Here is a 72,089-nt window from a genome sequence, read left to right on the forward strand (position 1 = left end):
TGTGGGAGTGTGTTTCTTTCAAACTGAGTATCTTTACATAGTTTGCGTATCTTTACTATTCCAATTGTGTATCTTTACATCGTTTGCGTATCTTTACTATTCCAATTGTGTATCTTTACATCGTTTGCGTATCTTTACTATTCCAATTGTGTATCTTTTCTTTTGTCGTTTGAGTATCTTTCTGTAAGGCTTTCTGATGCGAGTTTCTATTGAATTTGAGAGTTTTGCAAGTGTGGGAGTGTGTTTCTTTCAAACTGAGTATCTTTACATCGTTTGCGTATCTTTACTATTCCAATTGTGTATCTTTTCTTTTCTCGTTTGATTATCTTTCTGTAAGACTTCTGATGCGAGTTTCTATTGTATTTGAGAGTTTTGCAAGTGTGGGAGTGTGTTTCTTTCAAACTGAGTATCTTTACATCGTTTGCGTATGTTTACTATTCCAATTGTGTATCTTTACATCGTCTGCGTATCTTTACTATTCCAATTGTGTATCTTTTCTTTTCTCCTTTGAGTATCTTTCTGTAAGGCTTCTGATGCGAGTTTCTATTGTATTTGAGAGTTTTGCAAGTGTGGGAGTGTGTTTCTTTCAAACTGAGTATCTTTACATCGTTTGCGTATTATGTATCTTTACATCGTTTGCGTATCTTTACTATTCCAATTGTGTATCTTTTCTTTTCTCGTTTGAGTATCTTTCTGTAAGGCTTCTGATGCGAGTTTCTATTGAATTTGAGAGTTTTGCAAGTGTGGGAGTGTGTTTCTTTCAAACTGAGTATCTTTACATCGTTTGCGTATCTTTACTATTCCAATTGTGTATCTTTACATCGTTTGCGTATCTTTACTATTCCAATTGTGCATCTTTTCATTTCTCGTTTGAGTATCTTTCTGTAAGGCTTTTGATGCGAGTTTCTATTGTATTTGAGAGTTTTGCAAGTGTGGGAGTGTGTTTCTTTCAAACTGAGTATCTTTACATCGTTTGTGTATCTTTACTATTCCAATTGTGTATCTTTACATCGTTTGCGTATCTTTACTATTCCAATTGTGCATCTTTTCATTTCTCGTTTGAGTATCTTTCTGTAAGGCTTCTGATGCAAGTTTCTGTTGTATTTGAGAGTTTTGCAAGTGTGGGAGTGTGTTTCTTTCAAACTGAGTATCTTTACATCGTTTGTGTATCTTTACTATTCCAATTGTGTATCTTTTCATTTCTCGTTTGAGTATCTTTCTGTAAGGCTTTCTGATGCGAGTTTCTATTGAATTTGAGAGTTTTGCAAGTGTGGGAGTGTGTTTCTTTCAAACTGAGTATCTTTACATCGTTTGCGTATCTTTACTATTCCAATTGTGTATCTTTACATCGTTTGCGTATCTTTACTATTCCAATTGTCTATCTTTTCTTTTCTCGTTTGAGTATCTTTCTGTAAGGCTTCTGATGCGAGTTTCTATTGTATTTGAGAGTTTTGCAAGTGTGGGAGTGTGTTTCTTTCAAACTGAGTATCTTTACATCGTTTGCGTATGTTTACTATTCCAATTGTGTATCTTTACATCGTTTGCGTATCTTTACTATTCCAATTGTGTATCTTTTCTTTTCTCGTTTGAGTATCTTTCTGTAAGGCTTCTGATGTGAGTTTCTATTGTATTTGAGAGTTTTGCAAGTGTGGGAGTGTGTTTCTTTCAAACTGAGTATCTTTACATCGTTTGCGTATGTTTACTATTCCAATTGTGTATCTTTACATCGTTTGCGTATCTTTACTATTCCAATTGTGTATCTTTTCTTTTCTCGTTTGAGTATCTTTCTGTAAGGCTTCTGATGCGAGTTTCTATTGTATTTGAGAGTTTTGCAAGTGTGGGAGTGTGTTTCTTTCAAACTGAGTAACTTTACATCGTTTGCGTATCTTTACTATTCCAATTGTGTATCTTTACATCGTTTGCGTATCTTTACTATTCCAATTGTGCATCTTTTCATTTCTCGTTTGAGTATCTTTCTATAAGGCTTCTGATGCGAGTTTCTATTGTATTGGAGAGTTTTGCAAGTGTGGGAGTGTGTTTCTTTCAAACTGAGTATCTTTACATCGTTTGTGTATCTTTACTATTCCAATTGTGTATCTTTTCATTTCTCGTTTGAGTATCTTTCTGTAAGGCTTTCTGATGCGAGTTTCTATTGAATTTGAGAGTTTTGCAAGTATGGGAGTGTGTTTCTTTCAAACTGAGTATCTTTACATAGTTTGCGTATCTTTACTATTCCAATTGTGTATCTTTACATCGTTTGCGTATCTTTACTATTCCAATTGGGTATCTTTTCATTTCTCGTTTGAGTATCTTTCTGTAAGGCTTTATGATGCGAGTTTCTATTGAATTTGAGAGTTTTGCAAGTGTGGGAGTGTGTTTCTTTCAAACTGAGTATCTTTACATCGTTTGCGTATCTTTACTATTCCAATTGTGTATCTTTTATTTCTCGTTTGAGTATCTTTCTGTAAGGCTTCTGATGCGAGTTTCTATTGTATTTGAGAGTTTTGCAAGTGTGGGAGTGTGTTTCTTTCAAACTGAGTATCTTTACATAGTTTGCGTATCTTTACTATTCCAATTGGGTATCTTTACATCGTTTGCGTATCTTTACTATTCCAATTGTGTATCTTTTCATTTCTCGTTTGAGTATCATTCTATAAGGCTTCTGATGCGAGTTTCTATTGCATTTGAGAGTTTTGCAAGTGTGGGAGTGTGTTTCTTTCAAACTGAGTATCTTTGCATAGTTTGCGTATCTTTACTATTCAAATTGTGTATCTTTACATCGTTTGCGTATCTTTACTATTCCAATTGTGTATCTTTTCTTTTCTCCTTTGAGTATCTTTCTGTAAGGCTTTCTGATGCGAGTTTCTATTGAATTTGAGAGTTTTGCAAGTGTGGGAGTGTGTTTCTTTCAAACTGAGTATCTTTACATAGTTTGCGTATCTTTACTATTCAAATTGTGTATCTTTACATCGTTTGCGTATCTTTACTATTCCAATTGTGTATCTTTTCTTTTCTCGTTTGAGTATCATTCTGTAAGGCTTCTGATGCGAGTTTCTATTGCATTTGAGAGTTTTGCAAGTGTGGGAGTGTGTTTCTTTCAAACTGAGTATCTTTACATAGTTTGCGTATCTTTACTATTCCAATTGTGTATCTTTACATCGTTTGCGTATCTTTACTATTCCAATTGTGTATCTTTACATCGTTTGCGTATCTTTACTATTCCAATTGTGTATCTTTTCTTTTGTCGTTTGAGTATCTTTCTGTAAGGCTTTCTGATGCGAGTTTCTATTGAATTTGAGAGTTTTGCAAGTGTGGGAGTGTGTTTCTTTCAAACTGAGTATCTTTACATCGTTTGCGTATCTTTACTATTCCAATTGTGTATCTTTTCTTTTCTCGTTTGATTATCTTTCTGTAAGACTTCTGATGCGAGTTTCTATTGTATTTGGGAGTTTTGCAAGTGTGGGAGTGTGTTTCTTTCAAACTGAGTATCTTTACATCGTTTGCGTATGTTTACTATTCCAATTGTGTATCTTTACATCGTCTGCGTATCTTTACTATTCCAATTGTGTATCTTTTCTTTTCTCCTTTGAGTATCTTTCTGTAAGGCTTTCTGATGCGAGTTTCTATTGAATTTGAGAGTTTTGCAAGTGTGGGAGTGTGTTTCTTTCAAACTGAGTATCTTTACATCGTTTGCGTATCTTTACTATTCCAATTCTGTATCTTTACATCGTTTGCGTATCTTTACTATTCCAATTGTGTATCTTTTATTTCTCGTTTGAGTATCTTTCTGTAAGGCTTCTGATGCGAGTTTCTATTGTATTTGAGAGTTTTGCAAGTGTGGGAGTGTGTTTCTTTCAAAGTGAGTATCTTTACATCGTTTGCGTATCTTTACTATTCCAATTGTGTATCTTTTCTTTTCTCGTTTGAGTATCTTTCTGTAAGGCTTCTGATGCGAGTTTCTATTGAATTTCAGAGTTTTGCAAGTGTGGGAGTGTGTTTCTTTCAAACTGAGTATCTTTACATCGTTTGCGTATCTTTACTATTCCAATTGTGTATCTTTACATCGTTTGCGTATCTTTACTATTCCAATTGTGCATCTTTTCATTTCTCGTTTGAGTATCTTTCTGTAAGGCTTTTGATGCGAGTTTCTATTGTATTTTAGAGTTTTGCAAGTGTGGGAGTGTGTTTCTTTCAAACTGAGTATCTTTACATCGTTTGTGTATCTTTACTATTCCAATTGTGTATCTTTACATCGTTTGCGTATCTTTACTATTCCAATTGTGCATCTTTTCATTTCTCGTTTGAGTATCTTTCTGTAAGGCTTCTGATGCAAGTTTCTATTGTATTTGAGAGTTTTGCAAGTGTGGGAGTGTGTTTCTTTCAAACTGAGTATCTTTACATCGTTTGTGTATCTTTACTATTCCAATTGTGTATCTTTTCATTTCTCGTTTGAGTATCTTTCTGTAAGGCTTTCTGATGCGAGTTTCTATTGAATTTGAGAGTTTTGCAAGTGTGGGAGTGTGTTTCTTTCAAACTGAGTATCTTTACATCGTTTGCGTATCTTTACTATTCCAATTGTGTATCTTTACATCGTTTGCGTATCTTTACTATTCCAATTGTCTATCTTTTCTTTTCTCGTTTGAGTATCTTTCTGTAAGGCTTCTGATGCGAGTTTCTATTGTATTTGAGAGTTTTGCAAGTGTGGGAGTGTGTTTCTTTCAAACTGAGTATCTTTACATCGTTTGCGTATGTTTACTATTCCAATTGTGTATCTTTACATCGTTTGCGTATCTTTACTATTCCAATTGTGTATCTTTTCTTTTCTCGTTTGAGTATCTTTCTGTAAGGCTTCTGATGCGAGTTTCTATTGTATTTGAGAGTTTTGCAAGTGTGGGAGTGTGTTTCTTTCAAACTGAGTAACTTTACATCGTTTGCGTATCTTTACTATTCCAATTGTGTATCTTTACATCGTTTGCGTATCTTTACTATTCCAATTGTGTATCTTTTCATTTCTCGTTTGAGTATCTTTCTATAAGGCTTCTGATGCGAGTTTCTATTGTATTGGAGAGTTTTGCAAGTGTGGGAGTGTGTTTCTTTCAAACTGAGTATCTTTACATCGTTTGTGTATCTTTACTATTCCAATTGTGTATCTTTTCATTTCTCGTTTGAGTATCTTTCTGTAAGGCTTTCTGATGCGAGTTTCTATTGAATTTGAGAGTTTTGCAAGTATGGGAGTGTGTTTCTTTCAAACTGAGTATCTTTACATAGTTTGCGTATCTTTACTATTCCAATTGTGTATCTTTACATCGTTTGCGTATCTTTACTTTTCCAATTGGGTATCTTTTCATTTCTCGTTTGAGTATCTTTCTGTAAGGCTTTCTGATGCGAGTTTCTATTGAATTTGAGAGTTTTGCAAGTGTGGGAGTGTGTTTCTTTCAAACTGAGTATCTTTACATCGTTTGCGTATCTTTACTATTCCAATTCTGTATCTTTACATCGTTTGCGTATCTTTACTATTCCAATTGTGTATCTTTTATTTCTCGTTTGAGTATCTTTCTGTAAGGCTTCTGATGCGAGTTTCTATTGTATTTGAGAGTTTTGCAAGTGTGGGAGTGTGTTTCTTTCAAACTGAGTATCTTTACATAGTTTGCGTATCTTTACTATTCCAATTGGGTATCTTTACATCGTTTGCGTATCTTTACTATTCCAATTGTGTATCTTTTCATTTCTCGTTTGAGTATCATTCTATAAGGCTTCTGATGCGAGTTTCTATTGCATTTGAGAGTTTTGCAAGTGTGGGAGTGTGTTTCTTTCAAACTGAGTATCTTTGCATAGTTTGCGTATCTTTACTATTCAAATTGTGTATCTTTACATCGTTTGCGTATCTTTACTATTCCAATTGTGTATCTTTACATCGTTTGCGTATCTTTACTATTCCAATTGTGTATCTTTACATCGTTTGCGTATCTTTACTATTCCAATTGTGTATCTTTTCTTTTCTCGTTTGAGTATCATTCTGTAAGGCTTCTGATGCGAGTTTCTATTGCATTTGAGAGTTTTGCAAGTGTGGGAGTGTGTTTCTTTCAAACTGAGTATCTTTACATAGTTTGCGTATCTTTACTATTCCAATTGTGTATCTTTACATCGTTTGCGTATCTTTACTATTCCAATTGTGTATCTTTACATCGTTTGCGTATCTTTACTATTCCAATTGTGTATCTTTTCTTTTGTCGTTTGAGTATCTTTCTGTAAGGCTTTCTGATGCGAGTTTCTATTGAATTTGAGAGTTTTGCAAGTGTGGGAGTGTGTTTCTTTCAAACTGAGTATCTTTACATCGTTTGCGTATCTTTACTATTCCAATTGTGTATCTTTTCTTTTCTCGTTTGATTATCTTTCTGTAAGACTTCTGATGCGAGTTTCTATTGTATTTGAGAGTTTTGCAAGTGTGGGAGTGTGTTTCTTTCAAACTGAGTATCTTTACATCGTTTGCGTATGTTTACTATTCCAATTGTGTATCTTTACATCGTCTGCGTATCTTTACTATTCCAATTGTGTATCTTTTCTTTTCTCCTTTGAGTATCTTTCTGTAAGGCTTTCTGATGCGAGTTTCTATTGAATTTGAGAGTTTTGCAAGTGTGGGAGTGTGTTTCTTTCAAACTGAGTATCTTTACATCGTTTGCGTATCTTTACTATTCCAATTCTGTATCTTTACATCGTTTGCGTATCTTTACTATTCCAATTGTGTATCTTTTATTTCTCGTTTGAGTATCTTTCTGTAAGGCTTCTGATGCGAGTTTCTATTGTATTTGAGAGTTTTGCAAGTGTGGGAGTGTGTTTCTTTCAAACTGAGTATCTTTACATCGTTTGCGTATCTTTACTATTCCAATTGTGTATCTTTTCTTTTCTCGTTTGAGTATCTTTCTGTAAGGCTTCTGATGCGAGTTTCTATTGAATTTGAGAGTTTTGCAAGTGTGGGAGTGTGTTTCTTTCAAACTGAGTATCTTTACATCGTTTGCGTATCTTTACTATTCCAATTGTGTATCTTTACATCGTTTGCGTATCTTTACTATTCCAATTGTGCATCTTTTCATTTCTCGTTTGAGTATCTTTCTGTAAGGCTTCTGATGCGAGTTTCTATTGTATTTGAGAGTTTTGCAAGTGTGGGAGTGTGTTTCTTTCAAACTGAGTATCTTTACATCGTTTGCGTATTATGTATCTTTACATCGTTTGCGTATCTTTACTATTCCAATTGTGTATCTTTTCTTTTCTCGTTTGAGTATCTTTCTGTAAGGCTTCTGATGCGAGTTTCTATTGAATTTGAGAGTTTTGCAAGTGTGGGACTGTGTTTCTTTCAAACTGAGTATCTTTACATCGTTTGCGTATCTTTACTATTCCAATTGTGTATCTTTACATCTCTCGTTTGAGTATCTTTCTGTAAGGCTTTCTGATGCGAGTTTCTATTGAATTTGAGAGTTTTGCAAGTGTGGGAGTGTGTTTCTTTCAAACTGAGTATCTTTACATAGTTTGCGTATCTTTACTATTCCAATTGTGTATCTTTACATCGTTTGCGTATCTTTACTATTCCAATTGTGTATCTTTTCATTTCTCGTTTGAGTATCTTTCTGTAAGGCTTTCTGATGCGGGTTTCTATTGAATTTGAGAGTTTTGCAAGTGTGGGAGTGTGTTTCTTTCAAACTGAGTATCTTTACATCGTTTGCGTATCTTTACTATTCCAATTCTGTATCTTTACATCGTTTGCGTATCTTTACTATTCCAATTGTGTATCTTTTATTTCTCGTTTGAGTATCTTTCTGTAAGGCTTCTGATGCGAGTTTCTATTGTATTTGAGAGTTTTGCAAGTGTGGGAGTGTGTTTCTTTCAAACTGAGTATCTTTACATCGTTTGCGTATTATGTATCTTTACATCGTTTGCGTATCTTTACTATTCCAATTGTGTATCTTTTCTTTTCTCGTTTGAGTATCTTTCTGTAAGGCTTCTGATGCGAGTTTCTATTGAATTTGAGAGTTTTGCAAGTGTGGGAGTGTGTTTCTTTCAAACTGAGTATCTTTACATCGTTTGCGTATCTTTACTATTCCAATTGTGTATCTTTTCATTTCTCGTTTGAGTATCATTCTCTAAGGCTTTCTGATGCGAGTTTCTATCGTATTTGAGAGTTTTGCAAGTGTGGGAGTGTGTTTCTTTCAAACTGAGTATCTTTACATCGTTTGCGTATGTTTACTATTCCAATTGCGTATCTTTACATCGTTTGCGTATCTTTACTATTCCAATTCTGTATCTTTACATCGTTTGCGTATCTTTACTATTCCAATTGTGTATCTTTTATTTCTCGTTTGAGTATCTTTCTGTAAGGCTTCTGATGCGAGTTTCTATTGTATTTGAGAGTTTTGCAAGTGTGGGAGTGTGTTTCTTTCAAACTGAGTATCTTTACATCGTTTGCGTATGTTTACTATTCCAATTGCGTATCTTTACATCGTTTGCGTATCTTTACTATTCCAATTCTGTATCTTTACATCGTTTGCGTATCTTTACTATTCCAATTGTGTATCTTTTCATTTCTCGTTTGAGTATCTTTCTGTAAGGCTTTCTGATGCGGGTTTCTATTGAATTTGAGAGTTTTGCAAGTGTGGGAGTGTGTTTCTTTCAAACTGAGTATCTTTACATCGTTTGCGTATCTTTACTATTCCAATTGTGTATCTTTTCATTTCTCGTTTGAGTATCATTCTCTAAGGCTTTCTGATGCGAGTTTCTATCGTATTTGAGAGTTTTGCAAGTGTGGGAGTGTGTTTCTTTCAAACTGAGTATCTTTACATCGTTTGCGTATGTTTACTATTCCAATTGTGTATCTTTACATCGTTTGCGTATCTTTACTATTCCAATTCTGTATCTTTACATCGTTTGCGTATCTTTACTATTCCAATTGTGTATCTTTTATTTCTCGTTTGAGTATCTTTCTGTAAGGCTTCTGATGCGAGTTTATATTGTATTTGAGAGTTTTGCAAGTGTGGGAGTGTGTTTCTTTCAAACTGAGTATCTTTACATCGTTTGCGTATCTTTACTATTCCAATTCTGTATCTTTACATCGTTTGCGTATCTTTACTATTCCAATTGTGTATCTTTTATTTCTCGTTTGAGTATCTTTCTGTAAGGCTTCTGATGCGAGTTTCTATTGTATTTGAGAGTTTTGCAAGTGTGGGAGTGTGTTTCTTTCAAACTGAGTATCTTTACATCGTTTGCGTATTATGTATCTTTACATCGTTTGCGTATCTTTACTATTCCAATTGTGTATCTTTTCTTTTCTCGTTTGAGTATCTTTCTGTAAGGCTTCTGATGCGAGTTTCTATTGAATTTGAGAGTTTTGCAAGTGTGGGAGTGTGTTTCTTTCAAACTGAGTATCTTTACATCGTTTGCGTATCTTTACTATTCCAATTGTGTATCTTTACATCTCTCGTTTGAGTATCTTTCTGTAAGGCTTTCTGATGCGAGTTTCTATTGAATTTGAGAGTTTTGCAAGTGTGGGAGTGTGTTTCTTTCAAACTGAGTATCTTTACATAGTTTGCGTATCTTTACTATTCCAATTGTGTATCTTTACATCGTTTGCGTATCTTTACTATTCCAATTGTGTATCTTTTCATTTCTCGTTTGAGTATCTTTCTGTAAGGCTTTCTGATGCGGGTTTCTATTGAATTTGAGAGTTTTGCAAGTGTGGGAGTGTGTTTCTTTCAAACTGAGTATCTTTACATCGTTTGCGTATCTTTACTATTCCAATTGTGTATCTTTTCATTTCTCGTTTGAGTATCATTCTCTAAGGCTTTCTGATGCGAGTTTCTATCGTATTTGAGAGTTTTGCAAGTGTGGGAGTGTGTTTCTTTCAAACTGAGTATCTTTACATCGTTTGCGTATGTTTACTATTCCAATTGTGTATCTTTACATCGTTTGCGTATCTTTACTATTCCAATTCTGTATCTTTACATCGTTTGCGTATCTTTACTATTCCAATTGTGTATCTTTTATTTCTCGTTTGAGTATCTTTCTGTAAGGCTTCTGATGCGAGTTTATATTGTATTTGAGAGTTTTGCAAGTGTGGGAGTGTGTTTCTTTCAAACTGAGTATCTTTACATCGTTTGCGTATCTTTACTATTCCAATTCTGTATCTTTACATCGTTTGCGTATCTTTACTATTCCAATTGTGTATCTTTTATTTCTCGTTTGAGTATCTTTCTGTAAGGCTTCTGATGCGAGTTTCTATTGTATTTGAGAGTTTTGCAAGTGTGGGAGTGTGTTTCTTTCAAACTGAGTATCTTTACATCGTTTGCGTATTATGTATCTTTACATCGTTTGCGTATCTTTACTATTCCAATTGTGTATCTTTTCTTTTCTCGTTTGAGTATCTTTCTGTAAGGCTTCTGATGCGAGTTTCTATTGAATTTGAGAGTTTTGCAAGTGTGGGAGTGTGTTTCTTTCAAACTGAGTATCTTTACATCGTTTGCGTATCTTTACTATTCCAATTGTGTATCTTTACATCTCTAGTTTGAGTATCTTTCTGTAAGGCTTTCTGATGCGAGTTTCTATTGAATTTGAGAGTTTTGCAAGTGTGGGAGTGTGTTTCTTTCAAACTGAGTATCTTTACATAGTTTGCGTATCTTTACTATTCCAATTGTGTATCTTTACATCGTTTGCGTATCTTTACTATTCCAATTGTGTATCTTTTCATTTCTCGTTTGAGTATCTTTCTGTAAGGCTTTCTGATGCGGGTTTCTATTGAATTTGAGAGTTTTGCAAGTGTGGGAGTGTGTTTCTTTCAAACTGAGTATCTTTACATCGTTTGCGTATCTTTACTATTCCAATTCTGTATCTTTACATCGTTTGCGTATCTTTACTATTCCAATTGTGTATCTTTTATTTCTCGTTTGAGTATCTTTCTGTAAGGCTTCTGATGCGAGTTTCTATTGTATTTGAGAGTTTTGCAAGTGTGGGAGTGTGTTTCTTTCAAACTGAGTATCTTTACATCGTTTGCGTATTATGTATCTTTACATCGTTTGCGTATCTTTACTATTCCAATTGTGTATCTTTTCTTTTCTCGTTTGAGTATCTTTCTGTAAGGCTTCTGATGCGAGTTTCTATTGAATTTGAGAGTTTTGCAAGTGTGGGAGTGTGTTTCTTTCAAACTGAGTATCTTTACATCGTTTGCGTATCTTTACTATTCCAATTGTGTATCTTTTCATTTCTCGTTTGAGTATCATTCTCTAAGGCTTTCTGATGCGAGTTTCTATCGTATTTGAGAGTTTTGCAAGTGTGGGAGTGTGTTTCTTTCAAACTGAGTATCTTTACATCGTTTGCGTATGTTTACTATTCCAATTGTGTATCTTTACATCGTTTGCGTATCTTTACTATTCCAATTCTGTATCTTTACATCGTTTGCGTATCTTTACTATTCCAATTGTGTATCTTTTATTTCTCGTTTGAGTATCTTTCTGTAAGGCTTCTGATGCGAGTTTATATTGTATTTGAGAGTTTTGCAAGTGTGGGAGTGTGTTTCTTTCAAACTGAGTATCTTTACATCGTTTGTGTATTATGTATCTTTACATCGTTTGCGTATCTTTACTATTCCAATTGTGTATCTTTTCTTTTCTCGTTTGAGTATCTTTCTGTAAGGCTTCTGATGCGAGTTTCTATTGAATTTGAGAGTTTTGCAAGTGTGGGAGTGTGTTTCTTTCAAACTGAGTATCTTTACATCGTTTGCGTATCTTTACTATTCCAATTGTGTATCTTTACATCTCTCGTTTGAGTATCTTTCTGTAAGGCTTTCTGATGCGAGTTTCTATTGAATTTGAGAGTTTTGCAAGTGTGGGAGTGTGTTTCTTTCAAACTGAGTATCTTTACATAGTTTGCGTATCTTTACTATTCCAATTGTGTATCTTTACATCGTTTGCGTATCTTTACTATTCCAATTGTGTATCTTTACATCGTTTGCGTATCTTTACTATTCCAATTGTGTATCTTTTCTTTTGTCGTTTGAGTATCTTTCTGTAAGGCTTTCTGATGCGAGTTTCTATTGAATTTGAGAGTTTTGCAAGTGTGGGAGTGTGTTTCTTTCAAACTGAGTATCTTTACATCGTTTGCGTATCTTTACTATTCCAATTGTGTATCTTTTCTTTTCTCGTTTGATTATCTTTCTGTAAGACTTCTGATGCGAGTTTCTATTGTATTTGAGAGTTTTGCAAGTGTGGGAGTGTGTTTCTTTCAAACTGAGTATCTTTACATCGTTTGCGTATGTTTACTATTCCAATTGTGTATCTTTACATCGTCTGCGTATCTTTACTATTCCAATTGTGTATCTTTTCTTTTCTCCTTTGAGTATCTTTCTGTAAGGCTTTCTGATGCGAGTTTCTATTGAATTTGAGAGTTTTGCAAGTGTGGGAGTGTGTTTCTTTCAAACTGAGTATCTTTACATCGTTTGCGTATCTTTACTATTCCAATTCTGTATCTTTACATCGTTTGCGTATCTTTACTATTCCAATTGTGTATCTTTTATTTCTCGTTTGAGTATCTTTCTGTAAGGCTTCTGATGCGAGTTTCTATTGTATTTGAGAGTTTTGCAAGTGTGGGAGTGTGTTTCTTTCAAACTGAGTATCTTTACATCGTTTGCGTATCTTTACTATTCCAATTGTGTATCTTTTCTTTTCTCGTTTGATTATCTTTCTGTAAGACTTCTGATGCGAGTTTCTATTGTATTTGAGAGTTTTGCAAGTGTGGGAGTGTGTTTCTTTCAAACTGAGTATCTTTACATCGTTTGCGTATCTTTACTATTCCAATTGTGTATCTTTACATCGTTTGCGTATCTTTACTATTCCAATTGTGCATCTTTTCATTTCTCGTTTGAGTATCTTTCTGTAAGGCTTTTGATGCGAGTTTCTATTGTATTTGAGAGTTTTGCAAGTGTGGGAGTGTGTTTCTTTCAAACTGAGTATCTTTACATCGTTTGTGTATCTTTACTATTCCAATTGTGTATCTTTACATCGTTTGCGTATCTTTACTATTCCAATTGTGCATCTTTTCATTTCTCGTTTAAGTATCTTTCTGTAAGGCTTCTGATGCAAGTTTCTATTGTATTTGAGAGTTTTGCAAGTGTGGGAGTGTGTTTCTTTCAAACTGAGTATCTTTACATCGTTTGTGTATCTTTACTATTCCAATTGTGTATCTTTTCATTTCTCGTTTGAGTATCTTTCTGTAAGGCTTTCTGATGCGAGTTTCTATTGAATTTGAGAGTTTTGCAAGTGTGGGAGTGTGTTTCTTTCAAACTGAGTATCTTTACATCGTTTGCGTATCTTTACTATTCCAATTGTGTATCTTTACATCGTTTGCGTATCTTTACTATTCCAATTGTCTATCTTTTCTTTTCTCGTTTGAGTATCTTTCTGTAAGGCTTCTGATGCGAGTTTCTATTGTATTTGAGAGTTTTGCAAGTGTGGGAGTGTGTTTCTTTCAAACTGAGTATCTTTACATCGTTTGCGTATGTTTACTATTCCAATTGTGTATCTTTACATCGTTTGCGTATCTTTACTATTCCAATTGTGTATCTTTTCTTTTCTCGTTTGAGTATCTTTCTGTAAGGCTTCTGATGTGAGTTTCTATTGTATTTGAGAGTTTTGCAAGTGTGGGAGTGTGTTTCTTTCAAACTGAGTATCTTTACATCGTTTGCGTATGTTTACTATTCCAATTGTGTATCTTTACATCGTTTGCGTATCTTTACTATTCCAATTGTGTATCTTTTCTTTTCTCGTTTGAGTATCTTTCTGTAAGGCTTCTGATGCGAGTTTCTATTGTATTTGAGAGTTTTGCAAGTGTGGGAGTGTGTTTCTTTCAAACTGAGTAACTTTACATCGTTTGCGTATCTTTACTATTCCAATTGTGTATCTTTACATCGTTTGCGTATCTTTACTATTCCAATTGTGCATCTTTTCATTTCTCGTTTGAGTATCTTTCTATAAGGCTTCTGATGCGAGTTTCTATTGTATTGGAGAGTTTTGCAAGTGTGGGAGTGTGTTTCTTTCAAACTGAGTATCTTTACATCGTTTGTGTATCTTTACTATTCCAATTGTGTATCTTTTCATTTCTCGTTTGAGTATCTTTCTGTAAGGCTTTCTGATGCGAGTTTCTATTGAATTTGAGAGTTTTGCAAGTATGGGAGTGTGTTTCTTTCAAACTGAGTATCTTTACATAGTTTGCGTATCTTTACTATTCCAATTGTGTATCTTTACATCGTTTGCGTATCTTTACTATTCCAATTGGGTATCTTTTCATTTCTCGTTTGAGTATCTTTCTGTAAGGCTTTCTGATGCGAGTTTCTATTGAATTTGAGAGTTTTGCAAGTGTGGGAGTGTGTTTCTTTCAAACTGAGTATCTTTACATCGTTTGCGTATCTTTACTATTCCAATTCTGTATCTTTACATCGTTTGCGTATCTTTACTATTCCAATTGTGTATCTTTTATTTCTCGTTTGAGTATCTTTCTGTAAGGCTTCTGATGCGAGTTTCTATTGTATTTGAGAGTTTTGCAAGTGTGGGAGTGTGTTTCTTTCAAACTGAGTATCTTTACATCGTTTGCGTATTATGTATCTTTACATCGTTTGCGTATCTTTACTATTCCAATTGTGTATCTTTTCTTTTCTCGTTTGAGTATCTTTCTGTAAGGCTTCTGATGCGAGTTTCTATTGAATTTGAGAGTTTTGCAAGTGTGGGACTGTGTTTCTTTCAAACTGAGTATCTTTACATCGTTTGCGTATCTTTACTATTCCAATTGTGTATCTTTACATCTCTCGTTTGAGTATCTTTCTGTAAGGCTTTCTGATGCGAGTTTCTATTGAATTTGAGAGTTTTGCAAGTGTGGGAGTGTGTTTCTTTCAAACTGAGTATCTTTACATAGTTTGCGTATCTTTACTATTCCAATTGTGTATCTTTACATCGTTTGCGTATCTTTACTATTCCAATTGTGTATCTTTTCATTTCTCGTTTGAGTATCTTTCTGTAAGGCTTTCTGATGCGGGTTTCTATTGAATTTGAGAGTTTTGCAAGTGTGGGAGTGTGTTTCTTTCAAACTGAGTATCTTTACATCGTTTGCGTATCTTTACTATTCCAATTCTGTATCTTTACATCGTTTGCGTATCTTTACTATTCCAATTGTGTATCTTTTATTTCTCGTTTGAGTATCTTTCTGTAAGGCTTCTGATGCGAGTTTCTATTGTATTTGAGAGTTTTGCAAGTGTGGGAGTGTGTTTCTTTCAAACTGAGTATCTTTACATCGTTTGCGTATTATGTATCTTTACATCGTTTGCGTATCTTTACTATTCCAATTGTGTATCTTTTCTTTTCTCGTTTGAGTATCTTTCTGTAAGGCTTCTGATGCGAGTTTCTATTGAATTTGAGAGTTTTGCAAGTGTGGGAGTGTGTTTCTTTCAAACTGAGTATCTTTACATCGTTTGCGTATCTTTACTATTCCAATTGTGTATCTTTTCATTTCTCGTTTGAGTATCATTCTCTAAGGCTTTCTGATGCGAGTTTCTATCGTATTTGAGAGTTTTGCAAGTGTGGGAGTGTGTTTCTTTCAAACTGAGTATCTTTACATCGTTTGCGTATGTTTACTATTCCAATTGTGTATCTTTACATCGTTTGCGTATCTTTACTATTCCAATTCTGTATCTTTACATCGTTTGCGTATCTTTACTATTCCAATTGTGTATCTTTTATTTCTCGTTTGAGTATCTTTCTGTAAGGCTTCTGATGCGAGTTTCTATTGAATTTGAGAGTTTTGCAAGTGTGGGAGTGTGTTTCTTTCAAACTGAGTATCTTTACATCGTTTGCGTATCTTTACTATTCCAATTGTGTATCTTTTCATTTCTCGTTTGAGTATCATTCTCTAAGGCTTTCTGATGCGAGTTTCTATCGTATTTGAGAGTTTTGCAAGTGTGGGAGTGTGTTTCTTTCAAACTGAGTATCTTTACATCGTTTGCGTATGTTTACTATTCCAATTGTGTATCTTTACATCGTTTGCGTATCTTTACTATTCCAATTGTCTATCTTTTCATTTCTCGTTTGAGTATCTTTCTGTAAGGCTTCTGATGCGAGTTTCTATTGTATTTGAATTCAAGATGGAAGCAAGTGACCCATTTAGTTTGGTTGTGTTTAGTTTTGATTTGCTTGAGGACAAACAAAGTCTAAGTGTGAGGTAGTTTGTTAGGTTAATATTAACCTAGTAATGTTGGCCTTATTCTTATTCTTTTACTTTATATTTTTGTATATTTATTTATTTCTTTTTACGTTTCCTACTCATGCTAGGAAAATGTGCAAATGATCGGAAACACGTCAAGAAGAGTGGATTTAGCGCACATTATGGATTCGGGTGAAAGTTTCAAGCTAAAAAGAGCAAATGTGGAGATTTCATAAGAAAAGAAAAGTCAACGCCGGAAAATGCCGGTTAAACTCCGGCGATGAGAAGGTGGTTGCCGGAAATGGTGGTGGTTAAAGTCAATAAGTCAATGAAGCATATTGGTGAATTATGAATTGTAAATTTTAATTTACAATTTAAATTCAAAATAGAAGAAGACAAATGAAGGAGACAATTTCAAGAACAAGATCCTCAATTTGTGCTCCATGAATTGGGGATTTAAATTTAAAATAGAAGAAGACAAATGAAGGGGACCATTTCAAGAACAAGATCCACAATTTGTGCTTCTACATTTGTCCACCATATCTAACCATTCATCCCCTTACATCTCCACCATTCATTTGTGACCTTAAGGCCTTTAAATACCCTCATTCTTCACAAATTCGTGCATTCTCCTTCACCACACTAAAACTCCATCAAAACTTCATATTTTCCATAGTTTTAACATAGTTTTCTTAGGCCTAAGTCATAGATATCAAGTTGTGCAAAGAAAAGTGTAAAGTGTCTTGAGTTTTCACCAAAAACTAAAGATCCTTTACACCCTTGATCAATCACAAACTTGTTTCATAGATTTGGGTCACTTCACTCTCTTTATCCTCTACTCATACTCTTTCTCAACCCTTGTTCTTTGTTCCTAGATTGTGTGGATAAAGTATGGTGTTCATGGAGTTCTTCTTTTGTTAGAACCCATTAATACCATATTTAGAAGCATTTTCTTTCTTATTACATCTTTGTGGGTAGTAAGCCTTTAGAGGTACGGTTTGGTATCATTTGTACCAAACCCTTGGTAATCTCTTCTCTCTTTACTCTACTTCTCTTTTGATGTATTTCATTTTCAAGGGTGTTGTATTTAATGGGTTGTGAGTAGTTGGATTTGAGGCTAGGCTAGCTTTAGCCAAACTCATGTGCTAATGAATTCATTTTACTTTTAATTGATGTTGATGCATGTTGAATCTATGGGCTTCTACACTTAAAATGCTTACTAAATGTGTTACTAGTTTTGTCACCTAGAAACATGTTTAGGTAATTAATGAATCGGAATTTGAACTTGACAACTTCTTGAATCCGTGAGCATGAGTAGCCTTTAGGTGGTGGCTTAGTGTTTCTTACGGGAAATACTAAGTTGCTTGAATTTCTTACCATGAACTTAATGCTTGTTCCATGAGTGTAATTACTCTAAGGGGGTGTTATGCTTGTGGTACATAGCCCACTTGTATTATAAGGTAATATAATTGGGACTAAGGTTTTGTGATTTAATTTGGCTCCAAAAGACTTTGTTAAATTACATGATTAGTTGGTTTCTTGGTAGCTTCACCAAAGCACTAGGGGGAAGTTTGTCAAACATGTTATGCATTAATCTTGAGTTACATTTGTGCATGAGTAAGGCTAGGTGCAATGCCTAAGTCTCTACTCCTCTTTTGATTCTATCTCTACATTTACCTTTCTTTGTTGTTTTAGTGCAAGAATTAGTTTACTTAGCTTAATTCTAAAATCAACCAAGTCGATTCACTACCACTTGTTAATACCATCTCCATGATTCTTAGCTTCCAAAGGGCTAAGGTTGTGAACTTGTAAAAAGTTAGAATGCATGTTTTTCTAGTTTTTCTTGCGAAAATCTAGTTAGAGTTGAGTTTCCCCCAATCCCTTGGGTACGATACTCTACACTTTCCCTTACTAAAACTTGACCTCCTATACTTGGGAGTAGGTAGTTTCACCCATAAATACACATAATCATACTTAAGTGATTCAACCAACAAGTTTTTGGCGCCGTTGCCGGGGATTGAGGTAAAACTTAACTCCTATTAGGTTTCTAAGGGACTAGAGAACCCATTTTTTTTCTAGTTTACTTTTTTTTTATGTTTAATTTTTGTAAATATCTACCTTACTTTTGAAGTTGACACAAGTACTTTTGATAAGTGGAATGGTAGTTGTGGTAAGAAGAAAATAAATTGCATGCATGTTTAAAATGGAAAAGTAATCTTGCCTAATTATTATTTACTTATTACTTGTGCAAGCTCACATTCTAGTTGGTTAAAATTTGTAAATTTAAATATAAGGTACTCACTTTCTTTAGAATTAGAGGTTGATTGGAACTTGTAAATTTCAAAGTAAATTGGATTAGGGGCTTTATCCTTGTACCGTCGAGTTTAATCACTCTTCATCGAAAAGTTGAGTGGTAAACAACACCCAAGGATGGAATTCCTCTTCTATTTTACTAAGTGAATCGGATTTGGATTTTTTTTTTGTAACGTATTTGTTTATCGCTCTTCCAAATAGGCGCACCTTAGTAGGATTATGATGTCTAGGTAAGTGGATAGGGATTTTATCCCGGGCGTTGTGCCGTGTACTAAGTGGTCTCACCTACCAAAGCCGCGCCTACGCTTACCTGGTCATAATTCGAAAAGAGTTACCGAAAAGAAGAATGTTAAGCTAATTAGTGCATTGTTTGGAACTACGCCAAACTATTTTGGAACTACGCCAAAACGCACTTTGTTTGGAACTACGCCAAACTTGGATTGGAATTACGCCAATTTCGTTACACTTGAGTTGGAATTACGCCAACTTGGAAAATCCTTATCCTTTTTGTTTTTCTCACTACAAGTTTTGATTGGTTTCTAATTTTCTAGAAATTGTTTGCAAGTACCTTGGTAAATTCTTTAAAAAAAAAAACTAAAAAAAAATCTAAATAATTATTGTTGCAATTTTAATTTCTTATATATATTTTGCATGTTGTTTTATTGCTATTTACTTACTTGATCTTTAATTTGTTCCTTAGGTGTTCATGTCCTTATCTCCTAAGAGTGAAAAAGGTTTACAAACGATTCTAGAGCCCACCGATCAAGAGACTCCCATTGGGATTGGACAAAAGTTCAAGGCTTCTGCATCTACTAGTTTGTTTGGGGAAGATTCAAGTGATTCAAGTGAGAATGTGGAAAGTCCGGAACTAGTGGTTAATGACCTAGCCACCTTTGAGAGGTTGTTCAATCTTGACAAAGAGGCACGGAAATTGAATCCTAATCTTGGTCCAAGAATATACAAGATAGTCATGGCGGATGGTGAACCAAGGGATGAGTTGAGAGAGCAAAGACCTATCCGAGATTGTGCCTTGCCTACAATTTCTACACACTCAAGATGCATAGTGCTTCCTCCATGTGCATCATCTTTTGAGATCAAGCCTAGTTTTCTTCAAACCTTGCCAACATTCTATGGGTTACCGAACAATGATCCTTATCACCACTTAAGTGAGTTTGAGGATGCATGCGCAAATATCAAACTCAATGGCATGACGGAAGAAGCGCTCAAGCTCCGGTTGTTTCCTTGCTCCTTGAAGGAAAAGGCGAAGATGTGGTTGAACAAGCTCCCATCCAATAGTATTGGTTCATGGGAAGATATGCAAAAGAAGTTTATTATGAAGTACTTCCCTCCTCAAAAGGCTAATGCAAGAAGAACCGAGTTGATGACCTTTAAGGAGGAGCAAGATGAGCTCTTTCATGAGACGTGGGAGAGATTCAAAGATCTTGAGCTTGGTTGCCCTAATCATGGCCAATCTCAAGATATGCTTATGAGCCTATTTTATCAAGGCTTGACATCGGAGACTCGAAGGAAGGTTGATAATGCAAGCAATGGTGATTTCATGGACTTAGTGGCGGATGAAGCCCATCGAGTATTAGAGAAGCTTGCGGAGCGGTCTCAATTGTGGGATAATAACCCGCAAGTTCGCAAGCCTTCTTCTTCACATTTATCTCTAAGGGAAGCAACTCAACCGAAAACCGGTGGCATATATGAAGTCAAGGCATCAAGCTTGGATGTGCATCAAGAGTTTAAGAGGTTAGAAGAAAGTCTTAATAAGAAGTTTGATATGCTTTTGAAGCAAGGAAAGCAAGGAGGCCGTGAGAAGGTTAATGAGGTTCAAGGGCCACAAGTGTGTTTAATTTGTGAAGGAGTGAATCATGACACTCTATCTTGCCCTCATGGAGATTGTTTTCCCGAGATCATTGAAGAATGTAAGCAAATGGCATATTCAAGACCGAAGAATGACCCTTATTCCAACACTTACAATCCCGGATGGAGAAACCACCCTAATTTCTCATGGGGTGGGAACCAAGGTATGAATTGCAACAATCAAGGGAGTGTCAACTATGGAGGTGCTAGTGGGAGCCAAAGCTTTCAAGGAAACAAAGGTGCGACTAATGGAGGTTATGGTGGCAATACTTATCCTAAGCCACCTTATCAAGCAAGACCTCCTTTTCAAGCTCCTAATACTCAAGTGCCACATCCTCCTCAAGTGGATGCTCCTAAATCAAGCCTTGAAGAGATGCTTGCCAAGGTTTTGGCAAATCAAAATGAGCTTATTCAAAGTGTTCGAAATGATGTGGCCTCCACTACTCAAGGATTGCATAAGCTTGAAGCGCAAATGGGGCAATTGGCTAATGAGATGAGAGAAAGGAAGCAAGGAGAATTGCCTTCCATGACCGAGAAGAATCCACGAATCAACCAAGCCAAGGCCATAAGAACTTTGAGAAGGGGGAAGGTATATGACAATAAGGTTGCTCCTAATGATGACGATAAGGAGGTGGATGCACCAACAGAACCTTTGTTGAATCCTAAAGTGTCAAGAGTGCCTCCCGGATTTCAAAAGAAGAACAAAGGCATGGAGGATACTTTGGGACATGATGGAGTGATCTTGGGGTATAGTGAGGAGTATTTGAAGAGCCAAGGCAAGCCCAACACCAAGAATGACAATATGGGAGCAAGTGGATCTAAGTCTAGTGTGGAAGAAATGCAAGAAGAAGCGCCACTTCCCTTTCCACAAGCGGTATACCAAGAGAAGGCTTTAAGTAAGAAAGAGAAGAAGTCCATGGAGTGTTTTGATGTGTTCAAGAAGGTAGAGGTCAATATTCCTCTTCTTGATGCCATCAAGACCATTCCTACTTATGCTAAATTTCTCAAGGACTTGTGCACTCACAAGCGGTATAAGAGTACATTGAAGAATGATGACAAGGTGTGTTTGAATGAGAGAATTAGTGCCGTGCTTCAAAGGAGGTTACCGCCCAAGCTCAAAGATCCGGGTTCTTTTACTATTCCGTGCAAGATTGGTGAGAGACCATTTGAGAAGGCACTCATGGATTTGGGGGCTAGCATAAATTTGATGCCATATGGTGTCTACAAAGATCTTGGGTTGAGCGACATCAAGCCTATACAAATTTCTCTCCAACTAGCCGATAGAAGTGTGAGGTATCCAAGAGGAGTTGTGGAAGATGTGTTAGTGCAAGTTGACGAGTTGGTCATACCAGCCGATTTTGTTATTCTTGACATGGAGGATGTTTACCAAGATGATCTCCCTATTATCTTTGGTAGAGCTTTTATGGCCACAGCGGGGACAAAGATTGATGTGAAATTGGGTTTGCTCACCATGACCGTGTATGACACCACAATTGGGTTCAAGATCTTTGATGAATTAAAGAAGCCCATGAGGTTGCAAAAAGTTTACTCTATTGAAGTGGAAGACAAGATTGATGACTTGGTGGAGCACACTTTTCATGAGACTTCAACAAATGATGCATTTGAGTCGGCACTAGCACACTTTGGGTTGGATTTTTGTGAGGATAAAACTTTGGAAGCCGGGGATCACCTTGACACTTATCTTGCTTTGCCTTTGCCCACAAAAGAAGATGGTTACTATTCAAGAGATGAGACTTGTGAGGTGCATGCCACTATCAATTATCTCTCAATGAATGTTAATCCTTCGGTTTTGAGTTCGGCCCCTATTGAATTGAAGCCTCTTCCGTACATTTGAAGTATGTTTATATTGATGATTCCCGCACCTTGCCCCTCATTATCTCTTCAAGCTTGTCACATGAACAAGAGACTTTACTTCTTGATGTTCTTCGGAGGCATAAGGGTGCTTTTGGATGGAAGATTAGTGACATAAAGGGGTTGAGTCCCACTCTTTGCATGCACCATATTTACATGGAGGATGAAGCAAAACCAAGAAGGGAAGCTCAAAGAAGATTGAACCCCAACATGTTAGAGGTGGTGAAGAATGAGATTATTAAGCTCCTTGATAATGGAATCATCTATTCTATCTCCGATTCCAAATGGGTGTCTCCAATACAAGTGGTGCCTAAGAAAGGAGGAATGACGGTAGTGAAGAATGACAAGGGTGAGATGGTTCCACAAAGAATTGCAAACACATGGAGGGTTTGTGTCGACTACCGCAAGTTGAATGCTGCAACAAGGAAGGATCACTTTCCACTCCCTTTCATTGATCAAATGTTGGAAAGGCTTGCAGGACAAGCATTCTATTGTTTCCTTGATGGCTATAGTGGATATAATCAAGTCCCAATTGCCCCCGAAGATCAAGAGAAGACAACTTTCACATGCCCATATGGAACTTTTGCTTACCGAAGAATGCCTTTCGGATTATGTAATGCACCCGCCACCTTCCAACGGTGTGTCATGGCCATTCTTGCCGAGTTGCTTGAGTTTGTAGAAGTCTTCATGGATGACTTTTCTGTGTATGGGAACTCATTTGAAAAATGTCTTGATCATCTCTCCCTTGTCCTTAAGAGGTGTGAAGAGACGAATCTAGTGCTTAATTGGGAGAAATGTCAGCTCATGGTGCAAGAAGGGATTGTTCTTGGCCACAAAATATCATCGAAGGGGATTGAAGTAGATAAAGCAAAGGTTGAAATCATTGAGAAGTTGCCCCCTCCCGTGAATGTAAAAGGTGTAAGAAGCTTTCTTGGGCATGCCGGTTTTTACCGAAGGTTTATAAAAGATTTCTCCAAGATAGTGAAGCCTCTTTGTGATCTATTGGCCAAGGAGACTCAATTTATATTTGATGAAGCATGTTTGAAGGCATTTGAGAGGATAAAGGAGTTACTTACCAATGCTCCTATTATTTGCTCACCGGATTGGACTCTCCCATTTGAAATTATGTGTGATGCAAGTGATTATGCCTTGGGAGCAGTGTTGGGACAACGCAAGGAGAAACTCTTACATGCCATCTACTATGCAAGCAAGACCTTGAATGATGCCCAAGTAAACTATACTACCACCGAGAAAGAGTTATTGGCGGTGGTATTTGCCTTAGAAAAGTTTCGAAGCTATCTCTTGGGGTCTAAAGTCATTATCCACACGGATCATTCCGCACTCAAGTATTTATTGTCTAAGAGTGATGCCAAGCCAAGACTTTTGAGGTGGATTTTACTTCTTCAAGAGTTTGACATTGAAATTGTCGACAAGCCCGGCAAGGTTAACTTGGTAGCGGATCATCTCTCTCGACTTACTCATCAAAGTGAAGATAATGGGGTGCCTTTGGATGAATCATTTCCGGATGAGAGGTTGTTTTCCATTGTTGAGAAGAAGCTACCATGGTTTGCACATTTGGTTAACTTCTTGGCAAGTGGGGGGAAATGCTTTCCTAAGACATTTGATTTCCATTCAAGAAGGAGACTCATTAAAGAAGCAAGACACTACTTTTGGGATGATCCATACTTATTCAAGCAATGCAAGGATCAATTGGTGAGAAGATGCATTCCGGAGGAAGAAATACAAAGTGTCTTATCTTTTTGCCACGATCAAGCTTGTGGCGGTCACCATGGAGGAAAGAAAACGGCCCAAAAAGTACTTAATTCTGGGTTTTGGTGGCCGTCATTATTTAAAGATGCACATTCTTATGTGAGCTCTTGTGATCGTTGTCAAAGGGTAGGCAATATTTCCTCAAGAGACCAAATGCCTTTGAACTATATGCTTGAAGTGGAGATATTTGATGTATGGGGCATAGACTTTATGGGACCCTTCCCAAGTTCATATGGCTATCTCTATATCCTTGTGGGAGTTGATTATGTAAGCAAATGGGTTGAGGCCGTGGCCACCAAGGTAAATGACCACAAGGTCGTGCTCAAGTTCCTTAAAGAGCACATCTTCACAAGATTTGGCACACCTAGAGCAATAATTAGTGATGGAGGCTCCCATTTTATGAACAAGTCATTTGCGGCCTTATTGAAGAAGTATGGGGTTAAGCACAAAGTCTCGACACCATACCACCCCCAAACAAATGGCCAAGTTGAAATATCTAACCGGGAGATAAAGAGCATCCTTGAAAAGGTGGTGTCTACAACTAGAAAAGATTGGGCAATGAAGCTTGATGATGCTCTATGGGCTTACCGTACCGCATTCAAAACACCTATCGGAATGTCTCCATATCGCCTTGTTTATGGAAAGGCTTGTCATTTACCGGTTGAGTTGGAGCATAAGGCTTATTGGGCATTGAAGACCCTCAATTTTGACATAGAAAAGTGTGGTGAGGAGCGGAAGTTAGAGCTTTGTGAGCTAGAGGAGCTTCGGATGGATGCCTATGAGAATGCAAAGATTTATAAAGAGAAAACTAAGGCATTCCACGACCAAAGGATCAAAACCAAGCACTTGGAGGTTGGGAAACTTGTACTTCTTTTCAACTCCAAATTAAAGTTGTTTCCCGGCAAGCTAAGATCAAGGTGGATTGGGCCATTTAAGCTTGTTGAAGTATTTAGTCATGGGGCGGTCACATTGAAGAACTTAAGAGATGGATCTACCTTTAAGGTTAATGGTCATCGAGTAAAGCCTTACCTAGAGGGTGCACCAAAAGATACTTATGCGGAGGTGAAGTACTTCGAGGACCCTCTCACCATTTGAGCAAGCATTATGGACCTTGTTAATGTCCTTAAACTTAAACCCGTCTTGGCGGACTCCAAGGGTTAGCATAATAAGATGGAGCTAAGGGATTGCAAGGACCAACGAGCTTTGTGGGTTTTCACCATCCACAATTGGCACTATGGAGCTATATGAGATCTTCAAAGAGTTTGCATTTTCTTATCCTTCACTCTCATTTTTCTAAGCATGATTAGTTGTGTTTGTGTTTCGATGTTAATAAATTATGGCAATGAGAGTTTGGATAGTCATTTCATACTTGACCAATGAATGAAACACAAAAGATTTAGCTTTTATTGAAATGATTATCCAAAGTTTAAGTGTGAGGTGCTTGTTAGGCAATTGTGTTGGTTAGTTTGTATTGACTAGCATGTGGTAAATAATATACATAGTTTATACCTTATATTTATTTCACCATTGTTCACGGCACATTGAGGACAATGTGTAAATTAAGTGTGAGGTGTAAGGCTAAGTAATTTCATTCCTTATAATTTTTTTTATGTTTACTTTATTAAAAAAATCCATAAAAATTGAGATATTTTGAAAAATGAAAAAACAAGTTTGTTTGTGGTTTACTTGCTTGGTGCCAATAACAAAACAATCATCATATTTGGATAGATTGATTTTGAGCATGTTTAGCGGTTAAAAATCAATGCTTTGTTAATAGGAGGATTTGGCATTTTGTGCTCACATATGTTTAGAGTCATATTGCCTATGTCATTTCAAATGCATTCATGTGTGAAAGATGAGGACTATTTTTGTTGAAACGATCTTTGCCTATGTGAGATTTTGAGCCGATGAGAGTGCATAAAAGTTCCTAATGCACTAGTTGTTTCATTGTGCGATCAATTCATTGTGCTTGCAATCTAGAACTTGCTTTAAATCTTTCGAGACTTTTATCAAGGCATGAGTTGTTATTGGGGAAGACCAAGGCATTAGGTATCCACCAAGGCCAAATAGCTTTTATCCTTTAAAAAATTTCCATTAGTAAGCCAATTTGAGCCTATGTAGTTTTGTGTTAGCCTTTTCATTTCTTTACCACCATAAATGTCTACCATTCTTAAACTTAAACATTTTTTTTTCTATCCTCTCTAAGCCAAGTGGTAAGCAATGTGAGTCCTATTGTTAGTTTGGTGCTTGTAAATGAGTTTGAGATATTTCAAAAGAATAAGTGTGAGGTGGGGTAGATTAGTCTTGTGTGTGGCTAAGAAAAAAAGAAAAATGGTGACTCTAGACATGTTCACAATATCAAAAGAATCAATCAAAATCAAATATGGGCTAGGGTCACCAAAAAATTAGTGCTAGTAAAAAAAAAAAAATTGTTGCAAAAAAAAAAATTCCAAAAAAAAAAAGTGAGGAGAATAATTTAGTAGTCTAGTTGTACTTGAGTTTGTGGAATCAAGAACTTACAAAGCACATAGAGTTGTGAAAGTGTATTATAGGATCTCAACAAGAGAATTGCTTACTATGAGGCTTAGAATTTGTGATATATTTCATTTTATTTCTTAAGCTTCTACCTTAAGCCCTATACAACCAAAATAAAAGACCTTGTGATCCGAGAGAACTCATGTAATGATCATGTGGAGAAAAGATTGAAGAACAAGCCTATGGAAAGCGTGTCCATTGAATTGCTTTTGAGTGTAAACACTAACCAAAAACACTTGAGTGAAAATGAGTGTATCCATGTGAGTTTGATGGTTAGACAAATGTAGTCCAAGTTAATCATATATGGATGACTTTAAGATGACACACATGGCATACGCATATATATACTTTCTTGAGCATGACATTCCAAATCCATTTATTAGCCTTGCATTTCAAAAATTTAGTTTCTAATCATGCTCAATTGATATCATGGTTCTTTAAAGGAATTGGTTGAATTCAAGATGGAAGCAAGTGACCCATTTAGTTTGGTTGTGTTTAGTTTTGATTTGCTTGAGGACAAACAAAGTCTAAGTGTGAGGTAGTTTGTTAGGTTAATATTAACCTAGTAATATTTGCCTTATTCTTATTCTTTTGCTTTATATTTTTGTATATTTATTTATTTCTTTTTACGTTTCCTACTCATGCTAGGAAAATGTGCAAATGATCGGAAACACGTCAAGAAGAGTGGATTTAGCGCACATTATGGATTCGGGTGAAAGTTTCAAGCTAAAAAGAGCAAATGTGGAGATTTCATAAGAAAAGAAAAGTCAACGCCGGAAAATGCCGGTTAAACTCCGGCGATGAGAAGGTGGTTGCCGGAAATGGTGGTGGTTAAAGTCAATAAGTCAATGAAGCATATTGGTGAATTATGAATTGTAAATTTTAATTTACAATTTAAATTCAAAATAGAAGAAGACAAATGAAGGAGACAATTTCAAGAACAAGATCCTCAATTTGTGCTCCATGAATTGGGGATTTAAATTTAAAATAGAAGAAGACAAATGAAGGGGACCATTTCAAGAACAAGATCCACAATTTGTGCTTCTACATTTGTCCACCATATCTAACCATTCATCCCCTTACATCTCCACCATTCATTTGTGACCTTAAGGCCTTTAAATACCCTCATTCTTCACAAATTCGTGCATTCTCCTTCACCACACTAAAACTCCATCAAAACTTCATATTTTCCATAGTTTTAACATAGTTTTCTTAGGCCTAAGTCATAGATATCAAGTTGTGCAAAGAAAAGTGTAAAGTGTCTTGAGTTTTCACGAAAAACTAAAGATCCTTTACACCCTTGATCAATCACAAACTTGTTTCATAGATTTGGGTCACTTCACTCTCTTTATCCTCTACTCATACTCTTTCTCAACCCTTGTTCTTTGTTCCTAGATTGTGTGGATAAAGTATGGTGTTCATGGAGTTCTTCTTTTGTTAGAACCCATTAATACCATACTTAGAAGCATTTTCTTTCTTATTACATCTTTGTGGGTAGTAAGCCTTTAGAGGTACGGTTTGGTATCATTTGTACCAAACCCTTGGTAATCTCTTCTCTCTTTACTCTACTTCTCTTTTGATGTATTTCATTTTCAAGGGTGTTGTATTTAATGGGTTGTGAGTAGTTGGATTTGAGGCTAGGCTAGCCCTAGCCAAACTCATGTGCTAATGAATTCATTTTACTTTTAATTGATGTTGATGCATGTTGAATCTATGGGCTTCTACACTTAAAATGCTTACTAAATGTGTTACTAGTTTTGTCACCTAGAAACATGTTTAGGTAATTAATGAATCGGAATTTGAACTTGACAACTTCTTGAATCCGTGAGCATGAGTAGCCTTTAGGTGGTGGCTTAGTGTTTCTTACGGGAAATACTAAGTTGCTTGAATTTCTTACCATGAACTTAATGCTTGTTCCATGAGTGTAATTACTCTAAGGGGGTGTTATGCTTGTGGTACATAGCCCACTTGTATTATAAGGTAATATAATTGGGACTAAGGTTTTGTGATTTAATTTGGCTCCAAAAGACTATGTTAAATTACATGATTAGTTGGTTTCTTGGTAGCTTCACCAAAGCACTAGGGGGAAGTTTGTCAAACATGTTATGCATTAATCTTGAGTTACATTTGTGCATGAGTAAGGCTAGGTGCAATGCCTAAGTCTCTACTCCTCTTTTGATTCTATCTCTACATTTACCTTTCTTTGTTGTTTTAGTGCAAGAATTAGTTTACTTAGCTTAATTCTAAAATCAACCAAGTCGATTCACTACCACTTGTTAATACCATCTCCATGATTCTTAGCTTCCAAAGGGCTAAGGTGGTGAACTTGTAAAAAGTTAGAATGCATGTTTTTCTAGTTTTTCTTGCGAAAATCTAGTTAGAGTTGAGTTTCCCCCAATCCCTTGGTTACGATACTCTACACTTTCCCTTACTAAAACTTGACCTCCTATACTTGGGAGTAGGTAGTTTCACCCATAAATACACATAATCATACTTAAGTGATTCAATCAACATGTGGGAGTGTGTTTCTTTCAAACTGAGTATCTTTACATCGTTTGCGTATGTTTACTATTCCAATTGTGTATCTTTACATCGTTTGCGTATCTTTACTATTCCAATTGTGTATCTTTTCTTTTCTCGTTTGAGTATCTTTCTGTAAGGCTTCTGATGCGAGTTTCTATTGTATTTGAGAGTTTTGCAAGTGTGGGAGTGTGTTTCTTTCAAACTGAGTATCTTTACATCGTTTGCGTATGTTTACTATTCCAATTGTGTATCTTTACATCGTTTGCGTATCTTTACTATTCCAATTGTGTATCTTTTCTTTTCTCGTTTGAGTATCTTTCTGTAAGGCTTCTGATGCGAGTTTCTATTGTATTTGAGAGTTTTGCAAGTGTGGGAGTGTGTTTCTTTCAAACTGAGTATCTTTACATCGTTTGCGTATCTTTACTATTCCAATTGTGTATCTTTACATCGTTTGCGTATCTTTTCTATTCCAATTGTGTATCTTTTCATTTCTCGTTTGCGTATCTTTCTGTATGGCTTTCTGATGCGAGTTTCTATTGCATTTGAGAGTTTTGCAAGTGTGGGAGTGTGTTTCTTTCAAACTGAGTATCTTTACATAGTTTGCGTATCTTTACTATTCCAATTGTGTATCTTTACATCGTTTGCGTATCTTTACTATTCCAATTGTGTATCTTTTCATTTCTCGTTTGAGTATCTTTTTGTAAGGCTTTCTGATGCGAGTTTCTATTGAATTTGAGAGTTTTGCAAGTGTGGGAGTGTGTTTCTTTCAAACTGAGTATCTTTACATCGTTTGCGTATCTTTACTATTCCAATTGTGTATCTTTACATCGTTTGCGTATCTTTACTATTCCAATTGTGTATCTTTTCATTTCTCGTTTGAGTATCTTTCTGTAAGGCTTCTGATGCGAGTTTCTATTGTATTTGAGAGTTTTGCAAGTGTGGGAGTGTGTTTCTTTCAAACTGAGTATCTTTACATCGTTTGCGTATCTTTACTATTCCAATTGTGTATCTTTTCATTTCTCGTTTGAGTATCTTTCTGTGAGGATTCTGATGCGAGTTTCTATTGAATTTGAGAGTTTTGCAAGTGTGGGAGTGTGTTTCTTTCAAACTGAGTATCTTTACATCGTTTGCGTATCTTTACTATTCCAATTGTGTATCTTTACATCGTTTGCATATCTTTACTATTCCAATTGTGTATTTTTTCATTTCTCGTTTGAGTATCTTTCTGTAAGGCTTCTGATGCGAGTTTCTATTGAATTTGAGAGTTTTGCAAGTGTGGGAGTGTGTTTCTTTCAAACTGAGTATCTTTACATCGTTTGCGTATCTTTACTATTCCAATTGTGTTTCTGTTCATTTCTCGTTTGAGTATCTTTCAAACTGAGTATCTTTACTATTCCAATTGTGTATCTTTACATCGTTTGCGTATCTTTACTATTCCAATTGTGTATCTTTACATCGTTTGCGTATCTTTACTATTCCAATTGTGTATCTTTTCATTTCTCGTTTGAGTATCATTCTCTAAGGCTTTCTGATGCGAGTTTCTATCGTATTTGAGAGTTTTGCAAGTGTGGGATTGTGTTTCTTTCAAACTGAGTATCTTTACATCGTTTGCGTATCTTTACTATTCCAATTGTGTATCTTTACATCGTTTGCGTATCTTTACTATTCCAATTGTGTATCTTTTCATTTCTCGTTTGAGTATCTTTCTGTAAGGCTTTCTGATGCGAGTTTCTATTGAATTTGAGAGTTTTGCAAGGGTGGGAGTGTGTTTCTTTCAAACTGAGTATCTTTACATCGTTTGCGTATCTTTACTATTCCAATTGTGTATCTTTACATCGTTTGCGTATCTTTACTAATCCAATTGTGTATCTTTTCATTTCTCGTTTGAGTATCATTCTCTAAGGCTTTCTGATGCGAGTTTCTATCGTATTTGAGAGTTTTGCAAGTGTGGGAGTGTGTTTCTTTCAAACTGAGTATCTTTACATCGTTTGCGTATCTTTACTATTCCAATTGTGTATCTTTACATCGTTTGCGTATCTTTACTATTCCAATTGTGTATCTTTTCATTTCTCGTTTGAGTATCTTTCTATAAGGCTTTCTGATGCGAGTTTCTATTGAATTTGAGAGTTTTGCAAGGGTGGGAGTGTGTTTCTTTCAAACTGAGTATCTTTACATCGTTTGCGTATCTTTACTATTCCAATTGTGTATCTTTACATCGTTTGCGTATCTTTACTATTCCAATTGTGTATTTTTTCATTTCTCGTTTGAGTATCTTTCTGTAAGGCTTCTGATGCGAGTTTCTATTGTATTTGAGAGTTTTGCAAGTGTGGGAGTGTGTTTCTTTCAAACTGAGTATCTTTACATCGTTTGCGTATCTTTACTATTCCAATTGTGTTTCTGTTCATTTCTCGTTTGAGTATCTTTCTGTAAGGCTTCTGATGCGAGTTTCTATTGTATTTGAGAGTTTTGCAAGTGTGGGAGTGTGTTTCTTTCAAACTGAGTATATTTTCATCGTTTGCGTATCTTTACTATTCCAATTGTGTATCTTTTCATTTCTCGTTTGAGTATCTTTCTGTAAGGATTCTGATGCGAGTTTCTATTGTATTTGATAGTTTTGCAAGTGTGGGAGTGTGTTTCTTTCAAACTGAGTATCTTTACATCGTTTGCGTATCTTTACTATTCCAATTGTGTATCTTTTCATTTCTCGTTTGAGTATCTTTCTGTAAGGCTTCTGATGCGAGTTTCTATTGTATTTGAGAGTTTTGCAAGTGTGGGAGTGTGTTTCTTTCAAACTGAGTATCTTTACATCGTTTGCGTATCTTTACTATTCCAATTGTGTATCTTTTCATTTCTCGTTTGAGGATCTTTCTGTAAGGCTTTCTGATGCGAGTTTCTATTGAATTTGAGAGTTTTGCAAGTGTGGGAGTGTGTTTCTTTCAAACTGAGTATCTTTATATCGTTTGCGTATCTTTACTATTCCAATTGTGTATCTTTACATCGTTTGCGTATCTTTACTATTCCAATTGTGTATCTTTTCATTTCTCGTTTGAGTATCTTTCTGTAAGGATTCTGATGCGAGTTTCTATTGAATTTGAGAGTTTTGCAAGTGTGGGAGTGTGTTTCTTCCAAACTGAGTATCTTTACATCGTTTGCGTATCTTTACTATTCCAATTGTGTATCTTTACATCGTTTGCGTATCTTTACTATTCCAATTGTGTATTTTTTCATTTCTCGTTTGAGTATCTTTCTGTAAGGCTTCTGATGCGAGTTTCTATTGTATTTGAGAGTTTTGCAAGTGTGGGAGTGTGTTTCTTTCAAACTGAGTATCTTTACATCGTTTGCGTATCTTTACTATTCCAATTGTGTATCTTTACATCGTTTGCGTATCTTTTCTATTCCAATTGTGTATCTTTTCATTTCTCGTTTGCGTATCTTTCTGTATGGCTTTCTGATGCGAGTTTCTATTGCATTTGAGAGTTTTGCAAGTGTGGGAGTGTGTTTCTTTCAAACTGAGTATCTTTACATAGTTTGCGTATCTTTACTATTCCAATTGTGTATCTTTACATCGTTTGCGTATCTTTACTATTCCAATTGTGTATCTTTTCATTTCTCGTTTGAGTATCTTTCTGTAAGGCTTTCTGATGCGAGTTTCTATTGAATTTGAGAGTTTTGCAAGTGTGGGAGTGTGTTTCTTTCAAACTGAGTATCTTTACATAGTTTGCGTATCTTTACTATTCAAATTGTGTATCTTTACATCGTTTGCGTATCTTTACTATTCCAATTGTGTATCTTTTCATTTCTCGTTTGAGTATCTTTCTGTAAGGCTTTCTGATGCGAGTTTCTATTGAATTTGAGAGTTTTGCAAGTGTGGGAGTGTGTTTCTTTCAAACTGAGTATCTTTACATCGTTTGCGTATCTTTACTATTCCAATTGTGTATCTTTACATCGTTTGCGTATCTTTACTATTCCAATTGTGTATCTTTTCATTTCTCGTTTGAGTATCTTTCTGTAAGGCTTCTGATGCGAGTTTCTATTGTATTTGAGAGTTTTGCAAGTGTGGGGGTGTGTTTCTTTCAAACTGAGTATCTTTACATCGTTTGCGTATCTTTACTATTCCAATTGTGTATCTTTTCATTTCTCGTTTGAGTATCTTTCTGTGAGGATTCTGATGCGAGTTTCTATTGAATTTGAGAGTTTTGCAAGTGTGGGAGTGTGTTTCTTTCAAACTGAGTATCTTTACATCGTTTGCGTATCTTTACTATTCCAATTGTGTATCTTTACATCGTTTGCATATCTTTACTATTCCAATTTTGTATTTTTTCATTTCTCGTTTGAGTATCTTTCTGTAAGGCTTCTGATGCGAGTTTCTATTGTATTTGAGAGTTTTGCAAGTGTGGGAGTGTGTTTCTTTCAAACTGAGTATCTTTACATCGTTTGCGTATCTTTACTATTCCAATTGTGTTTCTGTTCATTTCTCGTTTGAGTATCTTTCAAACTGAGTATCTTTACTATTCCAATTGTGTATCTTTACATCGTTTGCGTATCTTTACTATTCCAATTGTGTATCTTTACATCGTTTGCGTATCTTTACTATTCCAATTGTGTATCTTTTCATTTCTCGTTTGAGTATCATTCTCTAAGGCTTTCTGATGCGAGTTTCTATCGTATTTGAGAGTTTTGCAAGTGTGGGATTGTGTTTCTTTCAAACTGAGTATCTTTACATCGTTTGCGTATCTTTACTATTCCAATTTTGTATCTTTACATCGTTTGCGTATCTTTACTATTCCAATTGTGTATCTTTTCATTTCTCGTTTGAGTATCTTTCTGTAAGGCTTTCTGATGCGAGTTTCTATTGAATTTGAGAGTTTTGCAAGGGTGGGAGTGTGTTTCTTTCAAACTGAGTATCTTTACATCGTTTGCGTATCTTTACTATTCCAATTGTGTATCTTTACATCGTTTGCGTATCTTTACTAATCCAATTGTGTATCTTTTCATTTCTCGTTTGAGTATCATTCTCTAAGGCTTTCTGATGCGAGTTTCTATCGTATTTGAGAGTTTTGCAAGTGTGGGAGTGTGTTTCTTTCAAACTGAGTATCTTTACATCGTTTGCGTATCTTTACTATTCCAATTGTGTATCTTTACATCGTTTGCGTATCTTTACTATTCCAATTGTGTATCTTTTCATTTCTCGTTTGAGTATCTTTCTATAAGGCTTTCTGATGCGAGTTTCTATTGAATTTGAGAGTTTTGCAAGGGTGGGAGTGTGTTTCTTTCAAACTGAGTATCTTTACATCGTTTGCGTATCTTTACTATTCCAATTGTGTATCTTTACATCGTTTGCGTATTTTTACTATTCCAATTGTGTATCTTTTCATTTCTCGTTTGAGTATCTTTCTGTAAGGCTTCTAATGCGACTTTCTATTGTATTTGAGAGTTTTGCAAGTGTGGGCGTGTGTTTCTTTCAAACTGAGTATCTTTACATCGTTTGCGTATCTTTACTATTCCAATTGTGTATCTTTTCATTTCTCGTTTGAGTATCTTTCTCTAAGGCTTTCTGATGCGAGTTTCTATTGTATTTGAGAGTTTTGCAAGTGTGGGAGTGTGTTTCTTTCAAACTGAGTATCTTTACATCGTTTGCGTATCTTTACTATTCCAATTGTGTATCTTTACATCGTTTGCGTATGTTTACTATTCCAATTGTGTATCTTTTCATTTCTCGTTTGAGTATCTTTCTGTAAGGATTCTGATGCGAGTTTCTATTGAATTTGAGAGTTTGGCAAGTGTTGGAGTGTGTTTCTTCCAAACTGAGTATCTTTACATCGTTTGCGTATCTTTACTATTCCAATTGTGTATCTTTACATCGTTTGCGTATCTTTACTATTCCAATTGTGTATCTTTTCATTTCTCGTTTGAGTATCTTTCTGTAAGGCTTCTGATGCGAGTTTCTATTGTATTTGAGAGTTTTGCAAGTGTGGGAGTGTGTTTCTTTCAAACTGAGTATCTTTACATCGTTTGCGTATCTTTACTATTCCAATTGTGTTTCTGTTCATTTCTCGTTTGAGTATCTTTCTGTAAGGCTTCTGATGCGAGTTTCTATTGTATTTGAGAGTTTTGCAAGTGTGGGAGTGTGTTTCTTTCAAACTGAGTATATTTTCATCGTTTGCGTATCTTTACTATTCCAATTGTGTATCTTTTCATTTCTCGTTTGAGTATCTTTCTGTAAGGATTCTGATGCGAGTTTCTATTGTATTTGATAGTTTTGCAAGTGTGGGAGTGTGTTTCTTTCAAACTGAGTATCTTTACATCGTTTGCGTATCTTTACTATTCCAATTGTGTATCTTTTCATTTCTCGTTTGAGTATCTTTCTGTAAGGCTTCTGATGCGAGTTTCTATTGTATTTGAGAGTTTTGCAAGTGTGGGAGTGTGTTTCTTTCAAACTGAGTATCTTTACATCGTTTGCGTATCTTTACTATTCCAATTGTGTATCTTTTCATTTCTCGTTTGAGGATCTTTCTGTAAGGCTTTCTGATGCGAGTTTCTATTGAATTTGAGAGTTTTGCAAGTGTGGGAGTGTGTTTCTTTCAAACTGAGTATCTTTATATCGTTTGCGTATCTTTACTATTCCAATTGTGTATCTTTACATCGTTTGCGTATCTTTACTATTCCAATTGTGTATCTTTTCATTTCTCGTTTGAGTATCTTTCTGTAAGGATTCTGATGCGAGTTTCTATTGAATTTGAGAGTTTTGCAAGTGTGGGAGTGTGTTTCTTCCAAACTGAGTATCTTTACATCGTTTGCGTATCTTTACTATTCCAATTGTGTATCTTTACATCGTTTGCGTATCTTTACTATTCCAATTGTGTATTTTTTCATTTCTCGTTTGAGTATCTTTCTGTAAGGCTTCTGATGCGAGTTTCTATTGTATTTGAGAGTTTTGCAAGTGTGGGAGTGTGTTTCTTTCAAACTGAGTATCTTTACATCGTTTGCGTATCTTTACTATTCCAATTGTGTTTATGTTCATTTCTCGTTTGAGTATCTTTCTGTAAGGCTTCTGATGCGAGTTTCGATTGTATTTGAGAGTTTTGCAAGTGTGGGAGTGTGTTTCTTTCAAACTGAGTATCTTTTCATCGTTTGCGTATCTTTACTATTCCAATTGTGTATCTTTACATCGTTTGCGTATCTTTACTATTCCAATTGTGTATCTTTACATCGTTTGCGTATCTTTACTATTCCAATTGTGTATTTTTTCATTTCTCGTTTGAGTATCTTTCTGTAAGGCTTCTGATGCGAGTTTCTATTGTATTTGAGAGTTTTGCAAGTGTGGGAGTGTGTTTCTTTCAAACTGAGTATCTTTACATCGTTTGCGTATCTTTACTATTCCAATTGTGTTTCTGTTCATTTCTCGTTTGAGTATCTTTCTGTAAGGCTTCTGATGCGAGTTTCTATTGTATTTGAGAGTTTTGCAAGTGTGGGAGTGTGTTTCTTTCAAACTGAGTATCTTTACATCGTTTGCGTATGTTTACTATTCCAATTGTGTATCTTTACATCGTTTGCGTATCTTTACTATTCCAATTGTGTATCTTTTCTTTTCTCCTTTGAGTACCTTTCTATAAGGCTTTCTGATGCGAGTTTCTATTGAATTTGAGAGTTTTGCAAGTGTGGGAGTGTGTTTCTTTCAAACTGAGTATTTTTACATCGTTTGCGTATCTTTACTATTCCAATTGTGTTTCTTTTCATTTCTCGTTTAAGTATCTTTCTGTAAGGCTTCTGATGCGAGTTTCTATTGTATTTGAGAGTTTTGCAAGTGTGGGCGTGTGTTTCTTTCAAACTGAGTATCTTTACATCGTTTGCGTATCTTTACTATTCCAATTGTGTATCTTTACATCGTTTGCGTATCTTTACTATTCCAATTGTGTATCTTTTCATTTCTCGTTTGAGTATCTTTCTGTAAGGCTTCTAATGCGACTTTCTATTGTATTTGAGAGTTTTGCAAGTGTGGGAGTGTGTTTCTTTCAAACTGAGTATTTTTACATCGTTTGCGTATCTTTACTATTCCAATTGTGTTTCTTTTCATTTCTCGTTTAAGTATCTTTCTGTAAGGCTTCTGATGCGAGTTTCTATTGTATTTGAGAGTTTTGCAAGTGTGGGCGTGTGTTTCTTTCAAACTGAGTATCTTTACATCGTTTGCGTATCTTTACTATTCCAATTGTGTATCTTTTCATTTCTCGTTTGAGTATCTTTCTCTAAGGCTTTCTGATGCGAGTTTCTATTGTATTTGAGAGTTTTGCAAGTGTGGGAGTGTGTTTCTTTCAAACTGAGTATCTTTACATCGTTTGCGTATCTTTACTATTCCAATTGTGTATCTTTACATCGTTTGCGTATGTTTACTATTCCAATTGTGTATCTTTTCATTTCTCGTTTGAGTATCTTTCTGTAAGGATTCTGATGCGAGTTTCTATTGAATTTGAGAGTTTGGCAAGTGTTGGAGTGTGTTTCTTCCAAACTGAGTATCTTTACATCGTTTGCGTATCTTTACTATTCCAATTGTGTATCTTTACATCGTTTGCGTATCTTTACTATTCCAATTGTGTATTTTTTCATTTCTCGTTTGAGTATCTTTCTGTAAGGCTTCTGATGCGAGTTTCTATTGTATTTGAGAGTTTTGCAAGTGTGGGAGTGTGTTTCTTTCAAACTGAGTATCTTTACATCGTTTGCGTATCTTTACTATTCCAATTGTGTTTCTGTTCATTTCTCGTTTGAGTATCTTTCTGTAAGGCTTCTGATGCGAGTTTCTATTGTATTTGAGAGTTTTGCAAGTGTGGGAGTGTGTTTCTTTCAAACTGAGTATATTTTCATCGTTTGCGTATCTTTACTATTCCAATTGTGTATCTTTTCATTTCTCGTTTGAGTATCTTTCTGTAAGGATTCTGATGCGAGTTTCTATTGTATTTGATAGTTTTGCAAGTGTGGGAGTGTGTTTCTTTCAAACTGAGTATATTTACATCGTTTGCGTATCTTTACTATTCCAATTGTGTATCTTTTCATTTCTCGTTTGAGTATCTTTCTGTAAGGCTTCTGATGCGAGTTTCTATTGTATTTGAGAGTTTTGCAAGTGTGGGAGTGTGTTTCTTTCAAACTGAGTATCTTTACATCGTTTGCGTATCTTTACTATTCCAATTGTGTATCTTTTCATTTCTCGTTTGAGGATCTTTCTGTAAGGCTTTCTGATGCGAGTTTCTATTGAATTTGAGAGTTTTGCAAGTGTGGGAGTGTGTTTCTTTCAAACTGAGTATCTTTATATCGTTTGCGTATCTTTACTATTCCAATTGTGTATCTTTACATCGTTTGCGTATCTTTACTATTCCAATTGTGTATCTTTTCATTTCTCGTTTGAGTATCTTTCTGTAAGGATTCTGATGCGAGTTTCTATTGAATTTGAGAGTTTTGCAAGTGTGGGAGTGTGTTTCTTCCAAACTGAGTATCTTTACATCGTTTGCGTATCTTTACTATTCCAATTGTGTATCTTTACATCGTTTGCGTATCTTTACTATTCCAATTGTGTATTTTTTCATTTCTCGTTTGAGTATCTTTCTGTAAGGCTTCTGATGCGAGTTTCTATTGTATTTGAGAGTTTTGCAAGTGTGGGAGTGTGTTTCTTTCAAACTGAGTATCTTTACATCGTTTGCGTATCTTTACTATTCCAATTGTGTTTATGTTCATTTCTCGTTTGAGTATCTTTCTGTAAGGCTTCTGATGCGAGTTTCGATTGTATTTGAGAGTTTTGCAAGTGTGGGAGTGTGTTTCTTTCAAACTGAGTATCTTTTCATCGTTTGCGTATCTTTACTATTCCAATTGTGTATCTTTACATCGTTTGCGTATCTTTACTATTCCAATTGTGTATCTTTACATCGTTTGCGTATCTTTACTATTCCAATTGTGTATCTTTACATCGTTTGCGTATCTTTACTATTCCAATTGTGTATCTTTTCATTTCTCGTTTGAGTATCATTCTCTAAGGCTTTCTGATGCGAGTTTCTATCGTATTTGAGAGTTTTGCAACTGTGGGAGTGTGTTTCTTTCAAACTGAGTATCTTTACATCGTTTGCGTATCTTTACTATTCCAATTGTGTATCTTTACATCGTTTGCGTATCTTTACTATTCCAATTGTGTATCTTTTCATTTCTCGTTTGAGTATCTTTCTGTAAGGCTTTCTGATGCGAGTTTCTATTGAATTTGAGAGTTTTGCAAGGGTGGGAGTGTGTTTCTTTCAAACTGAGTATCTTTACATCGTTTGCGTATCTTTACTATTCCAATTGTGTATCTTTACATCGTTTGCGTATCTTTACTAATCCAATTGTGTATCTTTTCATTTCTCGTTTGAGTATCATTCTCTAAGGCTTTCTGATGCGAGTTTCTATCGTATTTGAGAGTTTTGCAAGTGTGGGAGTGTGTTTCTTTCAAACTGAGTATCTTTACATCGTTTGCGTATCTTTACTATTCCAATTGTGTATCTTTACATCGTTTGCGTATCTTTACTATTCCAATTGTGTATCTTTTCATTTCTCGTTTGAGTATCTTTCTATAAGGCTTTCTGATGCGAGTTTCTATTGAATTTGAGAGTTTTGCAAGGGTGGGAGTGTGTTTCTTTCAAACTGAGTATCTTTACATCGTTTGCGTAGCTTTACTATTCCAATTGTGTATCTTAACATCGTTTGCGTATCTTTACTATTCCAATTGTGTATCTTTTCATTTCTCGTTTGAGTATCTTTCTGTAAGGCTTCTAATGCGACTTTCTATTGTATTTGAGAGTTTTGCAAGTGTGGGAGTGTGTTTCTTTCAAACTGAGTATCTTTATATCGTTTGCGTATCTTTACTATTCCAATTGTGTATCTTTACATCGTTTGCGTATCTTTACTATTCCAATTGTGTATCTTTTCATTTCTCGTTTGAGTATCTTTCTGTAAGGATTCTGATGCGAGTTTCTATTGAATTTGAGAGTTTTGCAAGTGTGGGAGTGTGTTTCTTCCAAACTGAGTATCTTTACATCGTTTGCGTATCTTTACTATTCCAATTGTGTATCTTTACATCGTTTGCGTATCTTTACTATTCCAATTGTGTATTTTTTCATTTCTCGTTTGAGTATCTTTTTGTAAGGCTTCTGATGCGAGTTTCTATTGTATTTGAGAGTTTTGCAAGTGTGGGAGTGTGTTTCTTTCAAACTGAGTATCTTTACATCGTTTGCGTATCTTTACTATTCCAATTGTGTTTATGTTCATTTCTCGTTTGAGTATCTTTCTGTAAGGCTTCTGATGCGAGTTTCGATTGTATTTGAGAGTTTTGCAAGTGTGGGAGTGTGTTTCTTTCAAACTAAGTATCTTTTCATCGTTTGCGTATCTTTACTATTCCAATTGTGTATCTTTACATCGTTTGCGTATCTTTACTATTCCAATTGTGTATCTTTACATCGTTTGCGTATCTTTACTATTCCAATTGTGTATCTTTACATCGTTTGCGTATCTTTACTATTCCAATTGTGTATCTTTTCATTTCTCGTTTGAGTATCATTCTCTAAGGCTTTCTGATGCGAGTTTCTATCGTATTTGAGAGTTTTGCAAGTGTGGGAGTGTGTTTCTTTCAAACTGAGTATCTTTATGATAGGAGCACTTTGTGCTACGTTCTTAATATGTTTCTACCTCCAATTGTACTTTGCTTAACCCTTATTGTTGTAATATCGAGTCATTGAGTCACAATAGGAGTCTTGGATGGTTATGGATGTGTTTTTGTGCTTACACGAGTTAAAAACGAAGAATTGGTCTAGAGTCCTAGTTTGAGTAGGAATCCTTATAGGACTAGGAAACCTAGTTGAATTAGGAGTCTTCATCTTTCGACGTTTTGGTCGCATTGGCGATATCTTGAGAGTCATGTTTGCATTAGGAATCCTTGTTAGACTAGGAAACGTACCATTTTGGAAAGTCCTACTTGAACTCAAACTCTTATTACGAAACTTTCCTAAATGAACTTCCTTGTTCTAGTAACTTTCTTATTCTAGTAAGTTTCCTTTTTGCAAATTAGAAACTTTCCTAATCTAGTTGAGCTCATCTATTTCATATGTCTTTTTAAGACAACTATTGTCTAGATTAAGACATGAATTTCGAATGAATTATCTTTTACTTATGTTATTCTTTTCCTATTTTCAGATTTGAAGTGATAATTCAAGGAGGGAATTAAGGAGGCCGTGTACTACATGGAGAAGGAGTCCTATGCCGAGCTACCATTCAGGTTTTAAAGGGAGATTAATTTCAGAATTTTGGAGATAATATCTAGAGAAAAAGAAGGAGTTTCAGTCGTGCTATCCTTCCATTCAATCAAAGAGAGCCGTGCCCTATCTATTCAGCTTGTGAAGGAAGCTTTTCCGTGCCTTCCAATCAGCAAAGGAGAGAGCCCAGCCCATGCCATGCTAACCCTAGAGAAACAAGGAGATAAGAGCTTCTTCTACAAGGAAAGCAAGGGCAGCCATTGGATCCAATTAAAAAGAAGAAATCCCAGCCGTGCATACATGGATCAGCCCATCCTAAACCCTAGCAGCCTCCTCCCTTGGTTCCTCTATATATAGCTCGGCCTCCCTTCAGAAAATCCATCTCCATTCTTCCACAAACACAGCCGAATTGCTGCCCAAACACATCCAGAAAATTCAAGCCACAAAATCTTCATCCATCACCACAAAACCGTGCTCATCTTCCTCCTCATCCAAATCCGAATCCATTCTTGCCGAATCCTAGAAGGTTTCTAAAGTGTGATTCATCCATGTCTTGTAATTTTTCTTTTGGTTTTCTGCAATTTTCGATTTCATTGTATGAATTCTTGAATGTGATTTTCGGTTTTATATATGAAGAACATAAATTCAGACTTCTTTGGTTTTATGTTTTGATTGTATGAATTCATTGAAATATGTATGTTTGACGTGTTAGATGATTATGGGCAGTAGGTTTCCGAATTGTTTTTAGGTTTTATTTCAATTAGTTCCTTGAACTTGTACATCTAAATCAATGCTTGAGGAAGCCAAGGCCATGGTTCACCTAGGGTTGCGATTTAATTCACCAAAGTGTTCTTTGATTGAATATGCGCTTCGTGTTTCAATTATGGATACTTATATAGGGCTGTGATAGTTCTAGGAATTTGCATGCTTAATCAAGATGAGTGACGCCATGCTTGTGTAACATGTTTCCAATTCGACTTAATGTGCTTATGTGCTACTTTGTTGTTTAACTAGAACGCTTCGTTATGTTGAACTCTTGTTAGCATATATTTAGGATTGAACGCTTCGTTGATTCTAAATAACTAAGAAGTCTTAACGATTAGATGAACCGCTTCGGATTCTAATTAGAATTGGAATTGAAATGGACTTAGAAAGAATCAAAATAAGCCGCTGCCTATATGTTGTTCTATGTGTGTCATACATGTTTCTTGAGTGAAATTCGTGTTTTGTTCATGTGATGAATGGTTGATCAATTGTATATAAGTAATTTAGGATTTAATTTAAGTTGTAGTTTTAGAATCCAACTCAAATCTCCCAATAACATGATAAGTGTTGAGGCCCTTTTGATTCCCCGGACTGAACGATCCCTGCTTATTCTATACTAACGATGATGTTTTACAGGGTATTTTATAGACGTTCTGAACGAACGCACTATCATTTTGGCGCCGTTGCCGGGGAATTGATTAATTCTCAATGCTTTGAAGTGTTAATCTTATGTTATATTGTGAATTGTATAAGTGTATATTGGTTTTTATGTTTCTGTGAATAGTGATCGGAAATTTGGTTCCTGTGAATAGTAATTCGAAGGATTCAGACTAAAAAAAAAAAAAAAAAAAATTTGTGTGTGTGGAAAGTTGTTTTTTGTTATATTGTTGTAGTAGTATGCCTATAGGAAACTTATTACACATAGTAATTTTTTTTTTTTTTTAGGGAAGCTAAATGTTTATTTATGCGAGGTTTATTGTAAGTTATAAGGTGAACGGAATAGGTAAAGTCCATTTTGTTAATACTAGCCTTAACCCTCCATTTGTACCTTGCAAAGGTCACTTGGGGTTGAGGGCGGCTTTTATTAACACTTTGGGGCCAGTCTAACACACAAAGTTGTTCCGAGCTGAGTAAGGGGCTATGCTATTTTCATTACCCTGGTTCAAGGTTTACAAAATTGGATCTCAGAGGCCCATAGACTGACATACATCTCGGTGATGGAGTCGATTGGGAAAGCATCCTTTCGAGGTTGTGGCCCCCGTGGTGTCCAACAAATGAGTCCTGCCTTGTGACTATCTCTGATTCTAGCTATCAAGCCTTCTGAAACAAAGGAATGAGTTTGTGTCTAGACGACGTACTTAGGCCGCACGTCCACCTCACTTTATAACTTAGAAGATAACTTTATATAAATAGATGTATATAGTTTCAAAAGAAAATGATGTTCTAATTTTTAAGGTATATCGGATAAAGCAAGACCCTTACCTTGGGCTGTTTCAGTCCATTGCACAGTTAGCTCCTCTGCTCCACGTACCTTAAAAGTTAGGATTGTGTGTGAATAAAATCAATTAGACTTAGTTATACTCCTACACATGTAATTTTCGAAATATAGAAGAAAAGAAACAAAGAAAACGAAATTTAACATAGATTTAAAGAAGAGTTACGTTTTTGTAATTAAAAGAAGGGAGAAGTTTATATTTACTTATACTTGTATTTCATATGTTGTAGAGATACTAATATATACGTGTTCTTTTCAGGCTAATGAATGTCCAAGATTACTGGTTGGTCCGAAGAGATTAGTGCTCGCCTGAAAAGAATTCAGCCTCCATCTCAGTTCGATAACGTATCCATTGAATCAGATTCATTTCACGAAGAGAAAGAGTTTGGGTCCATTTCGCCATTTCCAAGTGCAACAAGTTGTAGTGGGCTCAATCCTTTGTTCTTTGAGGATCCGGAGTTAGAATTGTTGACAAGCCCATTTCCATTAGCCCAGTTGAATTTCGATCTACCCGATCCAAAACTTGAAAATCAAGAAGAAGTAATGGCATCAATTAGAGAACAAAATGGTCAAGTTGAAGGAGCAGTTGGTGGGACAGCGCCCTCTAACATTGCATATCCTGTTCCACAAGAGGGCAAGACTAATGATTTCGTTTTGAAGAGTGGGTTTCTACATCATTTACCCAAGTTTCATGGTCTTTCTGGTGAGGATCCTAATCAACATCTCACCTTGTTCCAATTCAACTGTGAGACTATGTGCCCAAGAGGAGCAGACATTCAGATTGTGAAGATGCGAGCATTTCCTTACTCATTGGAGGACCGTGCTCAGAAATGGTTATTTGAGGTGCCAGCTGGTAGGATCACTTCTTGGACTACCATGGTGAACGAATTTCTATCCAAATACTTCCCATCTTCAAGAGTCACTCACATAAGGAAGCAGATCACCGGTATCAAGCAAGGCCCCGATGAGTCGTTTTACAACTACTATGAGAGATTCAGGTCTCTTATAGCATCATGTCCAGCTCATGGCATTAGGGAAGGTCTACTCCTTCAATACTTTTATGAAGGCCTTCTACAAATGGAAAGGGAGTTCCTTGATTCAGCTGCTGGTGGTTCGTTCTTGGACAAGAGCAATGTCATGGCAAAAGATCTTTTGGAGAAGAGAGCAATGAATAACCAACAGTTTGGGACATCTGCAAGTACTACAAGGCAGGTGCATGAGACTCACTCCAGTTCGAACTCTGCTCTAGAGGACAAGGTCGACAAGTTGTCTAAGATGATGAGCCATTTCATGAAGTCTAATGGAGCTCAAGTCTGTGGGATATGTACGGAGGGGCACCCTACTGATCAGTGTCCTCAAGTTGCATCTAATGGAGGGTATGAAGAAGTCAATGCCCTTGGTTATCAAGGAGGTCAGAGGTACAACCCATATTCAAATACCTACAATCCTGGCCTACGTGATCATCCTAACTTTCGATGGTCCAACAATGAAAATGTACTAAGGCCACATCAGAATCAAATGCAATTTGGGCCTCGTCCGGGTGGTTTGTTTAGACCACAAGCTCCACTACTCAATGTACCACCTCCAAATGTGGCTGCTACTCCGAATTATGATGAGTTGTTGAAATCCTTAGCTGCTGGGCAAAGTCAGTTGAATACCGTTACTCAAACTTTGGTTGTGGGTCAACAAGCAAATAGCAAGGACATTGCGGAGCTGAAAACGCATATGGGCCAAGTAGTGGACTTCATGGGCCGATTTTCTGAGCAAGGGAAGCTGCCTAGTGGTGTCATACCCAACCCAAGAAATGAACAAGCCCAAGCTATCATAACAAGGAGTGGGCTTGAGCTAAAGGAGAGCCCAAATGTTGCAAAAAAAGGCCCATACAGCCCATGACCATAAAAGTGACGAAATTCCTATGATGATGGACTTGGAGAAGGATCCAGCTACCTCCAAGAAGGAGATGGTGCCGCCCCATGATGCACCCAAAGGTACAACTCCTAACTCAAGTGATTTAGTTAAGACTAATCCTGTTTCGTGTGTACCTTTCCCTTCTAGGTTTGCAAAGAGCAAGAAGGACAAATCTGATGAGGAGGTATTGGAAGTCTTTAGGAAGGTGGAAGTTAACCTTCCTTTGTTGGAGTGCATCAAGCAAATCCCCAAGTATGCGAAATTTCTAAAGGAGCTTTGCACTTCAAGAAGGAAGACTAGGGAGGAGAAGGTAGTGAAGATGAATGAGACAGTTTCAGCTGTCATCCAAAGGAAGCTACCCCCTAAGATGAAGGACCCCGGAAGTTTCTCCGTCCCATGCAAAATTGGTAACACGTTATTTAACAATGTTATGCTTGATCTAGGTGCTTCAATAAATGTTATGCCATATAATGTTTATCAATCACTAGGATTAGGACCTTTAAAGAATGATAACGTGATTATTCAATTAGCTGATCGATCTAACAAGTACCCTAAGGGGTATGTTGAGGATGTCCTTGTGCAGGTCAGTCACCTTATTTTCCCTGCAGATTTTTATGTGCTAGACATGGAGGTATCACCCTTGGAGACAACTCCACTGCTTTTGGGGAGACCGTTCATGAGAACTGCAAGGACATGCATCGATGTGGCCAATGGGAGTTTATCAATGGAATTTGATGGAGATGTTATCAGTTTCAATGTTTTTGAGGCTATGAAATACCCAGTTTCTGACCTTAACTCGTGCTTTGCTATTGATGTTGTTGAATCTATTGCACAGGTTATGTCAGAAACGTTGGAAGCATAGCAATTAGCTATGGAGCAAGGGGCCGGATTTGACAAGCATGGGGACCGTGTCCCAAGAGAGGAGTGGGCTGATCTTGAGCCCAAGATTTTCGAAATTCTTTGTGAGCTTGAAGCTCAACCGTTCAAAAGGTATCCCTCTTTCTTGTCAATTCCCATTTCCACTAACAAATTGTTACCATCTGTGGTTCAGGCCCCAAAGTTAGATTTGAAGCAGCTTCCAGATCATTTGAAGTATGTGTACCTTGGAAAGGATGATACTCTACCAGTTATTGTGTCATCAACGCTGAGTGAGCAGCAGGAAGCTAGATTGATTGATGTGCTTAAGAGGAACAAGACCGCTATTGGATGGACTTTGGCGGATATCAAGGGAATCAGCCCTACAACTTGTGTTCATAGGATCTTATTAGAGGATGGCGCCAAGCCTACACGTGATGCTCAAAGGAGATTGCACCCACCAATGATGAAAATCGTGAAAGATGAGGTGATCAAGCTGCTTGATTGTGGAGTGATCTATCCCATCTCGGACAGTCGGTGGATTTCGCCAGTGCAAGTTGTGCCTAAGAAGAGTGGGGTGACTATTGTGAAAAATGAGGCGAATGAGTTAGTACCCCAGAGATTGGTGACCGGTCATAGGATGTGCATTGATTATAGGAAGCTGAATGCTACAACACGCAAGGATCACATGCCTTTGCCGTTCATGGACCAGATGTTGGAAAGATTGGCCGGGCACGAGTTCTTTTGCTTTCTAGATGGGTATAGTGGCTACAACCAGATATGCATTCATCCGGAAGATCAAGAGAAAACGACATTTACATGTCCATTTGGCACTTTTGCATATCGACGCATGCCCTTTGGGTTGTGCAACGCACCAGGTACGTTTCAGCGATGTATGCTTGCTATTTTCTCTGACTTTATCGAAAATATCATTGAAGTTTTTATGGATGACTTTAGTGTTTATGGTAAAAACTTTGATGCATGTTTAGAGAATTTAGAGTTAATATTGAAAAGGTGTGTAGAAACTAACCTTGTGCTTAATTGGGAAAAATGCCACTTCATGGTTAATCAAGGGATAGTTTTGGGACATATTGTATCTGCTAAGGGTATTCAGGTAGACAAGGCTAAGGTTGATATTGTGCATCACTTACCCTTTCCCACAACTGTGAGAGAGGTTCGTTCTTTCCTTGGTCATGCAGGATTTTATAGGAGATTCATCAAGGATTTTTCCATGGTGGCGAGACCTATGTGTACCCTATTGCAGAAGGATATGCCGTTCATATGGGATGATGCATGTGAAAAAGCATTTGTGAAGTTGAAGGAGTTGTTGACTAGTGCACCCATCATTTGTCCTCCGGATTGGAACCTGCCCTTTGAGTTGATGTGCGATGCTTCGGATTATGCCGTTGGGGCGGTGTTGGGCCAAAGAAGAGAAAAGAAGCCCGTAGTGATCTACTATGCGTCTAGGACTCTTAATGAGGCCCAGATGAATTATTCGACTACGGAAAAAGAACTTTTGGCTGTAATATTTGCTTTAGACAAATTTCGATCATATCTTTTGCATTCTAAAGTTGTTGTGTATTCTGACCATGCAGCCTTAAGGTATTTGATGACAAAGAAGGATGCTAAGCCCAGATTGATCCGATGGATTCTATTGATTCAAGAGTTTGACCTTGAGATTCGAGACAAGAAGGGAAGTGAGAATGTGGTGGCTGATCATTTGAGTAGGATCGTGCGAGATGAGGAAAGAGAGCCACTACGTGAGACTTTCCCAGATGAGCAACTCTTTGGGATAGAGGTAAGTGTACCTTGGTATGCCGATATTGTCAATTATTTAGTTACTAAGGATTTTCCTAGTACACTTTCGCATGCTAATAAGGTTAAATTGAAGAAAATGGCTAGATACTATATTTGGGATGAACCGTATTTATGGAAACAATGTAGTGATCAAGTCATTAGGAGATGTGTCCCAGAGAATGAGCATAGGTCGATTCTTAACTTCTGTCATAGTGAGGCATGTGGAGGTCATTTTGGGCCTCGTAGAACAGCTTTAAAGGTGTTGGAATGTGGTTTCTATTGGCCTTCTATTTTCAAGGATGCATATTTGTTTTGTGTTTCTTGTGATAGGTGTCAACGGACTGGTAATATTGGTAAGAGAGATCAAATGCCCTTATCCCCCATTATAATTGTCGAAATTTTTGATGTGTGGGGCATTGATTTCATGGGTCCATTTCCTTCATCTAGAGGTTTCTTGTATATCTTGTTAGCTGTTGATTATGTGTCGAAGTGGGTGGAAGCAAAAGCCACCCGAACTAATGATTCGAAAGTGGTTGCAGGTTTCTTGAGAACTAACATATTCTGCAGGTTTGGAGTACCAAGAGTTTTGATAAGTGATGGAGGTTCTCATTTCTGCAACCGGACAATTGAGGCATTGCTTAAGAAGTATGGAGTAACCCACAAGGTTTCGACACCATATCATCCTCAAACAAGTGGCATGGCAGAAGTGTCCAACAGAGAGATCAAGGGAATTCTGGAGAAAACTGTAGGTCCAACAAGGAAGGATTGGAGTGATCGATTAGATGATGCATTATGGGCCTACAGGACTGCGTACAAGACGCCTATTGGGATGTCACCATTCAGATTGGTGTATGGGAAGGCATGTCACCTTCCAGTGGAGTTAGAGCACAGAGCATGGTGGGCGGTGAAGACATTCAACATGGACAAGGATGCAGCTGGTCTTCATAGGAAATTGCAGCTCAATGAGCTTGAGGAGATACGAAATGACGCCTATGATGCTGCATGGATTTACAAGGAGAAAACGAGAGCTTATCATGACAAGATGATTCGTGGGAAAGAGTTTGTAGTTGGTCAAAAAGTTCTTTTATTCCATTCTAGACTTAAACTTTTTCCTGGAAAATTACGTTCTCGTTGGGTTGGTCCATTTGTTGTTACTAATGTGTTTGCTCATGGTGCTATTGAAATTAAAAGTGACAAAACAGGTCAGACATTCAAGGTGAATGGGCATCGACTTAAGCCCTACTTTGAACCTTTTGAGGAGCACACGTATGAGGAGACGAGTGTGAGAGATGCGCCAACAGATGTATGAGCATGAGAGAGTCTAGGCTGAGAGACTTTAAAACTCAAGCGCTGCATGGGAGGCAACCCATTTCAACCGTACCTGTGGAGGAGTCGTCTACGGGAGTTTGCATTTTCTTATCCCTTCACTCTTATGGTTGAATTGTATATGTATTGATGTGTGATCTTATTCTCTACTTATGAATTACATTCTGATTATTGAGCTTACATTGAGGACAATGTAATTTTCTAAGTGTGGGGTAGGGTTGCATGATCATTGTTTGCTGATTTTTGCTTTGATTTCATGATATAAACGAAAAAAGAAAGAAAAAATTCGTAAACATGTTAGAAAATTCGAAAAAAAATGTGTTGTTTTGAGTCTTAGGATGCCCCTAAAGTCTAGGATGATTATATCTCTAAATGCATAGATGATGGTTTTGCATTTCATAAGAATTGAATTGTAAGTTTCATTGATAATGTGCATTTGGTATGAACATGTGAGAGTTGATTGAATGTAATATGACATACATGTTTGGTTAGTTTAAGTCCATAACAACCTGTGAGTTTTTGAGCCTATATATGCTTTCTTCTTGAGTGATAATATGAAATTTCGTGATTGTTTTGTGAACCTCATTATTCTTTGCATATTCAATGACTATGTGCCGTAGCTTTTAATGGACTCTAGAATTTACTAGAACTCATCTTTTGTGATTGTTGAAACTTTTAAGTCATAAAATGCTCTGATTTTGAAAGGGATTTATGGATCATTTCTAGGATTACCACCACTTTAGCCAAACAGCCATGTATCCCTATATGTGCCCTGTTTGGGACCCCTTAGTTGAACCCCATTTGAGCCTACATTGAGCCTTTTCTTCATCACCTATATTATCTCCATGCTTAGTATAGTTATCTCTACCTTGTCCTATAGACTTGGCAGAACTATTTTTGAGATGATGTTGTGATGATGCATGAAATAAGTGTGGGGTGGAAGAGATGAGAAAAGAAAATATGAACAAGCTTTTAAGCAAATGCCGAAAAAAGAAAAGGAAAAAATGATGATGAATGAAAAAATGATGAGATCGGCAATACATGAAAAGGAAAGAAAAGATGTTGTCTTCCATTTGTGATTTGGAGTTGAGTTGAATTGAAGGTCTAAAAAAGTTTATTTGACCTTTATCCATGTTCACTTTGTGGTTAAAATGATGTTTGGGCCCAACTTGTTATATTTGGCCATTGATGGTGTGTGGTGTCATAAGGATGGTGTTTACTCTGCTAAGTCTATAGGATTACCTTTGTGATTCCTTGATATTCCATGCCTTTAGCTAAGCCTAACCATTCACCCTTATCAAATGATCCTAATGATTCTTAAAATGAGCAAATCTTGGTTTGTGGAGACGATCACAAGAGTTGAGCATATGGTTTTGGTCCATTTGTGCACTTAGTTGTTAAATGAGGTTTTCCTTTTGTTATTCACAAAGTGCTTTCATTTGATGAAATATGCAGGCTATTTGATGCTTTATTATCCGTTCTCTTGCATATACTTGTGTGTGAATCATAACCATGAATCTGAGTGAAAAGAAGAGAGTATGCCTTGTGAGGAGGATTGGATTGACTAAACATGTTATGTGCCTATTGTCTCATTTCTTACTTATTCATACTATGAAACATGTTTATGAAACTTGGAATTTATGTGCTTACATTCAAATGCTTAAACTTGAAAGCTATGTGTTTTGAGATTCTGAGACAATCATTTAGGGGCAATAGAGTTTTGTGTAGTTTTGTTTTGTTTTGCTAAGGGACTAGCAAAAGCCAAGTGTGGGGTAGTTGATAGGAGCACTTTGTGCTACGTTCTTAATATGTTTCTACCTCCAATTGTACTTTGCTTAACCCTTATTGTTGTAATATCGAGTCATTGAGTCACAATAGGAGTCTTGGATGGTTATGGATGTGTTTTTGTGCTTACACGAGTTAAAAACGAAGAATTGGTCTAGAGTCCTAGTTTGAGTAGGAATCCTTATAGGACTAGGAAACCTAGTTGAATTAGGAGTCTTCATCTTTCGACGTTTTGGTCGCATTGGCGATATCTTGAGAGTCATGTTTGCATTAGGAATCCTTGTTAGACTAGGAAACGTACCATTTTGGAAAGTCCTACTTGAACTCAAACTCTTATTACGAAACTTTCCTAAATGAACTTCCTTGTTCTAGTAACTTTCTTATTCTAGTAAGTTTCCTTTTTGCAAATTAGAAACTTTCCTAATCTAGTTGAGGTCATCTATTTCATATGTCTTTTTAAGACAACTATTGTCTAGATTAAGACATGAATTTCGAATGAATTATCTTTTACTTATGTTATTCTTTTCCTATTTTCAGATTTGAAGAGATAATTCAAGGAGGGAATTAAGGAGGCCGTGTACTACATGGAGAAGGAGTCCTATGCCGAGCTACCATTCAGGTTTTAAAGGGAGATTAATTTCAGAATTTTGGAGATAATATCTAGAGAAAAAGAAGGAGTTTCAGTCGTGCTATCCTTCCATTCAATCAAAGAGAGCCGTGCCCTATCTATTCAGCTTGTGAAGGAAGCTTTTCCGTGCCTTCCAATCAGCAAAGGAGAGAGCCCAGCCCATGCCATGCTAACCCTAGAGAAACAAGGAGATAAGAGCTTCTTCTACAAGGAAAGCAAGGGCAGCCATTGGATCCAATTAAAAAGAAGAAATCCCAGCCGTGCATACATGGATCAGCCCATCCTAAACCCTAGCAGCCTCCTCCCTTGGTTCCTCTATATATAGCTCGGCCTCCCTTCAGAAAATCCATCTCCATTCTTCCACAAACACAGCCGAATTGCTGCCCAAACACATCCAGAAAATTCAAGCCACAAAATCTTCATCCATCACCACAAAACCGTGCTCATCTTCCTCCTCATCCAAATCCGAATCCATTCTTGCCGAATCCTAGAAGGTTTCTAAAGTGTGATTCATCCATGTCTTGTAATTTTTCTTTTGGTTTTCTGCAATTTTCGATTTCATTGTATGAATTCTTGGATGTGATTTTCGGTTTTATATATGAAGAACATAAATTCAGACTTCTTTGGTTTTATGTTTTGATTGTATGAATTCATTGAAATATGTATGTTTGACGTGTTAGATGATTATGGGCAGTAGGTTTCCGAATTGTTTTTAGGTTTTATTTCAATTAGTTCCTTGAACTTGTACATCTAAATCAATGCTTGAGGAAGCCAAGGCCATGGTTCTCCTAGGGTTGCGATTTAATTCACCAAAGTGTTCTTTGATTGAATATGCGCTTCGTGTTTCAATTATGGATACTTATATAGGGCTGTGATAGTTCTAGGAATTTGCATGCTTAATCAAGATGAGTGACGCCATGCTTGTGTAACATGTTTCCAATTCGACTTAATGTGCTTATGTGCTACTTTGTTGTTTAACTAGAACGCTTCGTTATGTTGAACTCTTGTTAGCATATATTTAGGATTGAACGCTTCGTTGATTCTAAATAACTAAGAAGTCTTAACGATTAGATGAACCGCTTCGGATTCTAATTAGAATTGGAATTGAAATGGACTTAGAAAGAATCAAAATAAGCCGCTGCCTATATGTTGTTCTATGCGTGTCATACATGTTTCTTGAGTGAAATTCGTGTTTTGTTCATGTGATGAATGGTTGATCAATTGTATATAAGTAATTTAGGATTTAATTTAAGTTGTAGTTTTAGAATCCAACTCAAATCTCCCAATAACATGATAAGTGTTGAGGCCCTTTTGATTCCCCGGACTGAACGATCCCTGCTTATTCTATACTAACGATGATGTTTTACAGGGTATTTTATAGACGTTCTGAACGAACGCACTATCACTTTACATCGTTTGCGTATCTTTACTATTCCAATTGTGTATCTTTACATCGTTTGCGTATCTTTACTATTCCAATTGTGTATCTTTTCATTTCTCGTTTGAGTATCTTTCTGTAAGGCTTTCTGATGCGAGTTTCTATTGAATTTGAGAGTTTTGCAAGGGTGGGAGTGTGTTTCTTTCAAACTGAGTATCTTTACATCGTTTGCGTATCTTTACTATTCCAATTGTGTATCTTTACATCGTTTGCGTATCTTTACTAATCCAATTGTGTATCTTTTCATTTCTCGTTTGAGTATCATTCTCTAAGGCTTTCTGATGCGAGTTTCTATCGTATTTGAGAGTTTTGCAAGTGTGGGAGTGTGTTTCTTTCAAACTGAGTATCTTTACATCGTTTGCGTATCTTTACTATTCCAATTGTGTATCTTTACATCGTTTGCGTATCTTTACTATTCCAATTGTGTATCTTTTCATTTCTCGTTTGAGTATCTTTCTATAAGGCTTTCTGATGCGAGTTTCTATTGAATTTGAGAGTTTTGCAAGGGTGGGAGTGTGTTTCTTTCAAACTGAGTATCTTTACATCGTTTGCGTATCTTTACTATTCCAATTGTGTATCTTAACATCGTTTGCGTATCTTTACTATTCCAATTGTGTATCTTTTCATTTCTCGTTTGAGTATCTTTCTGTAAGGCTTCTAATGCGACTTTCTATTGTATTTGAGAGTTTTGCAAGTGTGGGAGTGTGTTTCTTTCAAACTGAGTATTTTTACATCGTTTGCGTATCTTTACTATTCCAATTGTGTTTCTTTTCATTTCTCGTTTGAGTATCTTTCTGTAAGGCTTCTGATGCGAGTTTCTATTGTATTTGAGAGTTTTGCAAGTGTGGGCGTGTGTTTCTTTCAAACTGAGTATCTTTACATCGTTTGCGTATCTTTACTATTCCAATTGTGTATCTTTTCATTTCTCGTTTGAGTATCTTTCTCTAAGGCTTTCTGATGCGAGTTTCTATTGTATTTGAGAGTTTTGCAAGTGTGGGAGTGTGTTTCTTTCAAACTGAGTATCTTTACATCGTTTGCGTATCTTTACTATTCCAATTGTGTATCTTTACATCGTTTGCGTATGTTTACTATTCCAATTGTGTATCTTTTCATTTCTCGTTTGAGTATCTTTCTGTAAGGATTCTGATGCGAGTTTCTATTGAATTTGAGAGTTTTGCAAGTGTTGGAGTGTGTTTCTTCCAAACTGAGTATCTTTACATCGTTTGCGTATCTTTACTATTCCAATTGTGTATCTTTACATCGTTTGCGTATCTTTACTATTCCAATTGTGTATTTTTTCATTTCTCGTTTGAGTATCTTTCTGTAAGGCTTCTGATGCGAGTTTCTATTGTATTTGAGAGTTTTGCAAGTGTGGGAGTGTGTTTCTTTCAAACTGAGTATCTTTACATCGTTTGCGTATCTTTACTATTCCAATTGTGTTTATGTTCATTTCTCGTTTGAGTATCTTTCTGTAAGGCTTCTGATGCGAGTTTCTATTGTATTTGAGAGTTTTGCAAGTGTGGGAGTGTGTTTCTTTCAAACTGAGTATCTTTTCATCGTTTGCGTATCTTTACTATTCCAATTGTGTATCTTTACATCGTTTGCGTATCTTTACTATTCCAATTGTGTATCTTTTCATTTCTCGTTTGAGTATCTTTCTGTAAGGATTCTGATGCGAGTTTCTATTGTATTTGATAGTTTTGCAAGTGTGGGAGTGTGTTTCTTTCAAACTGAGTATCTTTATATCGTTTGCGTATCTTTACTATTCCAATTGTGTATCTTTTCATTTCTCGTTTGAGTATCTTTCTGTAAGGCTTCTGATGCGAGTTTCTATTGTATTTGAGAGTTTTGCAAGTGTGGGAGTGTGTTTCTTTCAAACTGAGTATCTTTATATCGTTTGCGTATCTTTACTATTCCAATTGTGTATCTTTACATCGATTGCGTATCTTTACTATTCCAATTGTGTATCTTTTCATTTCTCGTTTGAGTATCTTTCTGTAAGGATTCTGATGCGAGTTTCTATTGAATTTGAGAGTTTTGCAAGTGTGGGAGTGTGTTTCTTCCAAACTGAGTATCTTTACATCGTTTGCGTATCTTTACTATTCCAATTGTGTATCTTTACATCGTTTGCGTATCTTTACTATTCCAATTGTGTATTTTTTCATTTCTCGTTTGAGTATCTTTCTGTAAGGCTTCTGATGCGAGTTTCTATTGTATTTGAGAGTTTTGCAAGTGTGGGAGTGTGTTTCTTTCAAACTGAGTATCTTTACATCGTTTGCGTATCTTTACTATTCCAATTGTGTATTTTTTCATTTCTCGTTTGAGTATCTTTCTGTAAGGTTTCTGATGCGAGTTTCTATTGTATTTGAGAGTTTTGCAAGTGTGGGAGTGTGTTTCTTTCAAACTGAGTATCTTTACATCGTTTGCGTATCTTTACTATTCCAATTGTGTTTATGTTCATTTCTCGTTTGAGTATCTTTCTGTAAGGCTTCTGATGCGAGTTTCGATTGTATTTGATAGTTTTGCAAGTGTGGGAGTGTGTTTCTTTCAAACTGAGTATCTTTACATCGTTTGCGTATCTTTACTATTCCAATTGTGTATCTTTTCATTTCTCGTTTGAGTATCTTTCTGTAAGGCTTCTGATGCGAGTTTCTATTGTATTTGAGAGTTTTGCAAGTGTGGGAGTGTGTTTCTTTCAAACTGAGTATCTTTACATCGTTTGCGTATCTTTACTATTCCAATTGTGTATCTTTTCATTTCTCGTTTGAGGATCTTTCTGTAAGGCTTTCTGATGCGAGTTTCTATTGAATTTGAGAGTTTTGCAAGTGTGGGAGTGTGTTTCTTTCAAACTGAGTATCTTTATATCGTTTGCATATCTTTACTATTCCAATTGTGTATCTTTACATCGTTTGCGTATCTTTACTATTCCAATTGTGTATCTTTTCATTTCTCGTTTGAGTATCTTTCTGTAAGGATTCTGATGCGAGTTTCTATTGAATTTGAGAGTTTTGCAAGTGTGGGAGTGTGTTTCTTCCAAACTGAGTATCTTTACATCGTTTGCGTATCTTTACTATTCCAATTGTGTATCTTTACATCGTTTGCGTATCTTTACTATTCCAATTGTGTATTTTTTCATTTCTCGTTTGAGTACCTTTCTGTAAGGCTTCTGATGCGAGTTTCTATTGTATTTGAGAGTTTTGCAAGTGTGGGAGTGTGTTTCTTTCAAACTGAGTATCTTTACATCGTTTGCGTATCTTTACTATTCCAATTGTGTATCTTTTCATTTCTCGTTTGAGTATCTTTCTGTAAGGCTTCTGATGCGAGTTTCTATTGTATATGAGAGTTTTGCAAGTGTGGGAGTGTGTTTCTTTCAAACTGAGTATCTTTACATCGTTTGCGTATCTTTACTATTCCAATTGTGTATCTTTTCATTTCTCGTTTGAGTATCTTTCTCTAAGGCTTTCTGATGCGAGTTTCTATTGAATTTGAGAGTTTTGCAAGTGTGGGAGTGTGTTTCTTTCAAACTGAGTATCTTTACATCGTTTGCGTATCTTTACTATTCCAATTGTGTTTATGTTTATTTCTCGTTTGAGTATCTTTCTGTAAGGCTTCTGATGCGAGTTTCGATTGTATTTGAGAGTTTTGCAAGTGTGGGAGTGTGTTTCTTTCAAACTGAGTATCTTTTCATCGTTTGCGTATCTTTACTATTCCAATTGTGTATCTTTACATCGTTTGCGTATCTTTACTATTCCAATTGTGTATCTTTACATCGTTTGCGTATCTTTACTATTCCAATTGTGTATCTTTACATCGTTTGCGTATCTTTACTATTCCAATTGTGTAACTTTTCATTTCTCGTTTGAGTATCATTCTCTAAGGCTTTCTGATGCGAGTTTCTATCGTATTTGAGAGTTTTGCAAGTGTGGGAGTGTGTTTCTTTCAAACTGAGTATCTTTTCATCGTTTGCGTATCTTTACTATTCCAATTGTGTATCTTTACATCGTTTGCGTATCTTTACTATTCCAATTGTGTATCTTTTCATTTCTCATTTGAGTATCTTTCTGTAAGGATTCTGATGCGAGTTTCTATTGAATTTGAGAGTTTTGCAAGTGTTGGAGTGTGTTTCTTCCAAACTGAGTATCTTTACATCGTTTGCGTATCTTTACTATTCCAATTGTGTATCTTTACATCGTTTGCGTATCTTTACTATTCCAATTGTGTATTTTTTCATTTCTCGTTTGAGTATCTTTCTGTAAGGCTTCTGATGCGAGTTTCTATTGTATTTGAGAGTTTTGCAAGTGTGGGAGTGTGTTTCTTTCAAACTGAGTATCTTTACATCGTTTGCGTATCTTTACTATTCCAATTGTGTTTATGTTCATTTCTCGTTTGAGTATCTTTCTGTAAGGCTTCTGATGCGAGTTTCTATTGTATTTGAGAGTTTTGCAAGTGTGGGAGTGTGTTTCTTTCAAACTGAGTATCTTTTCATCGTTTGCGTATCTTTACTATTCCAATTGTGTATCTTTACATCGTTTGCGTATCTTTACTATTCCAATTGTGTATCTTTTCATTTCTCGTTTGAGTATCTTTCTGTAAGGATTCTGATGCGAGTTTCTATTGTATTTGATAGTTTTGCAAGTGTGGGAGTGTGTTTCTTCCAAACTGAGTATCTTTACATCGTTTGCGTATCTTTACTATTCCAATTGTGTATTTTTTCATTTCTCGTTTGAGTATCTTTCTGTAAGGCTTCTGATGCGAGTTTCTATTGTATTTGAGAGTTTTGCAAGTGTGGGAGTGTGTTTCTTTCAAACTGAGTATCTTTACATCGTTTGCGTATCTTTACTATTCCAATTGTGTATTTTTTCATTTCTCGTTTGAGTATCTTTCTGTAAGGCTTCTGATGCGAGTTTCTATTGTATTTGAGAGTTTTGCAAGTGTGGGAGTGTGTTTCTTTCAAACTGAGTATCTTTACATCGTTTGCGTATCTTTACTATTCCAATTGTGTTTATGTTCATTTCTCGTTTGAGTATCTTTCTGTAAGGCTTCTGATGCGAGTTTCGATTGTATTTGATAGTTTTGCAAGTGTGGGAGTGTGTTTCTTTCAAACTGAGTATCTTTACATCGTTTGCGTATCTTTACTATTCCAATTGTGTATCTTTTCATTTCTCGTTTGAGTATCTTTCTGTAAGGCTTCTGATGCGAGTTTCTATTGTATTTGAGAGTTTTGCAAGTGTGGGAGTGTGTTTCTTTCAAACTGAGTATCTTTACATCGTTTGCGTATCTTTACTATTCCAATTGTGTATCTTTTCATTTCTCGTTTGAGGATCTTTCTGTAAGGCTTTCTGATGCGAGTTTCTATTGAATTTGAGAGTTTTGCAAGTGTGGGAGTGTGTTTCTTTCAAACTGAGTATCTTTATATCGTTTGCATATCTTTACTATTCCAATTGTGTATCTTTACATCGTTTGCGTATCTTTACTATTCCAATTGTGTATCTTTTCATTTCTCGTTTGAGTATCTTTCTGTAAGGATTCTGATGCGAGTTTCTATTGAATTTGAGAGTTTTGCAAGTGTGGGAGTGTGTTTCTTCCAAACTGAGTATCTTTACATCGTTTGCGTATCTTTACTATTCCAATTGTGTATCTTTACATCGTTTGCGTATCTTTACTATTCCAATTGTGTATTTTTTCATTTCTCGTTTGAGTACCTTTCTGTAAGGCTTCTGATGCGAGTTTCTATTGTATTTGAGAGTTTTGCAAGTGTGGGAGTGTGTTTCTTTCAAACTGAGTATCTTTACATCGTTTGCGTATCTTTACTATTCCAATTGTGTATTTTTTCATTTCTCGTTTGAGTATCTTTCTGTAAGGCTTCTGATGCGAGTTTCTATTGTATATGAGAGTTTTGCAAGTGTGGGAGTGTGTTTCTTTCAAACTGAGTATCTTTACATCGTTTGCGTATCTTTACTATTCCAATTGTGTATCTTTTCATTTCTCGTTTGAGTATCTTTCTCTAAGGCTTTCTGATGCGAGTTTCTATTGTATTTGAGAGTTTTGCAAGTGTGGGAGTGTGTTTCTTTCAAACTGAGTATCTTTACATCGTTTGCGTATCTTTACTATTCCAATTGTGTTTATGTTTATTTCTCGTTTGAGTATCTTTCTGTAAGGCTTCTGATGCGAGTTTCGATTGTATTTGAGAGTTTTGCAAGTGTGGGAGTGTGTTTCTTTCAAACTGAGTATCTTTTCATCGTTTGCGTATCTTTACTATTCCAATTGTGTATCTTTACATCGTTTGCGTATCTTTACTATTCCAATTGTGTATCTTTACATCGTTTGCGTATCTTTACTATTCCAATTGTGTATCTTTACATCGTTTGCGTATCTTTACTATTCCAATTGTGTAACTTTTCATTTCTCGTTTGAGTATCATTCTCTAAGGCTTTCTGATGCGAGTTTCTATCGTATTTGAGAGTTTTGCAAGTGTGGGAGTGTGTTTCTTTCAAACTGAGTATCTTTACATCGTTTGCGTATCTTTACTATTCCAATTGTGTATCTTTACATCGTTTGCGTATCTTTACTATTCCAATTGTGTATCTTTTCATTTCTCATTTGAGTATCTTTCTGTAAGGATTCTGATGCGAGTTTCTATTGTATTTGAGAGTTTTGCAAGTGTGGGAGTGTGTTTCTTTCAAACTGAGTATCTTTACATCGTTTGCGTATCTTTACTATTCCAATTGTGTATTTTTTCATTTCTCGTTTGAGTATCTTTCTGTAAGGCTTCTGATGCGAGTTTCTATTGTATATGAGAGTTTTGCAAGTGTGGGAGTGTGTTTCTTTCAAACTGAGTATCTTTACATCGTTTGCGTATCTTTACTATTCCAATTGTGTATCTTTTCATTTCTCGTTTGAGTATCTTTCTCTAAGGCTTTCTGATGCGAGTTTCTATTGTATTTGAGAGTTTTGCAAGTGTGGGAGTGTGTTTCTTTCAAACTGAGTATCTTTACATCGTTTGCGTATCTTTACTATTCCAATTGTGTTTATGTTTATTTCTCGTTTGAGTATCTTTCTGTAAGGCTTCTGATGCGAGTTTCGATTGTATTTGAGAGTTTTGCAAGTGTGGGAGTGTGTTTCTTTCAAACTGAGTATCTTTTCATCGTTTGCGTATCTTTACTATTCCAATTGTGTATCTTTACATCGTTTGCGTATCTTTACTATTCCAATTGTGTATCTTTACATCGTTTGCGTATCTTTACTATTCCAATTGTGTATCTTTACATCGTTTACGTATCTTTACTATTCCAATTGTGTAACTTTTCATTTCTCGTTTGAGTATCATTCTCTAAGGCTTTCTGATGCGAGTTTCTATCGTATTTGAGAGTTTTGCAAGTGTGGGAGTGTGTTTCTTTCAAACTGAGTATCTTTACATCGTTTGCGTATCTTTACTATTCCAATTGTGTATCTTTACATCGTTTGCGTATCTTTACTATTCCAATTGTGTATCTTTTCATTTCTCATTTGAGTATCTTTCTGTAAGGATTCTGATGCGAGTTTCTATTGAATTTGAGAGTTTTGCAAGTGTTGGAGTGTGTTTCTTCCAAACTGAGTATCTTTACATCGTTTGCGTATCTTTACTATTCCAATTGTGTATCTTTACATCGTTTGCGTATCTTTACTATTCCAATTGTGTATTTTTTCATTTCTCGTTTGAGTATCTTTCTGTAAGGCTTCTGATGCGAGTTTCTATTGTATTTGAGAGTTTTGCAAGTGTGGGAGTGTGTTTCTTTCAAACTGAGTATCTTTACATCGTTTGCGTATCTTTACTATTCCAATTGTGTTTATGTTCATTTCTCGTTTGAGTATCTTTCTGTAAGGCTTCTGATGCGAGTTTCTATTGTATTTGAGAGTTTTGCAAGTGTGGGAGTGTGTTTCTTTCAAACTGAGTATCTTTTCATCGTTTGCGTATCTTTACTATTCCAATTGTGTATCTTTACATCGTTTGCGTATCTTTACTATTCCAATTGTGTATCTTTTCATTTCTCGTTTGAGTATCTTTCTGTAAGGATTCTGATGCGAGTTTCTATTGTATTTGATAGTTTTGCAAGTGTGGGAGTGTGTTTCTTCCAAACTGAGTATCTTTACATCGTTTGCGTATCTTTACTATTCCAATTGTGTATCTTTACATCGTTTGCGTATCTTTACTATTCCAATTGTGTATTTTTTCATTTCTCGTTTGAGTATCTTTCTGTAAGGCTTCTGATGCGAGTTTCTATTGTATTTGAGAGTTTTGCAAGTGTGGGAGTGTGTTTCTTTCAAACTGAGTATCTTTACATCGTTTGCGTATCTTTACTATTCCAATTGTGTATTTTTTCATTTCTCGTTTGAGTATCTTTCTGTAAGGCTTCTGATGCGAGTTTCTATTGTATTTGAGAGTTTTGCAAGTGTGGGAGTGTGTTTCTTTCAAACTGAGTATCTTTACATCGTTTGCGTATCTTTACTATTCCAATTGTGTTTATGTTCATTTCTCGTTTGAGTATCTTTCTGTAAGGCTTCTGATGCGAGTTTCGATTGTATTTGATAGTTTTGCAAGTGTGGGAGTGTGTTTCTTTCAAACTGAGTATCTTTACATCGTTTGCGTATCTTTACTATTCCAATTGTGTATCTTTTCATTTCTCGTTTGAGTATCTTTCTGTAAGGCTTCTGATGCGAGTTTCTATTGTATTTGAGAGTTTTGCAAGTGTGGGAGTGTGTTTCTTTCAAACTGAGTATCTTTACATCGTTTGCGTATCTTTACTATTCCAATTGTGTATCTTTTCATTTCTCGTTTGAGGATCTTTCTGTAAGGCTTTCTGATGCGAGTTTCTATTGAATTTGAGAGTTTTGCAAGTGTGGGAGTGTGTTTCTTTCAAACTGAGTATCTTTATATCGTTTGCATATCTTTACTATTCCAATTGTGTATCTTTACATCGTTTGCGTATCTTTACTATTCCAATTGTGTATCTTTTCATTTCTCGTTTGAGTATCTTTCTGTAAGGATTCTGATGCGAGTTTCTATTGAATTTGAGAGTTTTGCAAGTGTGGGAGTGTGTTTCTTCCAAACTGAGTATCTTTACATCGTTTGCGTATCTTTACTATTCCAATTGTGTATCTTTACATCGTTTGCGTATCTTTACTATTCCAATTGTGTATTTTTTCATTTCTCGTTTGAGTACCTTTCTGTAAGGCTTCTGATGCGAGTTTCTATTGTATTTGAGAGTTTTGCAAGTGTGGGAGTGTGTTTCTTTCAAACTGAGTATCTTTACATCGTTTGCGTATCTTTACTATTCCAATTGTGTATTTTTTCATTTCTCGTTTGAGTATCTTTCTGTAAGGCTTCTGATGCGAGTTTCTATTGTATATGAGAGTTTTGCAAGTGTGGGAGTGTGTTTCTTTCAAACTGAGTATCTTTACATCGTTTGCGTATCTTTACTATTCCAATTGTGTATCTTTTCATTTCTCGTTTGAGTATCTTTCTCTAAGGCTTTCTGATGCGAGTTTCTATTGTATTTGAGAGTTTTGCAAGTGTGGGAGTGTGTTTCTTTCAAACTGAGTATCTTTACATCGTTTGCGTATCTTTACTATTCCAATTGTGTTTATGTTTATTTCTCGTTTGAGTATCTTTCTGTAAGGCTTCTGATGCGAGTTTCGATTGTATTTGAGAGTTTTGCAAGTGTGGGAGTGTGTTTCTTTCAAACTGAGTATCTTTTCATCGTTTGCGTATCTTTACTATTCCAATTGTGTATCTTTACATCGTTTGCGTATCTTTACTATTCCAATTGTGTATCTTTACATCGTTTGCGTATCTTTACTATTCCAATTGTGTATCTTTACATCGTTTGCGTATCTTTACTATTCCAATTGTGTAACTTTTCATTTCTCGTTTGAGTATCATTCTCTAAGGCTTTCTGATGCGAGTTTCTATCGTATTTGAGAGTTTTGCAAGTGTGGGAGTGTGTTTCTTTCAAACTGAGTATCTTTACATCGTTTGCGTATCTTTACTATTCCAATTGTGTATCTTTACATCGTTTGCGTATCTTTACTATTCCAATTGTGTATCTTTTCATTTCTCATTTGAGTATCTTTCTGTAAGGATTCTGATGCGAGTTTCTATTGAATTTGAGAGTTTTGCAAGTGTTGGAGTGTGTTTCTTCCAAACTGAGTATCTTTACATCGTTTGCGTATCTTTACTATTCCAATTGTGTATCTTTACATCGTTTGCGTATCTTTACTATTCCAATTGTGTATTTTTTCATTTCTCGTTTGAGTATCTTTCTGTAAGGCTTCTGATGCGAGTTTCTATTGTATTTGAGAGTTTTGCAAGTGTGGGAGTGTGTTTCTTTCAAACTGAGTATCTTTACATCGTTTGCGTATCTTTACTATTCCAATTGTGTATTTTTTCATTTCTCGTTTGAGTATCTTTCTGTAAGGCTTCTGATGCGAGTTTCTATTGTATTTGAGAGTTTTGCAAGTGTGGGAGTGTGTTTCTTTCAAACTGAGTATCTTTACATCGTTTGCGTATCTTTACTATTCCAATTGTGTTTATGTTCATTTCTCGTTTGAGTATCTTTCTGTAAGGCTTCTGATGCGAGTTTCGATTGTATTTGATAGTTTTGCAAGTGTGGGAGTGTGTTTCTTTCAAACTGAGTATCTTTACATCGTTTGCGTATCTTTACTATTCCAATTGTGTATCTTTTCATTTCTCGTTTGAGTATCTTTCTGTAAGGCTTCTGATGCGAGTTTCTATTGTATTTGAGAGTTTTGCAAGTGTGGGAGTGTGTTTCTTTCAAACTGAGTATCTTTACATCGTTTGCGTATCTTTACTATTCCAATTGTGTATCTTTTCATTTCTCGTTTGAGGATCTTTCTGTAAGGCTTTCTGATGCGAGTTTCTATTGAATTTGAGAGTTTTGCAAGTGTGGGAGTGTGTTTCTTTCAAACTGAGTATCTTTATATCGTTTGCATATCTTTACTATTCCAATTGTGTATCTTTACATCGTTTGCGTATCTTTACTATTCCAATTGTGTATCTTTTCATTTCTCGTTTGAGTATCTTTCTGTAAGGATTCTGATGCGAGTTTCTATTGAATTTGAGAGTTTTGCAAGTGTGGGAGTGTGTTTCTTCCAAACTGAGTATCTTTACATCGTTTGCGTATCTTTACTATTCCAATTGTGTATCTTTACATCGTTTGCGTATCTTTACTATTCCAATTGTGTATTTTTTCATTTCTCGTTTGAGTACCTTTCTGTAAGGCTTCTGATGCGAGTTTCTATTGTATTTGAGAGTTTTGCAAGTGTGGGAGTGTGTTTCTTTCAAACTGAGTATCTTTACATCGTTTGCGTATCTTTACTATTCCAATTGTGTATTTTTTCATTTCTCGTTTGAGTATCTTTCTGTAAGGCTTCTGATGCGAGTTTCTATTGTATATGAGAGTTTTGCAAGTGTGGGAGTGTGTTTCTTTCAAACTGAGTATCTTTACATCGTTTGCGTATCTTTACTATTCCAATTGTGTATCTTTTCATTTCTCGTTTGAGTATCTTTCTCTAAGGCTTTCTGATGCGAGTTTCTATTGTATTTGAGAGTTTTGCAAGTGTGGGAGTGTGTTTCTTTCAAACTGAGTATCTTTACATCGTTTGCGTATCTTTACTATTCCAATTGTGTTTATGTTTATTTCTCGTTTGAGTATCTTTCTGTAAGGCTTCTGATGCGAGTTTCGATTGTATTTGAGAGTTTTGCAAGTGTGGGAGTGTGTTTCTTTCAAACTGAGTATCTTTTCATCGTTTGCGTATCTTTACTATTCCAATTGTGTATCTTTACATCGTTTGCGTATCTTTACTATTCCAATTGTGTATCTTTACATCGTTTGCGTATCTTTACTATTCCAATTGTGTATCTTTACATCGTTTGCGTATCTTTACTATTCCAATTGTGTAACTTTTCATTTCTCGTTTGAGTATCATTCTCTAAGGCTTTCTGATGCGAGTTTCTATCGTATTTGAGAGTTTTGCAAGTGTGGGAGTGTGTTTCTTTCAAACTGAGTATCTTTACATCGTTTGCGTATCTTTACTATTCCAATTGTGTATCTTTACATCGTTTGCGTATCTTTACTATTCCAATTGTGTATCTTTTCATTTCTCATTTGAGTATCTTTCTGTAAGGATTCTGATGCGAGTTTCTATTGAATTTGAGAGTTTTGCAAGTGTTGGAGTGTGTTTCTTCCAAACTGAGTATCTTTACATCGTTTGCGTATCTTTACTATTCCAATTGTGTATCTTTACATCGTTTGCGTATCTTTACTATTCCAATTGTGTATTTTTTCATTTCTCGTTTGAGTATCTTTCTGTAAGGCTTCTGATGCGAGTTTCTATTGTATTTGAGAGTTTTGCAAGTGTGGGAGTGTGTTTCTTTCAAACTGAGTATCTTTACATCGTTTGCGTATCTTTACTATTCCAATTGTGTATTTTTTCATTTCTCGTTTGAGTATCTTTCTGTAAGGCTTCTGATGCGAGTTTCTATTGTATTTGAGAGTTTTGCAAGTGTGGGAGTGTGTTTCTTTCAAACTGAGTATCTTTACATCGTTTGCGTATCTTTACTATTCCAATTGTGTTTATGTTCATTTCTCGTTTGAGTATCTTTCTGTAAGGCTTCTGATGCGAGTTTCGATTGTATTTGATAGTTTTGCAAGTGTGGGAGTGTGTTTCTTTCAAACTGAGTATCTTTACATGGTTTGCGTATCTTTACTATTCCAATTGTGTATCTTTTCATTTCTCGTTTGAGTATCTTTCTGTAAGGCTTCTGATGCGAGTTTCTATTGTATTTGAGAGTTTTGCAAGTGTGGGAGTGTGTTTCTTTCAAACTGAGTATCTTTACATGGTTTGCGTATCTTTACTATTCCAATTGTGTATCTTTTCATTTCTCGTTTGAGTATCTTTCTGTAAGGATTCTGATGCGAGTTTCTATTGAATTTGAGAGTTTTGCAAGTGTGGGAGTGTGTTTCTTCCAAACTGAGTATCTTTACATCGTTTGCGTATCTTTACTATTCCAATTGTGTATCTTTACATCGTTTGCGTATCTTTACTATTCCAATTGTGTATTTTTTCATTTCTCGTTTGAGTACCTTTCTGTAAGGCTTCTGATGCGAGTTTCTATTGTATTTGAGAGTTTTGCAAGTGTGGGAGTGTGTTTCTTTCAAACTGAGTATCTTTACATCGTTTGCGTATCTTTACTATTCCAATTGTGTATTTTTTCATTTCTCGTTTGAGTATCTTTCTGTAAGGCTTCTGATGCGAGTTTCTATTGTATATGAGAGTTTTGCAAGTGTGGGAGTGTGTTTCTTTCAAACTGAGTATCTTTACATCGTTTGCGTATCTTTACTATTCCAATTGTGTATCTTTTCATTTCTCGTTTGAGTATCTTTCTCTAAGGCTTTCTGATGCGAGTTTCTATTGTATTTGAGAGTTTTGCAAGTGTGGGAGTGTGTTTCTTTCAAACTGAGTATCTTTACATCGTTTGCGTATCTTTACTATTCCAATTGTGTTTATGTTTATTTCTCGTTTGAGTATCTTTCTGTAAGGCTTCTGATGCGAGTTTCGATTGTATTTGAGAGTTTTGCAAGTGTGGGAGTGTGTTTCTTTCAAACTGAGTATCTTTTCATCGTTTGCGTATCTTTACTATTCCAATTGTGTATCTTTACATCGTTTGCGTATCTTTACTATTCCAATTGTGTATCTTTACATCGTTTGCGTATCTTTACTATTCCAATTGTGTATCTTTACATCGTTTGCGTATCTTTACTATTCCAATTGTGTAACTTTTCATTTCTCGTTTGAGTATCATTCTCTAAGGCTTTCTGATGCGAGTTTCTATCGTATTTGAGAGTTTTGCAAGTGTGGGAGTGTGTTTCTTTCAAACTGAGTATCTTTACATCGTTTGCGTATCTTTACTATTCCAATTGTGTATCTTTACATCGTTTGCGTATCTTTACTATTCCAATTGTGTATCTTTTCATTTCTCATTTGAGTATCTTTCTGTAAGGCTTTCTGATGCGAGTTTCTATTGAATTTGAGAGTTTTGCAAGGGTGGGAGTGTGTTTCTTTCAAACTGAGTATCTTTACATCGTTTTGCGTATCTTTACTATTCCAATTGTGTATCTTTACATCGTTTGCGTATCTTTACTAATCCAATTGTGTATCTTTTCATTTCTCGTTTGAGTATCATTCTCTAAGGCTTTCTAATGCGAGTTTCAATCGTATTTGAGAGTTTTGCAAGTGTGGGAGTGTGTTTCTTTCAAACTGAGTATCTTTACATCGTTTGCGTATCTTTACTATTCCAATTGTGTATCTTTTCATTTCTCGTTTGAGGATCTTTCTGTAAGGCTTTCTGATGCGAGTTTCTATTGAATTTGAGAGTTTTGCAAGTGTGGGAGTGTGTTTCTTTCAAACTGAGTATCTTTACATCGTTTGCGTATCTTTACTATTCCAATTGTGTATCTTTACATCGTTTGCGTATCTTTACTATTCCAATTGTGTATCTTTTCATTTCTCGTTTGAGTATCTTTCTGTAAGGATTCTGATGCGAGTTTCTATTGAATTTGAGAGTTTTGCAAGTGTGGGAGTGTGTTTCTTCCAAACTGAGTATCTTTACATCGTTTGCGTATCTTTACTATTCCAATTGTGTATTTTTTCATTTCTCGTTTGAGTATCTTTCTGTAAGGTTTCTGATGCGAGTTTCTATTGTATTTGAGAGTTTTGCAAGTGTGGGAGTGTGTTTCTTTCAAACTGAGTATCTTTACATCGTTTGCGTATCTTTACTATTCCAATTGTGTTTCTGTTCATTTCTCGTTTGAGTATCTTTCTGTAAGGCTTTTTGATGCGAGTTTCTATTGAATTTGAGAGTTTTGCAAGTGTGGGAGTGTGTTTCTTTCAAACTGAGTATCTTTACATCGTTTGCGTATCTTTACTATTCCAATTGTGTATCTTTTCATTTCTCGTTTGAGTATCTTTCTGTAAGGCTTCTAATGCGAGTTTCTATTGTATTTGGGAGTTTTGCAAGTGTGGGAGTGTGTTTCTTTCAAACTGAGTATCTTTACATCGTTTGCGTATCTTTACTATTCCAATTGTGTTTCTTTTCATTTCTCGTTTGAGTATCTTTCTGTAAGGCTTCTGATGCGAGTTTCTATTGTATTTGATAGTTTTGCAAGTGTGGGAGTGTGTTTCTTTCAAACTGAGTATCTTTACATCGTTTGCGTATCTTTACTATTCTAATTGTGTATCTTTTCATTTCTCGTTTGAGTATCTTTCTGTAAGGCTTCTGATGCGAGTTTCTATTGTATTTGAGAGTTTTGCAAGTGTGGGAGTGTGTTTCTTTCAAACTGAGTATCTTTACATCGTTTGCGTATCTTTACTATTCCAATTGTGTATCTTTACATCGTTTGCGTATCTTTACTATTCCAATTGTGTATCTTTTCATTTCTCGTTTGAGTATCTTTCTGTAAGGATTCTGATGCGAGTTTCTATTGTATTTGATAGTTTTGCAAGTGTGGGAGTGTGTTTCTTTCAAACTGAGTATCTTTACATCGTTTGCGTATCTTTACTATTCCAATTGTGTATCTTTACATCGTTTGCGTATCTTTACTATTCCAATTGTGTATCTTTACATCGTTTGCGTATCTTTACTATTCCAATTGTGTATCTTTTCATTTCTCGTTTGAGGATCTTTCTGTAAGTCTTTCTGATGCGAGTTTCTATTGAATTTGAGAGTTTTGCAAGTGTGGGAGTGTGTTTCTTTCAAACTGAGTATCTTTACATCGTTTGCGTATCTTTACTATTCCAATTGTGTATCTTTACATCGTTTGCGTATCTTTACTATTCCAATTGTGTATCTTTTCATTTCTCGTTTGAGGATCTTTCTGTAAGGCTTTCTGATGCGAGTTTCTATTGAATTTGAGAGTTTTGCAAGTGTGGGAGTGTGTTTCTTTCAAACTGAGTATCTTTACATCGTTTGCGTATCTTTACTATTCCAATTGTGTATCTTTACATCGTTTGCGTATCTTTACTATTCCAATTGTGTATCTTTTCATTTCTCGTTTGAGTATCTTTCTGTAAGGATTCTGATGCGAGTTTCTATTGTATTTGATAGTTTTGCAAGTGTGGGAGTGTGTTTCTTTCAAACTGAGTATCTTTACATCGTTTGCGTATCTTTACTATTCCAATTGTGTATCTTTACATCGTTTGCGTATCTTTACTATTCCAATTGTGTATCTTTTCATTTCTCGTTTGAGTATCTTTCTGTAAGGATTCTGATGCGAGTTTCTATTGTATTTGATAGTTTTGCAAGTGTGGGAGTGTGTTTCTTTCAAACTGAGTATCTTTACATCGTTTGCGTATCTTTACTATTCCAATTGTGTATCTTTACATCGTTTGCGTAACTTTACTATTCCAATTGTGTATCTTTACATCGTTTGCGTATCTTTACTATTCCAATTGTGTATCTTTTCATTTCTCGTTTGAGGATCTTTCTGTAAGTCTTTCTGATGCGAGTTTCTATTGAATTTGAGAGTTTTGCAAGTGTGGGAGTGTGTTTCTTTCAAACTGAGTATCTTTACATCGTTTGCGTATCTTTACTATTCCAATTGTGTATCTTTACATCGTTTGCGTATCTTTACTATTCCAATTGTGTATCTTTTCATTTCTCGTTTGAGTATCTTTCTGTAAGGATTCTGATGCGAGTTTCTATTGAATTTGAGAGTTTTGCAAGTGTGGGAGTGTGTTTCTTCCAAACTGAGTATCTTTACATCGTTTGCGTATCTTTACTATTCCAATTGTGTATTTTTTCATTTCTCGTTTGAGTATCTTTCTGTAAGGTTTCTGATGCGAGTTTCTATTGTATTTGAGAGTTTTGCAAGTGTGGGAGTGTGTTTCTTTCAAACTGAGTATCTTTACATCGTTTGCGTATCTTTACTATTCCAATTGTGTTTCTGTTCATTTCTCGTTTGAGTATCTTTCTGTAAGGCTTTTTGATGCGAGTTTCTATTGAATTTGAGAGTTTTGCAAGTGTGGGAGTGTGTTTCTTTCAAACTGAGTATCTTTACATCGTTTGCGTATCTTTACTATTCCAATTGTGTATCTTTTCATTTCTCGTTTGAGTATCTTTCTGTAAGGCTTCTAATGCGAGTTTCTATTGTATTTGGGAGTTTTGCAAGTGTGGGAGTGTGTTTCTTTCAAACTGAGTATCTTTACATCGTTTGCGTATCTTTACTATTCCAATTGTGTATCTTTACATCGTTTGCGTATCTTTACTATTCCAATTGTGTATCTTTTCATTTCTCGTTTGAGTATCTTTCTGTAAGGCTTCTGATGCGAGTTTCTATTGTATTTGAGAGTTTTGCAAGTGTGGGAGTGTGTTTCTTTCAAACTGAGTATCTTTACATCGTTTGCGTATCTTTACTATTCCAATTGTGTATCTTTAGATCGATTGCGTATCTTTACTATTCCAATTGTGTATCTTTTCATTTATCGTTTGAGTATCTTTCTGTAAGGCTTCTGATGCGAGTTTCTATTGTATTTGAGAGTTTTGCAAGTGTGGGAGTGTGTTTCTTTCAAACTGAGTATCTTTACATCGTTTGCGTATCTTTACTATTCCAATTGTGTATCTTTACATCGTTTGCGTAACTTTACTATTCCAATTGTGTATCTTTACATCGTTTGCGTATCTTTACTATTCCAATTGTGTATCTTTTCATTTCTCGTTTGAGGATCTTTCTGTAAGTCTTTCTGATGCGAGTTTCTATTGAATTTGAGAGTTTTGCAAGTGTGGGAGTGTGTTTCTTTCAAACTGAGTATCTTTACATCGTTTGCGTATCTTTACTATTCCAATTGTGTATCTTTACATCGTTTGCGTATCTTTACTATTCCAATTGTGTATCTTTTCATTTCTCGTTTGAGGATCTTTCTGTAAGTCTTTCTGATGCGAGTTTCTATTGAATTTGAGAGTTTTGCAAGTGTGGGAGTGTGTTTCTTTCAAACTGAGTATCTTTACATCGTTTGCGTATCTTTACTATTCCAATTGTGTATCTTTACATCGTTTGCGTATCTTTACTATTCCAATTGTGTATCTTTTCATTTCTCGTTTGAGTATCTTTCTGTAAGGATTCTGATGCGAGTTTCTATTGTATTTGATAGTTTTGCAAGTGTGGGAGTGTGTTTCTTTCAAACTGAGTATCTTTACATCGTTTGCGTATCTTTACTATTCCAATTGTGTATCTTTACATCGTTTGCGTATCTTTACTATTCCAATTGTGTATCTTTTCATTTCTCGTTTGAGTATCTTTCTGTAAGGATTCTGATGCGAGTTTCTATTGTATTTGATAGTTTTGCAAGTGTGGGAGTGTGTTTCTTTCAAACTGAGTATCTTTACATCGTTTGCGTATCTTTACTATTCCAATTGTGTATCTTTACATCGTTTGCGTAACTTTACTATTCCAATTGTGTATCTTTACATCGTTTGCGTATCTTTACTATTCCAATTGTGTATCTTTTCATTTCTCGTTTGAGGATCTTTCTGTAAGTCTTTCTGATGCGAGTTTCTATTGAATTTGAGAGTTTTGCAAGTGTGGGAGTGTGTTTCTTTCAAACTGAGTATCTTTACATCGTTTGCGTATCTTTACTATTCCAATTGTGTATCTTTACATCGTTTGCGTATCTTTACTA

This window comes from Argentina anserina, unplaced genomic scaffold, assembly GCF_933775445.1.
Source record: "Argentina anserina unplaced genomic scaffold, drPotAnse1.1, whole genome shotgun sequence".
Classification (NCBI taxonomy): domain Eukaryota; kingdom Viridiplantae; phylum Streptophyta; class Magnoliopsida; order Rosales; family Rosaceae; genus Argentina; species Argentina anserina.